Source organism: Heterodontus francisci, chromosome 31 (genome assembly GCF_036365525.1).
Source record: "Heterodontus francisci isolate sHetFra1 chromosome 31, sHetFra1.hap1, whole genome shotgun sequence".
Lineage (NCBI taxonomy): Eukaryota > Metazoa > Chordata > Chondrichthyes > Heterodontiformes > Heterodontidae > Heterodontus > Heterodontus francisci.
In genome coordinates, this window is record NC_090401.1 from 53,739,501 (window position 1) to 53,811,589 (window position 72,089).

At 42.4% G+C, this 72,089-nt stretch overlaps 1 protein-coding gene across 3 annotated transcripts; it reads right to left on the minus strand.

Moving 5' to 3' along the window:
* Positions 1-4,538: 4,538 nt before the first annotated feature.
* Positions 4,539-23,853, minus strand: LOC137347276 (serine/threonine-protein kinase Sgk1-like). 3 transcript variants are annotated; one of them, XM_068011622.1, is made up of 13 exons: positions 23,747-23,853; positions 20,767-20,842; positions 19,687-19,762; positions 19,548-19,591; positions 19,077-19,134; positions 18,813-18,896; positions 18,139-18,270; positions 16,252-16,364; positions 14,881-15,004; positions 13,918-14,013; positions 12,560-12,715; positions 10,968-11,057; positions 4,539-7,108 (listed from the first exon to the last, which is right to left on the minus strand). In XM_068011622.1, the coding sequence occupies exons 1-13, from the start codon at positions 23,778-23,780 to the stop codon at positions 6,941-6,943; spliced, it is 1,251 nt and encodes a 416-aa protein (XP_067867723.1). In that variant the 5' UTR covers positions 23,781-23,853; the 3' UTR covers positions 4,539-6,940. The 3 variants fall into 3 exon arrangements, with proteins under 3 accessions (XP_067867723.1, XP_067867726.1, XP_067867727.1); XM_068011625.1 differs by lacking the exon at positions 23,747-23,853 and adding an exon at positions 21,368-21,572; XM_068011626.1 differs by lacking the exon at positions 23,747-23,853 and adding an exon at positions 21,354-21,572.
* Between the last annotated feature and the right edge of the window lie 48,236 nt (positions 23,854-72,089).

Below are 72,089 nucleotides of genomic sequence, written 5' to 3' on the forward strand. Positions count from 1 at the left end.
TCAATTTTGTCATGAACATTGATTTTCAACTGTTGTTAGAGCGAGGAAATGACTTGTTAAACAGATCCGCCGTGGCTGGAAAAAAACATTTACATACTAACAGACATCGAAGGTGAGGAAGTGCATTCCAGGGCCTGCTAAGGAGGATACAATCCACAAGGGCCAGGACTGGTTAGACCAGTTGGTCATATGACTACCTGGCTGTTCCAGGATTTTGTTCTGAACTGGCCGCAGAGAGTTTGAACTCAGAGTGTCTGTTTGCTCCTGTACTGAGAAGATCTCTCCTGTCTGCTCCCTCTTTCTCTTTCTCACAAGCCTCTAAATCCATTGAAGACACATGAACCCCAAGAGATAAAGGTCTCCGACAGCGAACAAGGTTTAAGAAGAATACTGGGCCCCAACGAAAAGCAAGATCTAGCTACAATCAAGGACTCTACAGTGAGATCGAAGAACCGTAACAAAAACTCTTCAGATATTGCCTCAGACTTTTCCACTTTATTTTTCTTCTGCTCTTTTCTGTCTCTATTTGCATGTGTTTATTGCTTTTGCATGCTAGTGTGGGCATGTCGTGTATCTGTAGACGTCAACCGAATTAGAGTTTAATTTCAACTTTAATAAATTTCAACTTTTCTTCTTTAAACCTAAGAAAGCCTGTTTGTGCTGGTATCTTTGCCTTATAAATGCAAAGGGGTGAACATGGATTCACGAAGGGGGAGCTAAAAATGCAGTGTGTTTAAAATTAAACTGTTATGGTAAGACGAGGTGAAGGCTGAAAAGGAACCATAGACCTCTTTCTCACCTGGTCGTAACAATTTACTTACTTTCTCATCACTATGTTGGACACTGACTTAGTGAGACACCTGGCATTTTTTTGCTTGCACAAGTAGTCTATGTTTGCCCGCACACTTGTAGTGATGCAGAATATTCACTCTCTCTCCTTCCCTCTCTCTCCCTGTGTCCCCCCCTCTCTGTGTTGTTCCACCTTCTCTGTGTCACCTTCTCTCTGTCCCCCACTTCTCGCTGTCCCCCCTCTTTGTCTCTCTGCCCCAACTCTCTCTCTCTGTTCCCCCCTCTCTCTCTGATCGCCCATGCATCTCTCTCTCTCTGACGATTGCAGAAGCAGGAGCACTCAGCGCAGCAGCTTAGTGGTGCTGGAAATCTCACAGCAGATTCAAACCTGGAACCTGTCAACCCAGAAAACTGAGCCAGGGTTGTGGTGGCATCAGAAGTGGGGGGAGTGGGGGGGAGGAATGTTCCATCCCATCTAAGCACAGCCACTGGGAGGAGCAATCACCCCTATGTCACTTATTCTTCTCTGCAGGATCTATGGGGTTGGAATCACATTGAATAAATGTTAACATGAAGTTACTCTGTCTGCTTTTTAAAGAAAGGCCTTATTGTTAAAGGAGTGGACAGAGGAATTTCATAACGACACATCAACACAACAGTTACTAATATTGCACAGTGCGATTCCAACCCCCATGCCTAAAGCAATTGGCTTTGCAGTTTGGACCGAGCTGTGGAATATGAACGTAAACCACTGGCCAAGCCTGTGTCTGTTAATTATCTGAGGTGAGTTGCTCTTTGTGGAATAAGAACAGAAATGCTGGAAATACACAGCAGAGAAAAGGGCAGGTTAAAACATCAGTGAGAACTCACGTCCTAGTCCTCAATTGGTCTGATTTCTGGCATCTTATAGGACATTGAGTTTTCTTTTCCGTGAGTTGATTGAAAACTTGCTTCAATGAATGCACTCTTAACCCAAAATTAACTCGGAGTATCACTGTGCATAAAAATTAGAATTGCAAGAATCCCGCTGATGTTACTTAATATTCTGTATAAGATGTTATAGCACCACCAAGTGGGCAAATAGTTTTTTTTTATTCCACTCCATTTATCTCCTGACTCAGGGAAATTTCACAGATTTATCTTTTTCTCTTGAGGTTACCCCCACTCCCCATTTTAGCCACTTCCAGATTATTTGACCACTGGTGAATGGGGGATGCTTAGTGCACAATGATGACATGGTATAAGCTCAATGAGTCAGCTGACCCTGACCCCAGTGGCATTTTTATATATTTGCATTCGGCCAAAGGACATTTTGCTGAGGGACTGGTGTTTTATGTGTTGCAGGATGAACAACCCGACATCATGAGCCAATGTTCACATCGTCAAGAAACTGCACAGTCAATTCAAACAGATCATATGTCACGATAAATCAGGTTCTCGGTGAAACTAGGAAGCCTATTCCTGCTGAAAGCTCGAGAAATGTTGAGGGTTGTGGACTCACCACAATAAGCAGCGAGAACAATCATGCCAGGCGATCACAAGACAGATTTGCTTTAAAACCAGACTAGTGACCAGTTAACAGGTTGTTGTAGTTCAGTAGTTGCCTCCTCACTAAGGATTTCTGCATAATTGCCTTTCGTGGGGATCATAGAATCATGCAGCACAGGAGGCCATTTGGCCCATCATACCTGTGCCAGTTCTTTGAAAGGACTGTTCAATTAGTTATGCTCCTCTGCTCTTTCCCCATAGCCCTGAAAATGTCCCCTTTTTAAGTATAAATCCAATTCCTTTGTGAAGTTTACTATTGAATCTGTTTCTTCCTCACTTTTAAGCAGTGAATTCCAGATCATAACTTGCTATGTAAAGAAAATTCTGCTCATCTCCCCCTTAGTTCTATTGGCAATTATCTTAAATCTGAACTCTTTGGTCATCGACCTGTTAGGGGAAACAGGTTCTCCCTCGTCACTCAATCAAAACCCCTCAAATTTGAGCACCTCTTAAAAATCAGCCCTTAACCGTCTCTGCTCGAAAAAAAAACCCCCACAGCTTCTCCAGTCTCTCAGATAACTGAAAGGACTTTTCCCTTTTCTGGCTCCCCAAGTGATAGCATGAGTGGGTTGATGGTACAATCAATTGCATTGGGGGCTGGGGAAATATTTTCCCAGCCAAAGGGAGGCAGATTTCTGTGCATACAGGGAGTTAAATCTCCCAAAACGGGCATTGGGTCAGATCCTAACACCATTGAGTCCTCTTCTGGGTTTCTCTGGGGCAGGTTCATAGGCCAGCAGGGAACCTTCATGGATCTGATGGGAAACCAATGAAGACAATTTTAACCCTGGATTATGACTTTCACAGCCAGAGCACCTGTTTGCCAACCTGTCAGTAACTCGCCCGGGTCACTGAGGCAACTGCAGAGTGGGAAGAGCTTCTTCAGTGAAACGGACAAGCTGGGAAGGCTTTGATCAGTTACACTGAAGAGCTCCAGCAATGGCCAGGTGAGAGGCTGCTGTTCAAAGCATTTCTCTCAAAGAGTTTGATCACTGCTTGGCAGGTGGTTCCAAGAAGTTGACAAGGTCCTTCACCTGCACTTACCTGCTGCCAGCCTTCACCATGGTACAGGGGCAGCTTATGCAGCTCTGACACACCCTGACCTCTGGTCAGCGGCAAGATCAGAAGCAATACCAACAGCAGTACCACATGCCTCTCCAAAAAGCAGAGGGGATAGATACCTAGATTCAGCTGGAAGGAGGCCAGACCACAACACAGGGTCTCCCACCATGTCGGAGCACCAGTGCCTCAGGAGGCTCAAGCTCTCAAGAAGGTTACTGTTGGCATCTGCAGCCACTTGGAACAAGAGCTCCTTCCCAATGCGTGGGCATGCAGTGCCAGTGGCAGGTAAGATGCCTGGTCACTGGAGGGCCACCCCACCCTAAGTCTCTGTTTTCTCTCCTTGCAAGAGGCAGAGGTGCACGTTTTCATAATAGCCAGTGTGCAGAAGAGGGAAGGACATCTGTGGAGGGTGAGAATCATGAGTATGAGATGATGAGGACGATTGTGTTGGCTACTCAGATAGGGATGCGAGGTGCCTGTAGAAACGAGTGAAGCTGCAAGACATCTTGCCATGAGGAATACAATGGAGTAGAATGCTGGGCAAGTCAGAATATGGGGCATATCACCTGTAAGCGTTACATCATACACCCGTCCTTCCCTCCTGCATCCTCTTGGTGCACCAGCTACATGTTGGAGGGACCACACTTCTGCTGTTGACTTCCTCAGTCACTTGCATCTATGCCTACTTGGCTGGAGAGGTTGTCCTCTTCCTCTGCCCGTGGGAGAGCTCACCTCAGTGCAGCCTTCCCAGGTCTTCCTGCAGATACTGCAACCTCAAAGATCCAGGTGCTGGTGAGCCCTTATAACCCAGGCTGCAGTCCTTTTAATTAGAAATACTTCCTTTTACAGAATGTATGCATCATCCCGTCCACCCTCCCTAACTGGAGACAGGATGATAATGCCATGACTAATGGGAAAGAACCTTGGCTAAGCACTACAATTAGTAAATCCGGTTCCTAACATGAAAACCATCCTGCCATTCTGGCAGCAATTAAGTGCAGAAGATTCCATCCCATGTTTGCATGGGGCAGGTTTTCTTTGTGTTCCTATGAACTGAAACTTCATATATAAAAAGATACCTTACTCTAATACTTGAGGACACAAAATACAGAGAAAATAAATAAATAAACCAGCAAGTCTTTGCTGTAATGAGTATTGTTTATTGGTTCAAGTTCATTTGTGGTCATTCTAAACAATTACATAGAATTAGAAATACGTTGCAGTTACAAAGTCAATAAACACTGCAATAAAGATGGTCTGATTTTGTACTGTGCATATGTACATACAATATATCTAGAGATCTATATTTCACATATGTACAAATACCAACTCATTCGTAATGCAAAGGTTTACATTAATGTTAAATATTAAATTCTTAGACAAACATTCATACAAACCAGTGCATATAAAAACAGATGGGCTTTCAAACAGAGGGGGACAGTGTTACTGGGGGGGGGGGGGGGCAGAAAAAGAGGTGGCTGTAATGTTTCTACACAGGCCAACTCCACCCCACCCTCCCCCCCCCCGCATTACTTGGCACTCCAGTACCAGAAACAGTGTTGTCACCAGGCTTAAGCATAGGGGAACCAGTACACAATGGGAAAAATGGTTTAAAATGTTGCACAATACTCTTGATTCATCACTTCAAAACAGCTCCCAATGCTAGTACTGCACCCTAGTGTTTATATAGGTTAAGATACACTCTTTAAAAACACAATTCAGGAAATCATTGAATATTACATGCTCACCATTATGCAGTCCTAGTGACAACACTGACTCAACTAATTAGATCCCACCCATCCAGTTTAACATAACAATGCTATAATTGAAGACTGATGGCACCAGGCAACTATAGCACTTTGCTGTCAAATTCAGTACTGCGAGGATTAAAAAATAAATAAATATTTACTGACTTTCACAGTCTCATGTACCACATTTTACACACTTCTCTCACCTCAAAAGTTTCCAAGGAGCTCCTTTGGTTTACATGTGTAAATAAAGAAATTAAATATAATCTTCCAAATATGAAAGAAATATCAATACAGCAGTTATTTAACCCTGAGTACTCAATACTCTAGCTTTCAAACTGCAATCTCATCACTAGTGGTACACCTGCAGTCTGTTAGCATCATTGCCACTTCCAATAGACACTGGTACATCCCACAAGGATGGTCCCATCTTTGGCTATTGAGTGATCCTCCTTCTCACAATCATCACTTACTCCCCACCTCTGTCCCATTTCTCTCCCTTCATTTGATCAAACATTCTTGATCTCAGTTCCTTCTCACCCTTTTAATTCTTCATCCAAAGGTTTCCCTGCCCCCTCCCCAAAATTCAACTGGATCTCTCCCAGAGCCTCAAAAGTGGAAACTCCTAACCACTTCCCCCTCAAGTCTTTCCTTCCTCCTTAAAGCCATTTGGCTTTTAAAACCTAGCCTCGTCATCACCCAATTCTGATTTAGTGCATCTTCTCTTTTAAGCTATGGCCTTATCCTGTTGGCCCTGCATACAGTCTTTGCAGTTTTAAAATAAAATCTTAAATCATTGATTCATGCTGTTGCAGTGAGAAATCTACAGAACTCTGAATAATTTAGTTTGCAATATTCAACTAAAGGACTAGTATCTCTGAATTTTGATGCAGGAATACTAACTGTAGTCTTCAAAGGGTCAAAGATAAAAAATTAACAAGAATTGATGTTCAACTTTTGGTTTGAACACAGTTGCTCTAAGAAAATGAAAACAAGGTTTTTGGTCCATACATCCTCATGGCCAAACTAGTAAGATATAGTCACATTAAAAAAAAAAGATACATGCAAAATCTTAGTTCTACTGGTATAAAGATAAAGTTTGAAAGTGGTCCTGACTGTACTTTGTCATTAAATACTTCATTAAAGACTAGACTAACAATCAGTTGGTTCTTGCACGGAATGTAGCAATTTGTCATGTTGAGGACAATATTGTGGATTGGATTGAAAGTGGGAAGATGTCCTTTTCCCTAAAAATCTTTTGGCAAATAGTAACAGTATTTTCCACTCAACCAATTGAAGTTTGAGCAGGTTTACTGCTAAATCCTCGCTCGATTTAAAAATAAAAAGCACTGGAGTTAAAGTGGCTGTTTGCTACAGCTTTGTTAGTAGAATGTTTAATGCACTTTGCTGCTATGGTGGAGCTCATCTACCATATGAGTTAACTCTGAAGAATGTGCTTCTTAGTAGGGATATATTTCAGGTGGACAGTCATCATGAGACCCCTTTTGTATAATATGGGCAAGCTGAAAAGGAAATTGTGACTTTGCACAATGTTCATAGATAGCAATACTTTAGACAGCAGAGTTGACTTGATTCCTCTACTGGTAATGTTGATGAATACTGAAGTCTGCAATAGAAAGACATTTACTCCTATGGAGAATTTCTCTTCAGCAGAGGTGGAGGGGACAACTCTCATGCAATAAGGTGCACAATGTGCAAAGGGTTTCTACCTCATCTGTTCTTCGCTTTTTTTTTTTTATAAAAAGGGGACCCAAATAGTCCAGCTAGGTTTATTATAGGTAGGTATCTACAGGAGGAACATAGGAAAATCCAAGGAAAGCTTCAGCAGCCTCTCGGGCACTGGCAGTAATCAGGAAATCTTCAGGGGAACTTGCAACTGAGTTTGGAACTGGCTGCTGGGTAAATTCTGGGTCGAAGTGCTGCAGATCAGTGGGTCCAGACTGAAAAACAAAAAGAAACTTTTGTAAGATGGAACTTTGCCACTATTCATAAAAAGGTTTTGCAATTAAGCTCCAAGTATTAGCACAAAAAGACTCAACTGTTAATACATTCAGGTGAAATTCTTTTAAACTTTAATGTTAACCCATTTAATTTAACTAGGTTAGTCATGTTAGATTAATAAAAAAAAAAAAGTCCCATCCGAACTGGTTAAATGTTTGTATTCCAACACCCAAAAAAAAAAGTCTAAAATATTGACAAAAATATACCATGGTAAATCAATAATATCTGGGTCTCAACAATACCTGAGACAGAGTACAGGCACAAAACAGACATCCATGCATTTATCCTGCCAACAACTGATACCAAGGACAGTGTATTGAAGACAGAACCTTTTAACGACCGAGGGTAACAATCCAAGACAATGTCAAGTGATATTAACTTGCACATTAACAGAAGATGGTTTTGTCTTACTGTACTAAAGTTTTTGGTGTTGAGAATACAAGTACACTGAAAATATCCACTCCGTTAATGGAATGCATTCATGGTACATTTCCCACCATTTATAATGGGAGTGTTCATGCAAATGCAATTTGTCCATTCTGTAATGGTCAGTATAATGGGGTAATTGACAATGCTTTACAGTGTATATACTGAAACTGTACCCAAAATCCCTACTGGAAGTCCTTATAACAAAAAGATGCTTTTATTATCATCCTGAAACTGTATTAGTAAAGGAATTCTAACAAGTGATTGTTTTAAACATTGCATTAAGAGCAAGACTATTTTGGCCAGAATAAAACAGACTAAATTTCCATTCTTTAAATCTTTTTTTTTTTTTTAAAAAGTACTTCTCACTACAGTGCCAATAGAGCAAAGTACATCAGGACATGTACACATGGAATTAAGATCAGTTAAAAAGTCAGCTGCCACAGCTCTCTATTTTGAAATAAGTCATTAAGTACTCGAGCTTTAATTGGTAAAAGAACTGATTTTTGCTTTTCTTGATTTGAACGAATATTTAAGACCAGCAAATAAAGTTGGTTAAATCCCAAACAAATTTTTAAAAATTAATTTAAAGCTGAAGCATTCTTGATAATCAGCTCATGTGATGGAGGATTCCTAGGTGAGAAAACCCCAGCCTTTTCTGCCCAAAATAAAACTGAGTACTCAACACCCACCAGCAACTTTAAAAACTGGCATTGGTGCAAATGGATACTGGTCATCACTTTTTGGTCATTTTACATGTGGCAGTTTTAAGTGGCGAGGAATGTGCACCCAATACCTAGAACAAAGTAGCAGCAGTTCACAGAAGAATAATCACATGTTACTATGGTGACACCCTTCACTATCAGTGTTGTGCACATTTAAATGTGCACCATTCACACCCATGCAGGCCGTGATAACAGCAGCGAACTAAGTGTCTTACAGCAGTTCTGAGAAATTAGGGTATGTCTCAAATGACTGTACAACCTCAAATGTTCCTTGCATTTCAGGAAGTTCCATAAAGCAGCAATACCATGAATGTACAGTCTGCATACAGTGAGCACACTAGTGTTAGTGATTTGCCTGCTGTATGCAGCAAAACCCGAAAAAGTATTAAAACAGAAAAATCTGAGCAACTAATCAGTATCTAGATTCTGGATGCAAGTGTCAATGGAAAAAAACTACACACCAACAAAAAGTGTGAACAGCTGACTCAAACTGCTTAAAGACCCAACTTTTGCTCAATATCAGCAGAGCCTTTGAAAATTGGTAAATACAAAACGGAGGATTAACAAGGCGTTAACAGTTCATTAAAGCTTCTCGAGGACCCGATTTTGGCTGAAATTATGCAGCACTGTATGACATTGAATGGTACCAGTTTAGACTTGGCCATCAGTGCTGCTCCCCCTACACATTTGCCCTCTCCCCCACCCCCAGTCAAATAGCTAGTCAACCCTGGAGGGACTCTGGAGAGTCAGATACAGCACTGAAACAGATCCTTCAGCCAGAGTCTGTGCTGACCAACAACCACCCATTTATACTAATCCTACATTTAATCCCATATTCCCTACCACATCCCCACAATTCTCCTACCACCTACCTACACTAGGAGCAATTTACAATGGCCAATTTACCCATCAACCTGCAAGTCTTTGGCTGTGGGAAGAAGCCAGAGTACCTGGCAGAAACCCACGCAGTCACAGGGAGAACTTGCAAACTCCGCACAGGCAGTACCCAGAACTGAACCCGGGTCGATTGAGCTGCAAGGCTGCAGTGCTAACCACTGCGCAACCCTACGATGTTCAAACTTCTGGATAAGGGTGGGAAAAAAAAAAAAATGTACCCAATGTCACCCTCATCTTGATGACCGCCTTAGTGTATGGCTGCATCAAGCTGTGCTTAGAGCCTCAGTACGCAAACACCAAGTGTCACTACGTGCTGAGGTCCCGGTGTTGCGAAGGACAGGTCTGGTCACATTGCCACGGAATGCTCCATCTAGTTGGACCGTGCCGTACCACCTATCCTTTGTGGGAAAGGGTTTGCAGGAAAACACCTTTGACCACCAATCCATCAGGCAGTGGTCTGCACGGAATGTCCTCAAGGCCCTATGGAAAAAAGGAGATGGTGGATCCTGTCGGATGGTTCCCAGAGCAGACCGCCAAAGTCATTTGGCAGAATGCCTCATCACCAGAACTCTAACAAGCACCAAGACGTGGCTTGGCTGGTGGTGAAGGGCCCTCCCTGTCAGATCCTACCTGAATGCCTGGAGTCTCACCCCCTCCGCATGCCGCCCTCGAGGTGGCTATGGTGGGAAAGAGACAGTTGTCCACCTCCTTCTGGAATGTGTCTTTGCTAAGCAGGTGTGGAAAGAGATGCAGTGGTTTTTGTCAAAGTCCATCCCAAGCAGCTATGTAACACAGGAGTCTGTGCTTTACAGGCCGTTCCAGAGATAAACATCAACTGCTGCTGGAGGACCATCAATTAAGTGAAAGATGTTCTTTGGTCTGTCCGAAACTTGCTGGTCTTCCAGCGCAAAGAGTCATCCATGACAGAGTGCTGCAGACTGGCACATTCCAAGGTCCAGGACTATGTGCTGAGGAACACACTAAACCTTGGGGCAGCCACTGCAAAGGCTCAACAGGGAAAGGCCACTGTGTAAGGTCCTCCCGCCATAGTGAACTGAGGGGCTGGACACATGGGAAACCCTTTGAGCTGTATACACCAAATATGGGTTTGCTGTAAATTGTACATGGCATGACAAATGGAATGGAACTCACTCCTGTATTGAAGAAAACGGATTTCCTTTGCACTTTTTGGAAAGTCAACTTGGTGCTGTTTTGTAATTTAAAAATTTTTGTAAATAAAGTATATTTTTGGGGAAAAAAAAGTCAACCACACAATTTAGGTTCAGACATGAAAAGCCACTTTGAAGAAAACTGGTAGGGGCTGTGAATCAGTTTCATGAAAGAATGGGAGAAAATGAATGATAGAACAATGGCACATTCCAGTGACCAGACCTTTGTGAACCATACTGTAAAATCTAATTGTAGATCCAAGGGGAGTAGCAAGGGGAGTGTTCCTATGGAAGCAAAGATCAAGTTTATTATGGAGATATGTTCTGGTCTTAAAATAGAGAACTTGATACAAATGTGCTTTTTTCACAAAGCACAATTTCAAGGCCTTTTATTTTACTCTTTACAATATACAAAAGAATAGTTACTGGAGGAAAGCATTAAGGCATGGAAGTAAAAAAACAAAAAACTGAACTTTGTAATTCAAATTGAAGTTAATCTCTGAAATACCATGCCCTGTATAAAAGAAGCCACAGCAGAGTACTATCGAAATCAAAATATTGACCAAAGAGATTTTACTCACCACTGTAGGAACAAATGGAGGAGAGATTTTCTTAGCCATGAGATCATCCCAGTTAATTGGTAAGAAGAAAGAATGAAACTTCAGCTCCAACTGTGGATGAGAAGGTGAACAAAAGGATTATTATAAAAACAGGTTAGCCACCAATAAGTGAGCTTATCTGATCAGTAGCTAGGTAGTTGGCAGACAGGATTTTGTTCTGAACCTTGCTTTCTACATTCATGTAGAAGTAGTTGCCCCTTGGGAGAGATGCTGCTGAATGTTTGGCAACTACAGAACCATATACCAGCAAAAAAAGTCAATGCCCTCAGGAAAGTAGGGCATAAATAAACTGGCAAACAAAATCCAAAATCAACATGCAATAGATCTCTAGGATCTGGATACTCCAATTGAAGCAGGGACAGTAACTCCACAGGAAGGGCCAGGTGGGGTGGTTTAATGTGAAATGGGATGAATTGTTACTTAAAGAAAAGCAAACAGGGGAATACAACTGAATGACTGTTACCACCACAGATATTACAATTGCAAATTTAGCTACCATGCCATTGCTCCCCTCATTTATATCAATGACTTAGATGAGGGGAGCAATGGCATGGTAGCTAAATCTGCAGATAACAAAGATAGGTAGCAAAGTATGTTGTGAAGAGGACACAGGGAGGGCAAAAATCTGGCAGAGTATAAATGTGGGAAAATGTGAGGTTGTTCACTTTGGCAGGAAGAATATAAAAAAAAAAAAGCAGAGTATTACCTAAATGGAGAATGACTGCAGAATGCCAAGGTGCAGAGGGATCTAGGTGTTCTAGTGCATGAGTCACAAAAAAGTTAGTATGCAGGTACAAGAAGTAATAAAAGGAGGCAGTTAATGGTATGCTATCCTTCTTGAGGAATTGAAAATAAAAGGAAGGATGTTATGCTTCAGTTATACAGGGCATTGGCAAGACCACATCACAAATACTGTGTGCAGTTTTGGTCTCTATTTAAAAGGATGTAAATGCGTTGGAGGCAGTTCAGGAGGTTTACTAGATTGATACCTGGAATGAGCAAGTTGTCTTATGGAGGAAAGGTTGGACAGACTGGGCTCGTTTTCACTGGAGTTTAGAAGAGCGAGGGGAGACTTGATGGAAGTATACAAGATCCTGTACAGTCTTGACAAGGTGGATGTGGAAAGGATGTTTCCTCTTGCAGGAGAGTCTAAAATTAGGGGTCACTGTTTTAGGGCGGATATGAGGAGATTTTTTTTTCCTGAAGGTTGTGCAACTTTGGAACTCTCTGCCTCAGAAGGTGGAGGCAGGGACATTGAATATTTTTAAAGGTGGAAGTAGATAGATTCTTGTCTAGCAAGAATCCATAGTCATCAGGGGTAGATGGGAATGTGAAATTCGAGACAGAACCAGATCAGCCATGATCTTGCTGAATGGTGGAAAAGCTGAAGTGGGTCAAACGGCCTACTTAATTCATATGGTCGGATAGTAAGTTACACTACAGTGAAACATAAATGGTGCCTTGCATATGAAAGAGTGCAATGAAATATGGTTTGACATTTAAATTTACCAGACAGACCACTACCTCCCCAAGACAGCATTAGAGACACTTACAAAGTCATTCTTGGCTCCTAGTCGCTGCACTCTGTCTTTTTGGAGCAGACCCTCTAGGAGTTCTTGGGCAGAGTTTGACACATTGGGTTTGAGCTGCAGTGGCTTGTGGAGGATGTTGTTGTACATTTCCGCTGTGTTCCGACTATAAAATGGGGGCTGAGATAGAAAGGATTTGATTAGAGTCTGGTGTGCGTGCAGAATCTCACCCAGCTTTGGGTTGAAACCAAAGTTTAGTACACCAAAAGAAAAAAAATATGACAAGGACATTGCAGTTTTAGGCATGCAAAAGTAAACACTGTTTTTAAAAAAGAGAAACGTCTCTCCCCTAATGCAATGACATAAAACGTAACAGGATGCAGTTACTCTTCCTGGATCCTTATGGCATCAACTTTAAAAACCCTCTGTGGCCTTGCCTCAATCAGTCCAGCATATACCTTACATTTTGCCGACTGATCTACTGAACATGTTCTCTTATTGCTCCACCAGTGGCATAGCCTTCAGTCACCAACACCTGACACTCTGGATCTCTCCCCAAACCTACCTGGTTACCACTTAAATTTCAAAAACCTCCCAAGAACCCCTCTTTAGTTCTGGCTGTTCTCGTCTAGCTCCCCTTTAAAAGTACTTGGGATATTTTATCCATTTAATATTAGCAGCTAGTGTTAAAAAAAATAGCTGTTGCCCATTAAGGAACAAAATGCCAAAAAAAAAGCAAAGCAAACTTGAAAAATGATCACTAAATATTTTAGTGTTAACTTTTTGCTTAGTGATAACATTCCCAGCTGGGTCAGAAGCAGAAGGGGTAAAGCCCCACTCCAAACAGACCCAGTTTTCAATACTGGACTGATATCCAGCTGAGGTACACGACTCTAGTGAGTGCAGATGGCCCATCCCCAGCTTAAAAGGGCTCTTTAGTCGTGGTTGCAGCCCAACTAGGAGAAAGCGCTCCAAAAGATAAGGCAATAGGAAGTCACCTCAGCTACTCTCCCCTGCTGTTCTTTGAAGAGTGATGTGGGATCTTTTACATCCACCTGAAAAGGCAGGCAGGCAGGCTCGGTTTAACCTTTCATCTAAAAGAAGGAAATGTTACCTCAGACAGAACAATACTCCTTCAGGGTATACTCCTGCAGCAATTTGCCAACTTAAAATTACAAGCTCATGTCTCTGGAGTGGTGCTTGAACCCACCACTTAGAGGCAACAGTGTTACCCACTGACCCAAGCACCTCCCCCTGCTGGGAATGTAGGATTATGGAATGCATCCTTTTATATTTACTTGCCATTGCATAGTAAATATTACCACCATCCAGTTGGCCTTCGACATGACACATTGTATGATTTATTTCAAACAGATACCTACCAATCCATACAGCATTTCATACAGCACAGATCCTAGGCACCACCAATCAACTGTTCGATCATAAGCTTGCTTCTGTAACACTTCAGGGGCCAAATACTGAAAGACAGTAGCATTTATATTAGATACATATGCAAGATACCTGGTGTTGCATTTGTGTTACATACTTCAAATGTCTTTTATTATTAGAGGAAATTAAGATTTAATCATTGCCCCCCATGCCCTGACAAACGTGATGGAGTTTGAAGCACACACTGGTGGTCCCTGATTTTCCAGTACAGGTTGCTGTCAACCATTCCTACCATAGAACATACCCTGCAAGTTACCCTACACTGTTTTCCCCCCAACCCCACACCGTACCCAGCTGAAGCCCTGATACAAGTTCAGCATACACCAGCCAGGACTTCCCAGAGTAAAAAAGGCATCCTTCACAAAAGCTCCTAAAGGCATTGGCTCCCTAACTCAGCCCTAGGAGGAGTAAATTCAGCTAATACTAAATTAGCTCATGAATGTTGGCTCCCATCAGGTTGCTACATGCATTATTAACGGGAAAATTTCCCATTTTAGTTGGATCAAGTTAACATCTACACCCTTCCCCCACCCCCCACCCCCCCCCCAAACCTACACCCGCCCAAACCATGAGGGGGAAAAAAAACACCAATACATTTATGGTTTCAGTGGAAATTGTAAACAATGTGTGGAGAGGGGCGAGATTTGTGTGCACAACGTGGAATGGAAGTGCGAGCCTATTCTCTCAACAGGCATCAGATTTTGTACGGCATGGTGCACGAAGGAACTCATGCTGCAACATTTACAAAGACAACTAGAGGACATCATCCCCACAGGTGTCTCTATGTAGCTGGTAGCCTCGGGAAGTGATGCCACAACACAAGCCTGCAGTCATCTGGGGTTTAGTTTCCCCAAGCTGCGAACTACACAGCAGAAAGGAGATTCTCTGGCACTTACCTCTGGGGTACCACAAAATGTGGAGGTGGTTCCATTTGGTTCCACTCCTTCTTTGCACAAGCCAAAGTCAGTTAGCACTATGTGGCCCTGAGAGTCCAGGAGGATGTTTTCAGGTTTCAAGTCTCTGCATTAAAAGAAAAGTGTATGTTTAGTAACTGATTTATATGTAATGAGATTATTAATACAGGAGAGCTGACACTTGTAGGGCCAGTTATGAGACAAAAAAAAAGTGGAAAAACTAAGCAGAACACCATGGAGGCATAAAACATATATAGCAACTTTAACATATGTACCCACAGCAAAAGAAAGCATTGAACATTAAAGACAGTAATATAAAACATTCCTGCAAGTTAGACTGCAACAGTAAGACAAGGTTAATACTGGGAAGGGAAATTTAAGGCCAATGTTACAAAATGTTTGGTTCACCACCCACCAGCAACCCCCACTTGAGTGACTGATGAACCTCTGGAATGAAATTCAGGGTAGGATGGCCAAAGCTTGGAGAGGGTAAATTTTATGCTAACTTGCCAGGCAGGAGGCCCACAAGATCAGGTGGAACATCAATTTTACACCCCATCCAATAATACTCACTACTTCAGTGGACAGCAAATGGCAGACTGGGTTTAAAACTAATCTTACACCCAATCTAGTCAGTTTCCCAATGGAAGAGTTTGGTTAAAATGCTAGCTTGGATTCTGTGATGGGGAGAGGGCACTGCAGATACTTTTTCATATTTACCTTGTGAGCCACAAGCTTCAGATCATTAGTTTATTTAAGTATTAAATGGAGTTCAAAACTGAAGTTTTTTTTTAAATGTGTGCCATTTTAGAGTTTAATTCTTAGATTTGTATGTAATCTCAGGCATCATGTGGTCTATACGTATCTTAGAACTTAGAGTCATAGAGAGATACAGCACTGAAACAGGCCCTTCGGCCCACCAAGTCTGTGCCAACCACCAATTTATACTAATCCTACATTAATCCCAGCCACATCCCCACAATTCTCCTACCACCTACCTACACTTGGGGCAATTTACAATGGCCAATTTACCAATCAACCTGCAAGTCTTTGGCTGTGGAAGGAAACTGGAGCACCCAGAGGAAACCCACACGGTCACAGGGAGAACTTGCAAACTCCGCACATGCAGTCCCCAGAACTGAACCTGGGTTGCTGGAGCTGTGAGGCTGCAGTGCTAACCACTGTGCCGTGCCTTGTATGAGTTTTAGAATTAATTGTCATTTACAACTGGCCAATCCCAAGCTTCATTATAGATGTACAGTTACACAAGGTGAACAAAAAAGGAACAGTAATAATATTGAGCCTTTCGTTGTGTTAAGCTGACTGACTTGGTGGCTGGTTATAGTCACACACCTGTAAACAATGTGCAGGGAGTGGAGGTAGCCTAGTGCACTGGCAATCTCTGCAGCGTAGAACCTTGCTCTGGGCTCCAGGAACACATGCTCGCGCTGAAGGTGGTAGAACAGCTGGGGAAAAAAACCCAAAAAAAAAAAATTTAAATCTTCCAAACAGTTACCATGATTAGCTACTTGCATTACAAAGGCAAATACGGGCTCTGAATGGGTCAGAAACCATCTGATCACTGCTCTTGAAAATACAACTATGTAGCACATCAGGAATTAATGGCATTCCACAGACACCCAATTATAATGCTAAATTGGACTTTGCCTATTCAAGTTCACTTTTTTTTTTTCAAATTAATCTTTTCCACATCTGACATGCCTGCTTTACCTCTTCGGTCCTAAAAGTCACCAATAGCACCCAATAACCACTCTCCATGTGACCTGAGCAATAGGGTTGCTCAGAGTATAACCTGATATACTCAGACATCCAAAATATATACAGAAAAATCAGATCAATGATTCCTCTCCTCCCTCCCCCCAATGAAGCAATGAGACAAATCATGGGCCTACTTACTGTTCTGTCTGAAATCTAACAGATTGGGGACAAAGGGAATCCTCCAATGTGTACAACTAAACTCCATGTAATGCTCAATTGGAAAATTGAACAGAGCGAGTTAAGATTTTTTAAAAAAATAAAACTTGCCTGCTTTAAAACTAGCAGAAAGAGGAAGATTGCAGAATGTCTACTGGCTAAAGGGTGATTTTTACATGGCTTTGTAAGTTAATTTGAAATCAAGTACAATACTGGATACCATCTAGTTTAAACTTTGAATTGGATCACAGCTAACATGATACAGTAATCACTGTCCACTCAAGTGCCAAATAAAACTGAATACAGTAGAATCTTAGATGTATGTATCCAGGGGGAAATGCAACCAAGCCTAATCTGGTTGCCAGCAATTCTCAAAGCATGCCAGCAGGGGTCAATATATGGCACAGATCTGGGAAATGAGACCAGTTGAAGCTTTCCAACTGGTGGCCTTGCCCAGGGGTCAATAAGCTGCAGCTCATTAACAGCTATTTTTGCAGCTCCCAACCTTTTCCAGTTGGATCACAATTTTTTTTGCCATTTTCATTATAAGAAATCAAAAAACGCAAGAGCCGTGTTTTTTATTGTCAGGATAAAAGGCTAAAAAAATGCCGCCCTTTACAGTTTCAAATTATTTTTAATAAAATCATGTTATGAAATAAATCTGTTTGGTGTAGCTACACAGTGTTATAGATAATGCCTTTGGTTTGAAGAATGGATTTAATTGTTACAACCTTTATTGTTTCTAATTAAAGCTGAAATGATAGAATTCTGAAAATGCCGAAAAGAATCAATAGATGAAAAAAAAATCTTAATTCTACACAACTCAAGTTAAAGTTTATTCAATGACAACTGAAAATTTAGGAAAAATTTCATTTATCACAAGACAAGGTTTTATACGTAAATTTCTATTACTATTTTAATATAAAGCAAACATTCCCCCCCATTAAAATTAATATTGTTCACCATTTTTACATGTTCTTTTTGAACATGCTTATTCATAATCCAAATTGATGCATAAAATCTGATAAGGCACAAACTGTGAATATTTGTCTTGCAGCTCACAAGAGATTTTAAATTTTAGACAAATTTTTTTGAAAAGACTCTTCAGGTTAAAAAAAAAATGGTCAACCCCTGGCCTAGCCCAAGTAGGTATAGAACAGACAGAACCTGGGACTGTATAGCTTAGCACCATTGCTGGCATTGGCTTCATTCCTCCAATTCCTAGGAATCAGGGGTGCGTAATATTAAGTATTCATTTTCATGTTACTAAAGCGAATGTGAAATGCTTTTGTAAAAGCTACTTACTTCACCACCATTCACATAATCCAGGACAAAGTAGAGCTTGTCTGTCGTTTGGAAGGAGTAGTGGAGCCCGACTAGGAAAGGGTGTTTCATATTTTTCAGGAGGACACTGCGTTCGGCCATGATATGTTTATGCTGAGAACAAAAACAAAAACCTTTAGCTAGGATATCAAAATAGTATATACGCAATTCCAATTGGTACTTAGGGCAAGAGCCAGTGTTTTCTGTAGAACCAGCAAGTCAGCTGATTTTGCAAGACTGGAAATCCTTAGTTTCTGCTAATCTCAGTAGCACTGTTTAAATGGTGGAACTTTCCAGTTAACAGGCATGCCAACCACACCCAAGATAGCAGGGAATTGAGCTCTGCCCAGGTTTCAGCCATTGCTATTCTTTAGATGGCCACTGGGGGTGGGGGGGGGACAAGTGACAGCAGTTCTCTCCCTCTGGTTGCACGACTTGGCTGCTGCTCCTTAGTGCAACTGAAAACAAAGGGGCAATGAAAGTTTCACCCTGCCATTCCACGGTGCCCCAACATTGTGTGTGTAACCACAGCACTATGCTTATTCCAAAAGCCCTTAAACCAGAAAAAGGGGTGCATTACTACACCAAATTCTCCATCACCCCATTAGGTTTATGTTCTGCTTCTAAATCATTCTCAATGAAATCACAAAGCCTACCTCTTTCTTCTTCAAAATCATCTTCTTCTGCAAAACCTTTACTGCAAAATATTTCTCAGTTTCTTTGTGCTTGGCAAGAAGTACCTAGAGTGAAATGATGCTCACATTCACAAAATGCACTTGATGTCTTTCCATGATTATGTGTTGATCTAAATGTTAACTATAAATTTAATGACTGAAGTCCAGTAAATTAACACTAATGATCACTTATAAACTGCATCAACTGTTAACATAGTAACCTCAGCAATCAGAAGCTGCACTAACCTTTCCAAAGCTGCCTTTTCCAATTATTCGCAGGTAGTCAAAGTCTGAAGGCTTCACACTGTAATGCATGCAAGTGTAAGAGTTAGAAAGAGTCTTCAAAAGGATTATTTTATACTGGCAAACACGCCAGCCATCTTGTATACAGCAAACCTAAATAAACAGCAGCGATAAACAGCCAACCTATGGTGGTTGGTTGAGGAATCAAATAAAGCTCCTGCTCTTCTTTGAGATTACCCCATCAGATCTTTAATGTTCCTCTGAACAGAAAATATTTGAGACTTTATCTATCCCATTCAAAAAATTGCACACCTCTAACAATGCTGCACTCCCAACCTAGATTGTGAGCTCAAGTCTAGAGTTGGACTTGAGCCCACAACCTTCTAGTTCAAATGGAAGTGCCAGCCAAGGTGAGCCAAGTCAAACTAACCAACATAATATTTCTACAAAAATGTATACAAAAATTGTTCTTACCTATAGGACATAGGAAGGTCAAATTCTTTTGAACCAAGACTTGACTGCAGGGAAATAAAAGTGCAAATTGTTAGATTTGTAATTCAGATGTTATGGAAATATGCACTTTAAAAAATTTAAACTTACAGCTCATACTCACTCTATTAGAATTACAATAGGCTTCTGCTTCCTCTGGTTGGTTTTGGTCAATTTGTAAGAAAACACGGACATCAGGGCTACAAAATATATGAGTACTTATATTATTTATTTTATTAAGCGAAGACATAATAGAAACAAATGACAACATCATGACAATTTGAGTGATTCCAGAGCCAAGTATCCAAAATAATTTATTGAAGCCTAAATGAGCAGCCTGCACTTCAGATGAGTGACACTGACAAATTCTACTGTTTTAAAATTAATTTCTGGGCCAATTTAGAGTAACCACCTAGGGGTGGTGCTATTTCTCAGCTTTTAGTCACCCAGTTCCAAAATGTTAAAAAAAAAAGCAATCCATGAAGCACAAACAGTTCCAAGCTCATTAATTTGATTAATACTGCCACACAGTTTGATTTTAGACTACAAGAAAAAAAATTGCATTTATAAAACACCTTTCACAACCTCCGGGGATCCCAAAGTTTTTTTTTTCCAAAATATACTTTATTCATAAAAATACATTACCAGTTTCAAACAGCACCAAGTCAAAAAATACAAACAGTGCAAAGGAGGTCCGTTTGCTTCATTACAATCATGAGTTGCCTCACAACCCTTCCATTTCACATTTGTCATGCTAATTACATTGCATTTTACAGTAAATGAAAATTTTCCCGATCCAGGCATCCCAAAGTGTTTTGCAACCAATGAACTATACTTGAAGTGCAGCCACTGTTGTATGTAGGAGACACAGCAGCCAATTTGTGTACAAACTGTAGTGTGATAGTGACCAGATAATCTGTTTTAGTGAAGTTGATTGAAGGATGAATAAATATTGGCCAGGACACAGAGGGTAACAACCCTGCTCTTCAATATAATGCCATGGGATCTTTTATGCCTGGCCAAGAGCACCAACAGGGCAACAGTTTAAAGTCTCATCCAAAAGACATACCACCCTTACACTCAGGCATCAAATACTGTCATAATAACACAACATGCAAATACTCAACTATCAGGAGGAGTTACCCAACCAGATGGATTTCATGCTAAACGGTGAACTGAAATTATGACAAATAAAACCACTTACTGCTGGCAAATCTGAGGGTTAGAGACCAACTTCTGTATGAAGTCATTCAAGCCCATTTTACGTTGCTTTATGAAAGCTGGAGAAAAACAAGAATTAAAATACTCATCAAAACTCACTTTGAAACACACCCAAATGCTTTTAATCTGTCGAAACTATTTAAACTGAATCACCACCTTGAGGGTTGGATACTGACTATCATTTAATCTTCATGTTACAGAGCCTAGCGTAGGGGGAAAGGAATGTTCGTTACAGTATATCGCACTAGTAAATATGCAAATTCATGTTTCACCAGAATAGGCCAGGGGGTTGCACAACACCTTCCAATCAGTATACAGCAATATGTGGTTTAAGATTCATTGATCAATTAATTCCCAAATCATAAAGCAGCTTTTCTAAAAAGCAGCCACCAACTAAAACAGGAACTGACCAAGAGCCTTGGAATATTTTCAACTCTCATTCTTGCCTTATTGTTCAACAGCTCAAATGCCATTTAAAGCGCTCTATAAACCCACCACAGCCAAGTGTTGAGAACTCCGAGTCACTAATACAGATGCGCTGTCTTTCGTTTAAATGCTGCATGCACTTACTAGACATAACATACCAGTTAGAAACACAACGATGCCCCTCATTTTAGAATAAGTGAAATCGTTTGCGGTTTCAGTCACTGCCACGTTAGTATCAATCCACAGGAGCAGGCGGGCCGGCTGCAATAGGTTGGGATGACTTGTACGGAATTAAACCCTTTTAAACTGCTGCCGGCCTCTTGCAACCTGGGACCGGCAGACTGAACACCGCGCCTAGCCGGGAGCGCCCTTCTTATACCAGCGGAGAGTGCGCCGCTTCCCCACCGCCCCCTTCTCTGCGTCACAATGGTTACTCAGGCAACCGTGCTCTGTGACGCAAGGGAAGGGCGGAGAGTAAGGGGGTGACCCCGCCCAGTAGATGCAGACGACTGGCTGGCTATTTGGAATTGGAAACACTGTATTCCAAATGTGAAATGTCAATCAAAGTCGGTGATGCGCCTGGGCAGAATTAGCAGGGAGGAGGGAGATCGCCCCCCCAGGGGACAAGTGACTGCTGAAACCCTGAAAGTCTAATGATTTATTCTTGTTTGCATTCAGTGCATTTAAATAAAGTCTTACAGCGAGATACTAGTTAACCAGTTCTTTATCAAACACGCCTTTTGCTACTAAAGTTGAAAACTGTAGTTTGTTGAAACAAAAGCAGAAAATACTGGGAACACTTTGGTAGAAGCCTGAAAAGGTAACTCATTGTTCCGACAGATACATTTTCTTTCCAACATTATCTGTTCAGTTTTAACAGTTCTGATGAAAAGTCACTGACCTGAGAGGTTAATTCTGTTTCTCTCTCCACAGATGCTGCCAGACATGCTGAGTATTTCCAGCAATTTTTGGTTTTATTTCACATTTCCAGCATCTGCAGTATTTTGCTTTCATTATCTGTTCTGGGTTTGCATTCTATTCTAGTCATTCGTTGCAAAGCTGCCTACATTTAAAAGGGACTGCTAGAGAGGGAGATGTTTGACCAAAACATAAGAGGCTGCTCACAAACCCATCTCCACGCGTGGATTCTGGAGCTACTTTTGAGCAGGGATTTTTAAAACTGGGTCACGTTCATCAATTCAACACCAGTTGAGACTTGGCAAGGTTTATAATTTTGTCAATGCTGTTTCTGAAGGAAACACCAGAGAATCAAATCAATTTGAAAGTTAGCTCAGACTGCCCAAGTAGAAAAACCGGGGGAAACGCAAATTAATGTTGAAATAAAATCGGGGTAAGGGGTGTTATTAGCACTGCGTGCTGTTCAGGCCTTCCTCCCTTACCTTGATCACGTTTTTCCTATTCTGCTTTAATTCATTGGCGATTTAAGGCTACTTAAATCAGATGTTCTGTCTTAATCTGCTTGAGGGACATCCGGTTGATGTTGCGGTTGTGTTAACATCACGTACTCTGCTCATTGGTGTAATGCTGCATGGTAGAACAGCAAATCTTTATGGGAATCAATAGACTCATACAGGGCCGAAGGCGGCTATTCGGCCCATCGTACATGTACCATCTCTTTGAAATAACTATCCAGTTCACCCTTTACCCCCATTTGCCCTTTAAGTATTTATCCAATTCCCCCTTTTTAAAAAAAAAAGTGTTCTAAATGCATCTACAGTACTATCTTTCCATTTTCAATTGTTGTGGTCTATAATTGCTGCAGCTGTAAGTAGGTGAGCAAAGAGGAAAGTTACACTACTTCGGATGAACTCGTGTTGCTTGACAAGACAGGACACGTGGGGGAGGGGGGAGCCCCAGCACCTCGTGGTGCACGCATTTAGGGAATTATGAAAAATGTACAGGCGATCTTCAGCATTTGCATTTCCCCAACTTCAAAACTTGTGGGCAAAGTTCATATATGCGTTGGCAGCAGTTCCTTTTGAGAGAGGATGGAAATTTACTGAAGGGTTGAGTAATCCAAAAAAAAAATCTATTACTGAAGGTCAAATTCTAGTCTAGCCGGAAGAACATTACAAATCCGCCAAGGAGCTAATGTTTGCATCGAATGTTGCTTCTTTATTGATAGTGTTCTTGGACTGCCATTGACTGTTTTTGAATAAGTATCAAAAGCAGCCCAGTTATCATAACCAAAGCAAAATCTACATGGCTAAACTGGACATTTGTACTCCGTTTTAATCAATAAATATAAATTGAGACTATTAATCAGACATTGGTTATTGAGAACGTGTACAATTGTACTGTCTGCATTCAATAATCATAGAACCTACACATGGTGAGGTGAAATATCTTTTGGATACTCCAGCAATTATTCCGCCTGAAATGATTCGCAGCTACGCAACAGACAAATGCAAACCGGCCACTGGAAAATCTCTCATGTTCCTTTATCAGCTCGGAGTTTCTTCATGCTAAAGCAAAAATGCAAATGTGTAATTCTCAATGTAAAATAACATTCTCACCAATGAACGATGGTTTTGCACTAGCCGTTTTCATGCTTGTGTCTTCCAGCAGAGTCCCTCTGTACTGCCGGTATGACTTCCTGCATCTTGGTCTTATGTAAGGCACAAATTCCTCTGTTTAATGTTTTGCCAGCAGTTCCCTATTATTAGCATGGCCTAACTAACTGAAGGTGTCTCATCCGATTTGTTATGTTGAAATATGGAGATTAAGAACAAAATAAGAAAAATAGCAGAAAAGCCAGGCAGATTCTTAAGTCAAACTTATATACTGGCTTTGGGGGAATAACAAGGGAGTGGGACTAATTGGATAGGCTAGCTCTTTCAAAGGACCGACGCAGGCATGATGGATCGAATGGCCTCCTGCTGTATTGTATGATTCTATGATTGTATGTCAACATTCTACATGTCTTCACAAAGGAGGACACAAATATCATACCAGAAATAAAAGCAAAATACTGTGAATGCTGGAAATCTGAAATAAAAGCAAGAAATGCTGGAAATACTCAGCAGGTCTGACAGCATCTGTGGAGAGAGAAGCAGAATTAATGTTTCAGGTCAGTGACCCTTCTTCAGAACTGGCAAATATTAGACATGTCAAAGGTTATAAGCAAGTAAAGCGGGGGTGGGGCGAGAGATAACAAAGGAGAAGGCGTAGATAGGACAAGGTCACAGAATAGCTGACCAGAAGGTCATGGTGCAAAGACAAATGGTATATTAATGGTGTGTTGAAAGACAAAGCATTAGTACAGACAGGGTGTTAACGGACTGAAAATTGAACAGCAAAAAAAAAGTGGGTAAGCAAACTGAACAAACTAAGATGAAATAAAATAAACACACACACAAAAAAAAGAAAAAAGAACTAAAAATAAAAGTAAAATGGGGGGCTGTCATGCTCTGAAATTATTGAATTCAATGTTCAGTCCGGCAGGCTGTAGTGTGCCTAATCGGTAAATGAGATGCTGTTCCTCGAGCTTGCGTTGATGTTCACTGGAACACTGCAGCAATCCCAGGACAGAGATATGAGCATGAGAGCATGGGGGTGTGTTGAAATGGCAAGCAACCGTAAGCTCGGGATCCTGCTTGCGGACTGAGCGGAGGTGTTCCGCAAAGTGGTCACCCAGTCTGCGTTTGGTCTCCCCAATGTAGTATATGTACAGAATATAGTATACTGTATTCGCTGCTCACAATGTGGTCTCCTCTACATTGGGGAGACCAAACGCAGACTGCGTTTTTTTTTAAATTTCCAAAATATACTTTATTCATAAAAATCTGTAAAAAATACATTACCAAACAGTTTCAAACAGCGCCAAGTCAAAAAATACAAATAGTGCAAGGGAGATCAGTTTCCTTCAATACAATCATGAGTTGCCTCACAACCCTTCCATTTCATTGTCATGCCATACACATTTTTACATTTTACAGCACACAAAATTTTCCTGATACAGTTCGAGGGGTTTCCCATGGATCCAGCCCCTCCGTTCAGCTTAGTGGAGGGACCTTACACTGTGGTCTTTCCCCATTGAGCCTTTGCTGCGGCTGCCCCAAGCTTTAGTGCGTCCCTCAGCACGTAGTCCTGCACCTTGGAATGTGCCAGTCTGCAACATTCGGTCGTGGACAACTTTTGCGCTGGAAGACCAGCAAGTTTCGGGCAGACCAAAGGGTGTCTTTCACCGAATTGATGGTCCTCCAGCAGCAGTTTATGTTTGTCTCGGTGTGCGTCCCTTGGAACAGCCCGTAGAGCACAGTCTCCTGTGTTGCAGAGCTGCTTGGGATGAACCTCGACAAAAACCACTGCATCTCTTTCCACACCTGCTTTGCAAAGACACATTCCAGGAGGAGGTGGGCGACCGTCTCTTCCCCACCACAGCCACCGCGAGGGCATTGTGCGGAGGGGGTGAGACTTCGGGCGTGCAGGAAGGATCTGACGGGGAGGGCTCTTCTCACCACCAGCCAAGCTACATCTTGGTGCTTGTTTGAAAGTTCTGGTGATGAGGCATTCCGCCAAATGACTTTGACGGTCTGCTCGGGGAACCATCCGACAGGATCCACCATCTCCTTTTCCCGTAGGGCCTTGAGGACATTCTGTGCAGACCACTGCCTGATGGATCGGAGAAACTGCTCCACGAAGGATAGGTGGTACGGCACAGTCCAACTGCATGGAGCGTTCTGCAGCAATGTGACCAGGCCCATCCTTCACAACACCGGGGACAGATAGAACCTCAGCACGTAGTGACACTTGGAGTTTGCGTACTGGAGGTCTACACACAGCTTGAGGCAGCCACTCACGAAGGTAGTCATCAGGATGAGGGACACGTTGGGTACATTTTTCCCGCCCTTATCCAGAGGTTTGAACATCGGTCCCTCCGGACCCGGTCCATTTTGGATCCCCAGATGAAGTGGAAAATGGCTCGGGTGACCGCCACAGCGCAGGAGTGGGGTATGGGCCAGACCTGCGCCACGTAGAGCAACAACGTGAGCGCCTCACACCTGATGACCAGGTTCTTACCCACAATGGAGAGATCGCTGCCCCCACATTCCCAGCTTGTGTTGTATCTTGGCTACTTGCTCCTCCCAGGTTTTGGTGCACGCCCCCGCCCTTCCGAACCATATCCCCAGCACCTTCAGGTAGTCTGACCTGACGGTGAAGGGGACAAAGGATCGGTCAGCCCAGTTCCCAAAGAACATGGCCTCGCTCTTGCCGTGGTTAACTTTGGCTCCCGAGGCCAGTTCGAACTGGTCGCAAATGCTCATCAGTCTGCGCACAGACAGCGGATCCGAGCAGAAGACGGCGACGTCATCCATGTACAGGGAGGTTTTGACCTGAGTGCCTCCACTGCCTGGGATTGTCACCCCTCTTATGCTCGCATCCTTCCTAATAGACTCAGCAAAGGGTTCAATACAGCAAACAAACAAGACCGGGGAGAGAGGACAGCCCTGTCTGTCTCCAGATTTGATCGGGAAACTTTCTGATTCCCACCCATTGATTGAGACTGCGCTACTGATGTTTGTGTAGAGCAGTTGGATCCAATTGCAGATTCCCTCCCAAACCCCATTTTGGAAAGCACGTCCATCATGTAGGTGTGCGATATCCTGTCAAAAGCCTTCTCCTGGTCCAGGCTGATGAGGCAGGTGTCCACCCTCCTGTCCCCTACATAGGCGATCGTATCCCTGAGTAGCGCGAGGCTATCAGAGATCTTCCTGTCGGGTACAGTACAGGTCTGATCAGGGTGGATCACCGACTCCAGAGCAGACTTGACTCGACTGGCTATGACTTTGGACAAATTCTTGTAGTCAACATTAAGCAGTGAGATGGGACGCCAATTTCTGATTTCTGCCCTCTCCCCCTTCCGCTTGTAGATGAAGGTGATGATGCCTTTCCTCATGGATTCTGACATGCTGCCGGCCAGGAGCATACTCTCGTATACTTCCAGCAGGTCCGGGCCGACCCAGTCCCATAGGGCCGAATACAACTCGACCGGTAAGCCATCGCTTCCGGGAGTTTTACTTGTCTTGAAGGACTCGACGGCCTTTGTCAGCTCGTCCAGAGTTAGCGGCTTGTCCAGTCTCTCCCTCGTGCTGTCATCTAAGACCTCTGTGATAGATGACGGGAAGGACTGGGAGGCTCTGCTGTCTGTGGGCTTCGCGTCATACAGCCCAGCATCAAAGGATTTGCTGATCTTTAGTATGTCGGACTGCGAAGACGTTACTGAGCCATCCTCTTCCTTCAGGCTTCTGATCACAGAGCTCTCTGTGTGTACCTTTTGGAAGAAGTAACGCGAGCACGTCTCATCCTGCTCAATGGAGCGGACTCTGGATCGGAAGATGATCTTGGAGGCCTCCATGGCAAAGAGCGAGGCCTGCTGGCTCTTCACCTCTTGGAGGTCCTCCTTGACCTCGACCCCCATCGACTGCAGCCGGAGCAGATTTTGCATACTTTGTGACTGCTTTGCGGAACACCTCTGCTCAGTCTGCAAGCAGGACCCCGAGCTTCCGGTTGCTTGCCATTTCAACACTCCCCACTGCTCTCATGCTCACATTTCTGTCCTGGGCTTGCTGCCGGGTTCCAGTGAACATCAACGCAAGCTCGAGGAACAGCATCTCATTTACCGATTAGGCACATTACAGCCTGCCGGACTGAACATTGAGGTCAATAATTTCAGAGCACGACGGGCCCCCCATTTTACTTTTATTTTTAGTTCTTTTTTCTTTTTTTTGTGTGTGCGTTTATCTTATTTCATCTTAGTTTGTTCAGTTTGCTTACCCACTGTCTTTTTCATGTTTGTACTTGCTGCTGTTCAATTTTCAGTCCGTTAACACCTTATCTGTACGAATGCTTTGTCTTTCAACACACCATTAACATATTGTTTGCCTTTGCTCCATGACCTTCTGGTCAGCTATTCTGTGACCTTGTCCTATCTACGCCTTCTCCTTTGCTATCTCTTGCCCCACCCCTGCTTTACTTGCTTATAACCTTTGACATTTCTAATATTTGCCAGTTCTGGTCGCTGACCTGAAACATTAACTCTGCTTCTCTCTCCACAGATGCTGCCAGACCTGCTGAGTATTTCCAGCATTTCTTGCTTTTATTTCATACCAGAAATGTTGGGGAACACAGGGCTTAGTGAGAGAGAGGAACTGAAGGAAATCAGTATTAGTAGAGAAATGGGGTTGGAGAAATTGATGGGATTGAAGGCCGATAAATCCCCAGGGCCTGATGGTATGCATCCCAGAGTACTTAAGGAAGTGGCCCTAGAAATAGTGGATGCATTGGTGGTCATCTTCCAAGATTCTATAAACTCTGGAACAGTTCCTACAGATTGGAGGGTAGCTAATGTAACCCCATTATTTAAAAAGGGAAGTAGAGAGCAAGCAGGGAATTATAGACCAGTCAGCCTAACGCCGGTAGTGGGGAAAATTCTAGAGTCCGTTATCAAAGATTATATCGCAGAACACTTAGAGAACAGTGGTAGAATCGGGCAGAGTCAGCATGGATTTACGAAAGGGAAATCATGCATGACAAATCTACTAGAATTCTTCGAGGATGTAACTGGTAGAGTTGATGAGGGGGAGCCAGTGGATGTGGTTTATTTGGACTTTCAGAAGGCTTTCGACAAAGTCCCACATAAGAGATTAGTGTGTAAAATTAAAGCGCATAGGATTGGGGGTAGTGTGTTGCGATAGATAGAAAATTGGTTGGCAGACAGGAAACAAAGTGTAGGGATAAATAGGTCTTTTTCCGAATGGCAGGCAGTGACTAGTGGGGTAATGCAGGGATTGGTGCTAGGACCCCAGCTATATATTAATGATTTAGATGAGGGAACTAATATCTCCAAATTTGTAGATGACACAAAACTGGGTGGGAGAGTGAGTTGTGAGGAGAATGCAGAGAGGCTTCAGGGTGATTTGGACAAGTTGAGTGAGTGGGCTAATGCAATGCAGATGAAGTATAATGTGGATAAATGTGAGGATATCCACTTTGGTAGCAAAAACAGGAAGGCAGATTATTATCTGAACGGCTGTAAACGGAGAGAGGGGAATATGCAGTGAGACCTGGGTGTTCTCGTACACCAGTCGCTGAAAGTAAGCATGCAGGTCCAACAGATGGTAAAAAAGTCAAATGGTATGTTGGCCTTCATAGCGAGAGGATTAAAGTACAGAAGCAGGGATGTCTTGCTGCAATTATACAGGGCCTTGGTGAGGCCACACCTGGAATATTGTGTGCAGTTTTGGTCTCCTTATCTGAGGAAGGATGTTCTTGCCATAGAGGGAGTGCAGCGAAGGTTTACCAGACTGATTCCTGGGATGGCGGGACTGACGTATGAGGAGAGATTGAGTTGGTTAGGATTATATTTGCTGGAGTTCAGAAGAGTGAGGGGGGAATCTCATAGAAACCTATAAAATTCTAATAGGACTTGACAGGGTAGATGCAGGAAGGATGTTCCCGATGGTGGGGGAGTCCAGAACCAGGGGTCATAGTGTAAGGATACGGGCTAAACCTTTCAGGACTGAGATGAGGAGAAATTTCTTCACCCAGAGGGTGGTGAGCCTGTGGAATTGGCTACCACAGAAAGCAGTTGAGGCCAAAACATTGTATGTTTCCAAGAAGGAGTTAGATATAGCTCTTGGGGCAAAAGGAATGAAAGGGTATGGGGCGAAAGTGGGAACAGGTTACTGAGTTGGACGATCAGCCATGATCATAATGAATGGCAAAGCAGGCTTGAAGGGCCGAATGGCCTACTCCTGCTCCTATTTTCTATGTTTCTATGTCAATGTAAATTTCTGTATCAGACTTAATATTGGAGGGGTAGATTTTCCTGTTAGTGCCTCAGGTTATACTGGATCATCCAAACACAGTGCATGAAGGAAAGTTTGGTGCAAAAGATTGTACACTAATAATGGAAGCTGCCCTATTTTCCATCTATTTGAATAAATGGTTGGCATATTGGACGGGCTCCCTATGGACAACAGATTATCACTTCCTGACCTTCCTCTATTTACTCTACCCAGGTGAGGAGATTCGTCCAGGCATATTGCATAGAATTACATTGGATATAGAGCACCAAAACAGGCCATTTGGCCCAATCAGTTCATGCCAACATTTATCCTTCCCAATCCAATTCTGTCAGTAGAGTCGTCTATTCTCTCCTCCCTCATATGCTTATCTAGCCTCCCCTTAAATGCATCAATACTATTCACCTCAACCACTTCCTGTGGTAGCAAGTTCCACATTCTCATCACTCTCTGGGTAAAGAAGTTTCATCTGAATTCCCTATTTGATTCCTTGGTGCTATGTTATATTTATGGACTCTAGTTTTGCTCTTCCGCACAAGTGGAAAAATTTTCTCTGTGTGTACTCTATCAAGACCTTTCAACATTTTTAAATACCTCTATTAGGTTACCTCTCAGCCTTGCCTTTTCAAGAGAAAAGAAACCCAGCTTGTTCATCTTTTCCTGAGAGGTATAACCTTGCAGTTCTGGTTCGTTTTTTTCTAAAAATATACTTTATTCATAAAAATTTGTAAAAAATACATTACGAAACAGTTCAACGTTGACATTTCAGAAAGTGCAATAGAGATTAGATTCCTTTGATACTGAAACATTAGGTGCTTCACAACTCTTTCCATTTCATTTTATATGCAATGTACATTTGCATTACATAGCAAAAACATTTTTGGTGCATGCAGCCCAAGGGGTTTTACACGGGTTCCAGCCCCTTGGTATACTATAGCAGGAGGACCTTACACAGTGGTCTTTCCCCATTGAGCCTTTGCCGCAGCTGCCCCAAGCTTTAGTGTGTCTCTCAGCACGTAATCCTGGATCTTGGAATGTGCCAGTCTGCAACACTCAGTCGTGGACAACTCTTTGCGCTGGAAGACCAGCAAGTTTCAGGCAGACCAAGGAGCGTCTTTCATCAAGTTGATAGTCCTCCAGCAGCAGTTGTTGTTTATCTCGGTGTACGTCCCTGGGAACAGCCCGTAGAGTACTGAGTCCTGTGTTATGGAGCTTCTTGGGACGAACCTCGACAAAAGACACTGCATCTCTTTCCACACCTGCTTTGCAAAGGCACATTCCAAAAGGAGGTGGGCAACCATCTCTTCCCCACCACAGTCACCTCGATGGCAGCGTGCAGAGGCGGTGAGACTCCAGGCATGCGGGAAGGATCAGACGGGGAGGGCCCTTCTCACCTTGCAGTTCTGGTTCATCTTTTCCTGACAGCTATAACGTCATATTCTGGTATCATGCTCATAAATCTTTTTGCACCTTGTCCAGTGCTTCTATATCCTTTTTATAAAATGGCGACCAGAACTGTGCACAGTACTCCAAGCGTGGTTTGACCAAGTTTCAATACATGTTTGGTATAACTTCTCGACTTTTCAATTCTATTCATCTAGAAATAAACCCTAGTGTTTCGTTGCCTTTTTTAAAAATGACCTTAAAAATCTGATTCACTGAATTTAGTGATTTGTATTTTTACTCCCAGATCCCCTTGCTGCTCTAGCCCATTTAGATTCTTAAACTTTGCAGAATAAAGTCAGGGTTCTGATCTGCAGTCTGACCTATAGGTGAACCCACCGTTCAGTTTAAGAGGAAGCAGCAATTACATCTTGTAACCTTAAAAAGACATGCACCTATGTGTAAGCAGCAGAATATCTTGTTTTACATGGCATGCTGTTCCCATTCTTATAAAACTTACAGCAGCAGAGCCGTGGGAAATTCAGTAGAGCACATAAAGGTCTTCAGTCTCATATTTCAAATGTCACACTTTATTACAGATGCAAAACAATCTGTGAATAAAAATTCTACTTGTTTTCTGATACTGGGATCTTGCTTTACTGTGGATTACTAGTCCAGTAATGTAACCACCACTTTATGTTCTCAGAAAATGTGAAAAGATGCTGTAATGGTAGAGTTATGCTCTCATAGGTGTGAGCCTTAATGAGACGAAAGGCTTATTCTTATGCTTGTTTTATTCAATGCTCTTGTAGCTAAATTTCAAATGCTTTTTTTTCATGTTTTGCTAGTTGTACCTTGTCTGTGGTATTAGATTAGCTGATAGTTTGCAGCCGCCCAGCCAGTATTTAGCAACACCTGCACGTGGCTACATGTTTTGTGGAGACAGGCATTCTCAGACATTGAAGACACTTGCCTGTTACTTGCCTCCAGCAGGCACAAATTGGTGCTGGCAAGGACGTATCTTATATTGAAAGTATACACCCTACGCTTGTCTTTACCTTGATGAATTTCAAATTCAGCAAGCGGAAATTCCTGATGATATCCTCCCTTGCATTTTCCAAAGAAACCGAATGATGCAGAACGCTAAACAAAACTGTTAATCTATTGCAACACAAAAACAGGAAATGCAGGACACACATACGGGGTCCATCAACACCTGAAAAAGACTCCCGCAACAGTTGGTGGGCACTGCAGGAACTGAAGTTGAGTAGACGCCAGCAATAATATTACTTAATTTTATAATTTTCCTTTTTTATGGTTTAGCACCTTATTAGTTTTGCCCCTCTAAAGAAGGGGCACATTTGTTTGGCTGTTGCTTGTTGTGTTCTCTTATTGACTTATTTGAAAAAGGGGTCTGAAAGAGCAAAGGTAAGCTAGTATTCTAGATGGGTTTTTTAAAAAAGACTTGTGAATTCTCTCTTTCAGATGTTAATTAGCCTTTTCTATTTATATAAGACACAAAGAAATATAGGAATATGTTGGCCATTCGGCCTCTCAAGCCTATTCTGTTGATCTGTACCTCAACTCCATTTACTGTTTTTGTTCCATATCCCTTGATACACTCATTCCAAAAAATATCTATCCATCTCAGTCTTGAAAATTTCAATTAACTCAATATCAACAGCCTTTTGAGGGAGTAAGTACTTCCGCTATCCTTTATGTGAAAAGGTGTTTCTGATCTCACTCTTAAGTGGCCTAGCTTTGTTATGCCCTCTTGTTCTAGATTCCCCCACCAGAGGAAATAGTTTCTCTGCATCTACCCTCTCGAATCCCTTAATCGTTTTAAATACCTTGATTTAATTATCCCTCAATCTGTTCAACTCAAGGGAACACAAGCCACGTTTATACTACCTGGCCTCATAAGTTAACCCTTTAAGCCCTGGTATCATTCTGGTAAATTGTCACTGTATCACTTCCAAAGTCAAGATATCCTTTACGATGTTTGGTGCCCAGAACTGAATGCAGTACTTCAGATGGGCTCGGACCCAGGCTCCAAACAATTGAAGCATCACTTCCTCCCTTTTATATTCCAACCCTTGACATAAGGCCAACATTCCATTGGCCTATTTGATTATTTTTTTCTACCTGATCTCAGGATGTGGGCATTGCTGGCAAGATCTGTCTTTCCCCAGATGATCTGAGAAGATGGTATTGGGCCTTGTCCATGAACCACTGTAATCTTAAAATGAATTTCAAGCATTTTCTATTTTAATTTCTGTTTTCAACATTCACAGCTTTGCTTTTTATCTCAAACATATTTGGATTTTGATCTTATTAAAACATATACGGTGTGACAGAGTGCTGTTCATTGATGTAAGTCTAGCTCAGCCCAGCCTGACTGTACTGTACCAAAGTTTCCAATTACAACAAAGAGATTTCTCTGGAACTCTCAGTAACTTAACAAAACTTTGTTTTTTAATTCCGTTTTTTAAAAAAGATGATCATGCTGTCAAAAGCAAATTTCATTTACTCAGTAGATAATTTATACCAGGTCGAGTTATTTTTCTTATGAGATATTCAGGAATGGCATTGGATAGCAGAATAAAACATCTAACCCTGGGAGCGATTGTTACTGAAATAATGTATAAAAGATGAAAATGCTACATTCCCAGCATAGATTCTCCTTCCTTAAATCTGATTCTACATTTCTACTGCCACTGCTTACCGACGGACAGCTCTTGTGCAGCCGATAGCAAAGGCAAACGAAAATTGCCCGAGTTGTAAGACTGGCAGCCAGGAACAACCAGTAAAAGCATATGCCAACACAGCTGCCAGCCATAGTTTTTAGAAAATTAATTCTTGGGAAATGGGTATCACTGGCAAAGCCAGCTTTTATTATCCATCCCTACTTTCCTTTGAGGAAGTGGTAGTGAGCTGCCTTCTTGAACCACTACTATTCAGATTGCTGTTAGGTAAGGAGTTCCGTAGTGAATCTGACAAGTTTACATTGATATGCGTAATCTTTGGTATCACTGTTAGGCCAGCACATTGGGAGCAGCCAGTACAAGAGCAATTAAATAAGTGACTTGGATTAGGAAAAAATTAAACCTAAGTATTTTTGGTCACCCGTGGCTCAGTAGGTAGTGCTCTTGGTTCTGAAACAGAACATTGTGGGTTGAATTCCTACTCCAGATATTCGACCATTATATCTAGGCTGGCTTTCCAGTGTTGTACTGAGGGAGAGCTGCACTTTCAGAAGAGATGTTAAACTGAGGCCACGTCTACCCTTCGAGCAGGATGTTAAAGATCCCATGGTACTATTTGAAGAAGAGCAGGGCAGTTGTCCCCAATGTCCTGACCAATATTCATCCCTCAACCATTATCACTAAAACAGCTTACCTGGTCATTACCACATTGCTGTTTGTGGGAGCTTACTGTGCGCAGATTGGTTGTCGCATTTCCTACATTACATAGTGACTACACTCTAAATATACCTCATCGACTATAAAGTACTTCGGGGGCATCCTGGGGTTGTGAAAGGCGCTATATGAATGCATGCTCTGTATTTCTTAGAAAAGCTAATGAAGTTGCAATAAAAATCAGTAAAGTTTTTTTTTGCAGGACATTTTGACCTTATTGTTCATGTAGACCAGGAGCTATGAAGAGGTTGATCTAACTGGTGGGTTATTGAAGTTATATCAAAGTTCGTGTGAATGAAAATAACAGCAAAATGTCATACTTTCAGACCAAACGAAAAAAAAGGATCTGGTGGAAAGAACCGCAACTTCAGAAAAACAAAAAAGCAGGAAGTGTCAGCTTGATGATGAGATGTCCTTTAGATGAGTTCACAATACACTGAACTCAGATTCCTTGCTATTGTAACATTGTGCATGTTAGGGGTGAACACTGCCCGAAACATAGAATCTCTCTCCCTGTAACTGAACATTTTTGTGACACCTTTTCATTTTGGCCAAGGAAGTCGACTATCTTTCGAACACATGCCTTAATGTGAGGTGACCCTCTTTCACATAGAGGTATTTATTACAAAAAGCTCCCAGTTTTGCCAAAATGCTTCCTGGTCTCTGCTAAGTTACAGCTAGCACAGGTAATAAAATTCAGGAGGTGGCAACTTCCAGGGCTGGTTAAAGGGATCCTGAGCTGCCTCCGGGCAAAGCTGAGTGGAGACTCGGAAGGCACTTTTATGTTTTGAATCTTAAAGGCATTCAAATGTACTTTATTTGCCAGCTGCTCTAAGTGCTGCTTCCTTTCAGTCCTAATGCCAATATCCTTCCCCTTTACATTTCTGCTGCAGTCCTTTTGCATTCTGTTTACCTGTCTGGTTCTCTGCTCCTCCCCTCCAGACTGGCTGCTTCCTACTGAGGAACAGAACTTTTTTATATTCATTCACAGGTCAAGGGCATCACTGATAAGACCAGCATTTATTGCCCATCCCTATACAACTGAGTAGTTTGCCAGGGCATTTCAGAGCAGTTAAGAGTCAACCAGATTGCTGTGGGTCTGGAGTCACATATTGGCCAGACCAGGTAAAAACAGCAGATTTCCTTCTCTGAACAGCATTCGTTAACCAAATGGGTTTTTACAACAAATCTGGTAGTTGCACGATCACTGTTACTGATACTAGCTTTTTATTCAATTAACTGAATTTAAATTCTCCAGCTGCCATGGTGGGATTTGAACTCATATCTGTCAATCGTCAGTCCAGGACTTTAAATTACTGATCTAGTAGCATAATCACTATGCCACCATGTCTATATTCTCATTAGGACTTGGTACGAAGATCCATTAGTTCCCGCACTGACACCTCAGGGTGGTCCATTGCCCAACAGAATAATGTTCAAAATGAAAATCAGCCCCTTAATGTTTCCAAACAGGAAGTGAGGGAGGGAAGAAGGCCAGTGGTGGGGGAAAAATAAGGCAAATTACCCCACAAATGATATAATTCACTATGGCTGGCTCGACAACAGTGTTGCCAGGTTGCAGGTTGGAAGTTTCTCTAGCCTCTGGTCCAGAAAATTAAAGTACAGGGAAATCTGAAACGAGAGGCAAAAAATGTTCCAGCTTACAAAATAAAAAAAAACGTTTCTCTTCAGTGGTAGTGACTCCTGTCACTGGACTCACTTAACTGGTCTATACTAGAGTGATGTTTTCATGGTGACGTCCCCTACTTGTAATGCCACGCCTGCTGCAAAATCCTAAATTCAGTTTTGCCTGCAAACAGTTATTGGTTTAAGGTACATTTAAAGAAGGAGAAAGGACAACTTGCATTTATATAGTGCCTTTCACACCCTCAGGATGTCCCAAAGTGCTTTACAGCCAATTAAGTACTTTTGAAATGTAGGCACTGTTATAATGTAGGAAACGCAGCAACCAGTTTACACACAGCAAGCTCCCACAAACAGCAATGTAATAATGACCAGATAATCTGTTTTAGTGATGGTGGTTGAGGGGTAAATACTGGCCACGACACCAGGAATAACTCCCTTCCTCTTCTTCAAAACAGTGCCAAACATGCCTTTACTCCACTTGAGAGGGCAGACAGGCCCACAGTTTATTGTCTCATCTGGCAGACAGCACCTCCGAGACTGCAGCACTCCCTCAGTACTGCACTGGGAGTGTCAGCCTGGATTATGAGCTCAAGTATCTGGTGTGGGAATTAAATCCCCAACCTTCTGACACTGTGGCAAGGGTGCTATCACTGAGCCATTGTTGACACTGTCATATACTCTTAAAATATATTTTTAAAGCAGTAAACTTGAGAACTTTAATGAATATTCAACACCATCATTTACTGTGTCATGCTTCATTTACCTTTGGCACTGTAAACATTCATTGATTTTAGGAATGCCAAAACCTGTGGACTTTAAAGGTACATACCACTGTAATGTTTCATCTGCTTATACCTGACTAAATGCAAAATTATTAAATAATCCTTCTTGCTAAATAAGAAAATGACAATACCTTGACAATCAGAGTCAACTTGCCAACCAATCAGCACTCTTTTCTCATGCGGTATAAATTGTTGCTCCCTTTGAAATTTGGTATTCTTGCGTCTGTCCTGATGAGTGCAAGATGCAAAGCTTCAACAGCATGTCTCTTTTTACAGCAATACTCAAGTTTTGTACTACCAAGTGACTATTTAAATAAGAAAATATTGGAGCTTGCTTGAAGCCTCCAAAATGAACTGAGCCATACAGGTCTGGACAGTCGTAGGTTTGACGATGGGCCTGTGCGAGGTTCTGAAGCAAGGTAGTGAAAAGTTGTCTCAGTTTTTCAAGGCTAAGGAGAGTGGGGAAAGAAACAGGCCGGCTTCCCGTTCCTGACTGCTGTACAAGTAAGTGTGTGAGAGGACAGGGTCAAGTTCAGTGGCATTACCTCAATTTATCCAGCTAGCAGCTGAGCTATCTGAAAGATCCCAGGCTCCATCCATTGTTTATGAGGAGTTAGATGATTTCAGTTAGGGTGATGGCAGGATGCAACGACAGGGAGCTAGAGTATTGTGTACAGTTCTGGTCACCACAGTACAGGAAGGATGTGATCACCATGGAGAGGGTACAGAGGAGATTTACAAGAATTTTGTCAGGAATGGAGAATTTTAGCCATGAGGAAAGATTGGATAGACTAAGGTTTCCTTCTTTGGAACAGAGGAGTCTGAGGGGAGATATAATTGAGGTGTACAAAATTATGAGGGGCCTAGATGGAGTGGATAGGAAGGACCTATTTCTGTTAGCAGAGAGGTCAAAACCAGGGGGCATAGATTTAAAATAATTGGTGGAAGGATTAGAGCGGAGCTGAAGTGTAATTTTTTCACCTAGATGATGGTGGGGGTCTGGAACTCACTGACACAAAGGGTGGTAGTGGCAGAAAACCCTCACAGCATTTAAAAAGTACTTGGATATGCACTTGAGGTGCTGACACCTACAGGGCTACAGGGCAAGAGCTGGAAGGTGGGATTTGACTGGACAGCTGTTTTCTAGCTGGCACGAATGGCCTCCTTTTGTGTTGTAAATCTCTCTATGTTTTTATGTAACTGGTTTCAACGTCTCTGGGTTAATGAGGGTGAAAATTATCCAGGGTTGCTACTCGTGCTTGCTCCCCAGCTTTCCCTGCTGCAAGTGTGCATGTGTGAATGAAAGTGGAGTCAGGATTATTGTTGACTGTGAACTCCCTGAGACAGAATAACCTGCTGGTTGATGCTTATACACGAATTATGAGTGCTTCAGTGAGGTAGTGGAAGGGCTGGGAATATACACCTCAGGAGGGATATATTGGCCTCGGAGTGGGTGCTGTGCGGATTCAGCAGAATGACACCAGGGCTAGAAAATGAAGCAAATCCTGCACTCCGGATCCCACCACCTCATGGGATATCCTGCCCCACGTGCCCAAAGAACTGCAGGTATCAAACCAGCCTGTTCAGTCACATCAAGACCCATGGCAGCAACTTGCGATCCTGAGTAGACGTCATCCTCGAATCGAGGGACAACCGACAACTGGGGCTAAAAAGGCTAAATTATGAGGCTAGGTTGCATTACCTAAGTTTGTATTCCCTTGAGTAGACAAGTATCAAATTGAGGTTTAAGATAATTGAAGGATTTAAGAGGGTAGATACAGGCCAACTATTTCTGCTGGTGGAAGAGTCCAGAACAAGGAGTGCATAACGTTACAATTAAGCCATTTAGGGAAGATGCCACAAAGCACTTCTTCACACAAAGGGTAGTGGACATCTGGAACTCTCTCCCCCTAAATGCTGTTGAGGCTGGGGGTCAACTGAAAATTTCAAAACTGAGATTAATAGATGTTTGTTAGGTAAAGGTGTCAAGGGATATAGAATCAAGCTAGGTAAACAGAGTTAAGATACAGAGCAGCCATGATCTAACCAAATGGTGGACTGAACTCGAGGCCGAGTTCTCCTGTTCCCCTGTTTCGATGTCACTGTTAACTGTGTAACTGTATCTCAGGATCAAAATCAACAGGCAAGACAGGAAAAACAGAAAGAACTTGTTTTTTTAAATGCAAATTATCTTCATAACTGACTACATGATAAGCCTTATGTTGTGAAAGAAAACAGATCAAAATTCATATTATCCGTGTGCAGCCTTACTGTGATAATAATGACTGATCTCTTTTACAAATATTTTTCATTAAAACAGTGTCCCTTTAAGATAGCCACATACTCTGAAATAATGTCAATAATTAATTTTGACTGAACAGTAAATTACCCCCAATCAGCAAATATTTAAACAGAGACAATAAAATTACTCTGTGTACCCGAGCTAAGAAACCAACGAAATGTGTTAGTGAGTAGTAGTTTAGTCAGTTAGCATTAACAGGACCATTCTTGCCCTTGATCCCAATGCAAAAGCTCAGCATTATTGTTTTCCTTTTGGAGGGATGGAGGGGTTACTTATGAGGGCATTTAAAGCACCTGTTAAAGGCGATGTGCAGATTTACTCAAAGCTCACTTTCCAACCCCTCATATGATAGTGTTCACTGTAAAGGTGGCATTAAGGCACAAGGAAAGTTGGTAGTTGTCCACCACACAACAGGGCAGGAGACATTTGGGATAGGAATTGGACCTTGTTATACCCAATTTTGAGACCAATGTCCTGCACTTGAAGGATGCCTGAAAGATTTTGTGTTGGACAATTTTGGACCACCTAATACAAGCACTTTCCATGTGTCACTGAGGGGACAAACACCTGTTTTATGGCCTTTCAGGAAATTGGGGTCCTGGGGAATGGGGCAGGCACACCTGAGCTTCACCTGGCATGGATGCAGGCTAGGAACCAGCTGCCAATGCGAAGGTATGTTTGAGTAACCTTTTAGAGAATTCATGTGGAGCCAAGAGGAGTTGGAGTGCTCCTCCCTACTTCATGGCAGTGCTGATTGATCTGATTGGCACTGCTGGTAAGGCAGACGATCCTAAAATTCTACCCTGCAGAAGGGCAAGCTGTCTGGGGAGGCGGGGCAGCCACCAGCAGCTTAGCCAAATTATTTAAGTCAGGCCCGAGGATCAATTTCAGGCCAGCCATGGGCCTCCCAGTTCAAGCACACCTTGTGACCACACTGACCATGAAACCGTTGCGGCACAGTGGCGCAGTGGTTAGCACCACAGCCTCACAGCTCCAGTGACCCGGGTCTGGTTCTGGGTACTGCCTGTGCGGAGTTTGCAAGTTCTCCCTGTGACCGCGTGGTTTTCCTCCGGGTGCTCTGGTTTCCTCCCACATGCCAAAGACTTGTGGGTTGATAGGTTAATTGGTCATTGTAAAAATTGCCCCTAGTGTAGGTAGGTGGTAGGAGAATTGAGGGAAGGTGGGGATGTGAGAGGGAAAAATGGGATTAATGTAGGATTAGTATAAATGGGTGGCTGATGGTTGGCACAGACCCGGGCCGAAGGGCCTGTTCCGGTGCTGCATCTCTGTATGACTCTAACCCCATTGTAAAAAATTCAAAGGACAGCATAGGTGCGCACCAGTATGTCTCACTTTGCTGGATATGTTAGAGAAGAAGAGGAACACAAGTGAGTCAGAGAATTCCAAACCTTACAAGAGCCACCAGGAGCCATTCCCACCCCAGGCAGCTTGGTGACAGAGTCAGTGACAGGGCTGCACCTCAGTGAAACCAAGGAGCTTTCTGTGAGCAGGCCTTGTGTCAGCAAGGGAGCCATAGACACATGGTGCCATCCCCTAGAACTCAAGAAGCAATCAAGGGGGAAACATACTGTCAGCAACGGTAAGAGTAATGATGACACTCAACTTCTTTTCCCAGGCAACGACAGGAGACTTGGGGTGCATCAATCAGTTTATTGTGCAGTGTGTGTCGAATGTGATATGCCACTGAACCCACTACTTGTGGCACATGAGGTAGTGCCTTGTACTTCTACTCCTTAGATGATGTACCACTGGAAGGACTAGGTGTGTCACAGACCTGTTTGTGATTCAATTGGCTGCATACCTCACTGTGAGATAGATATAGATGGTCTTTTGTTTGCACCAGAAATAACCTCTCCTGCCCTGTCCTGTCTTGTACCATCTATGGATGGGGGACCTGCTTCCTACTGGGGCTTCACCTGATGTTTGTCCAGAATTGGTTAGAGGCAAAAGACTGGCAACAACTTAACAGGCACCCTACTCCCTCATGCTGTGCCTGCGCTGGAGGCCAAGGACTCAGACTAGCCCAATGCACTGTTTGAGCACAGAGCTTGGAATCCCTTTCTTAGATTTTTCTGGAGACAGTCTCCAAGTACATTGAAGCCAACCATATTGTGTCATGAAGTGTGGACCTCATTGATAAGAGATGTTGTAGCTGTGCTTGCTGACCCTGGCAGATGTCACTGACACCACACGCAGCTTCACAGCAGACTGTAGAGCAGAAAATCCTTGTTGTCTACGATGGCCCAGCCACAACTTTGCAAGGAGGCAAATGCAAAGTTCTGAGATATTCCTCATTTCATAGGTGGGCAGGTGAGTCTGGAATCACAAAGGCTCTTGGAAGAGCAGGTGGTGATGCTATTTCTTCAGTCAGGGGCAATCTGCCCTCTTTGATTGGCATCTCTTCTCTTTTCAGATCCTGAAACGATTTGTGTTCTGCTTCAGTCAGCCTCTGGATTGCGTGTCATTGGGCTGGTTTGTGCTTGATGTGGCAATGACATTGAGTGCTGCAGTGAGGCTTGTTGGTGAGAGGACCTGACAGACTAGGGTTCTAAAGTATCCAACAAAAAAAACGCACATCATATGTCCATGTGCACAGCTAGGTATGTTGGTGTTGCTGCACTGAAAGTGCATGGCATATTTCACAGTGGAACATAGTCCCTGGTTTACACCTGCTGAAATATAATTACAGGAATCTGGAATGTATTCTTCCTCCCCAGTGGGTTCTCACCCACTGTATGTACAGCTTCCCAGCTGGTGACCACCATGTACAATCTTCGAAGGGTTTGAGAGATGTGTTCTTCTGAGTGTGTCCACCCATCTGTGCTTCTGTTGAAGGCAGTCCTTTATGTAAAGAAAAGATAAATATATACTGAATAAACAAATCTTTTGTGCATTTCCAACAATACAATCTATTGCTCTGATAAGCATCTGACAATTCAAATTTGCATTGCTTGATTTAAATTATTTGATTAGTCAATTTGTTAACATAAAAATTGACTTTGAATTACCGGCAGTATCTGCAGCACAGTTTTATGACTTTGTGTATAACTTACTTGAATGTAAACTACCTGGTTTGTAGAAGGTTTGTGAGAATATTTGAGAACGGAGTGCAATTTAATTGTCAACTGTATGGATGAACATTTATAGTCAGTTTTTAGTGTTTGAGTTACTTCATTCCAGTTTTTGTTTTAATGCTGTTCTCCACAATGGACATTACTTTCTCTTGTGGTGCATTTTCAGTCATTTACTGAATTAATTTAGATTAATTATATTAAGGAACTCAAGCTAATGCATCTGACACCTGTAACGTACTTTGGCTAACTCAATAGATGTCAGTTTAAAATCACACTGGTCCTTATCTCTCACCTTTGCACTTTTCTTCAAATCTTGGCATTTTTTTTCTGGCTTTTCCCAGGTTCTGCTGGTGTATGACTCTATATTGACCACTTGTGTAACAGCCGCACAAGACGTCTGAGCTTGTCTCTCAGCTCCACCTTGAGCACTTTACTGCACCCTCACGCTATCTTCTGTGATCTGCAGATCTTCATCCATAAATCTTGTTTTAGGTTTTCTGCACTCTCTCTCCATTTCTCAGAAACTGTGCTCCGTACATCTCGAACAATCTACATTGATCTGTTTAATTCGGTTAAGTGGCTGTGCTCCTAACTGAAGCGGGAGCTTCCCAAATGGCCATTCAACCGTGTGTTATTTCACACACCTGAGCTTCCAGAAAATGGACACAGTAAAGTTAGATGCTTCTGTAAGTGCATTTAAAAAATGGGAAGAAACTTTAATTCTTGGTTAATGAGCTGCCTTTATGGTAAGTTTAATTTCAATCAGGACAAATTTACCTGGAGTGTTGCAGAATTGGAACAATTTCCTGGCAGGAATTTTTATCTGGATATCTGGATATTGTTTCTTTATCTGTATTGGAAAATATTTTAATATTGATTAGTGAAGCTTAGGTACAGCACATCCATATACACACATACATAGTCACACTATACAATTTCCGAATTTAATCAAGTGAAGACTCTTGCTGGATTATGGTTCACAGGCAATAGGCATCTTGCCCACCCTCAAGTGTGATACTATTTGATATATTTACTGACAAGGGCTGGAACTGTTGAATCCACCCTATCTCCACTTGATGTCCACACAATTCCAGCAATCAAGAGCAAAAATGTTGCCCTTCCATTCCTAATACAAAGGCCAATTGCAGTACCCCAGCCGAGATCAGCTAACTCAATTTATTTTAGTACTGATGATCAGCTTACTGATAAATGCACAAGTGTGTGCACAGACATTCGGGGATGAATTTTATGATCCTGCCTCTAGGAGCGGCAGCAGGTGCAGAAAAAGGCAGCAGTCCTGCTTGTGACGCGAGTGGCCCCACTGCCATGTTAGGTGGCCATTTTGTATAATGGCGGCAACTGTCCCACTAATCATGTGGCGGGGGCGGCAATGGAGATGCCCTGATGCATTGTCACCTGATGTTCCCTCCATTCACACACAAGCCCTTTGCACAGCTCCCTCCCCATTCATACACAAGCCTCTTGCAGAGCTTCCCCCTGCCCCATTCACACAAGCCCCTTCCACAGTTCACTTCCCATTCACACATAAGCCCCTTGCAGAGTACCCCCCCCATTCATACACAAGCCAGTTGCAGAGATCCTCCCATTTACACACAAGCCCCTTGCAGAGATCTCCCCATTCATTCATACCCCTTGCAGAGTACACCCCCCCCCCCATTCATACACAAGCCACTTGCAGAGATCCTCCCATTCACACACAAGCCCCTTGCAGAGCAGCCCCCATTCACACACAGGCCCCTTGCAGAGTACCCCTCCCATTCACACACAAGCCCCTTGCAGAGTACCCCCCCCCCCCATTCACACACAAGCCCTTTGCAGAGCAGCCCCCATTCACACACAAGCCCCTTGCAGAGTACTCACCCCATTCACACACAAGCCCCTTGCTGAGTACCCCCCCCCATTCACACACAAGCCCTTTGCAGAGATCCTCCCATTCACACACAAGCCCCTTGCAGAGCAGCCCCCATTCACACACAAGCCCCTTGCAGAGTACCCCCCCCCCATTCACACACAAGCCCCTTGCTGAGTACCCCCCCCCCCCATTCACACACAAGCCCCTCGGACACTCAGCATGGCAGCAATGGCCGCTATAAACCCACTTCCTCTATGCTACCTTCTGTCTTGCGGCACCGATGACTTTTGTCTCGGTGGCGTCAGCTTTTCAAAGACGTGAAAGTGAAGGCCCATGAGTACCGCACGTCAACCACAAAGTTGAGGAACCTTTGTTGGATGGCGGTGAATTTAACTCAAATTTATTTAAAGCAGCATTTCAAACATTTAAATTATGATGCCATCACATCGAGGCGTCAGTACCACCACTGTACTTCCCTGCCACTGACAGAATCGGCACACTGCGGTACGGCGCCGGATTTCATGGCGGACGGCTCTGTGGAAATTCTCCTTCCCCCGCAACGCCACCAAACCCACCTCCGACAAGAGAACAAAACTCAGCCCTATGGTTTCCTTGCAACAAGTTCCTTATTTTGCCAATTTCCTTGGCTCCTTCTCCCGAAGGCATTGGGAGTTAATATTCAACGTTGGTGCCGGCGCAAAATGGGTGATAGCAGATTGTCAGCCATTATGCACCTCATTTAAAGTCAATGGGAAGATAAAGCAGGGTGTATATAACAGGAAACTAATCTGCTAATGCCTGGTGTATGTCTCCAACAGATTCAAATTCTGTCCCCTTTAACTCCTCTTCGGATACAGTTATACAAGTTCCCAAATTGCCTTGGTCAGGTGATCTTTCTCCATGTCCGCTTTCGAGGTCACTGAGTGATCATCATCAGTAACAATCCTGCCTGAATACTCCCTGTGCTATCCTAAAGGTGCTGAGGAAAAATATAGTGACCCAACTGCTGCCCCAGCTAACACAGCACAGACCTGCAATTAAAATCTGTCTCCTTCTATTCCATGTGGTTTAGTGCAGTGGCACCTCCGGGGATCTGTATACTTCCCAGTAATAAAATACATAATTATTTCACAAACTTGCTTATTTTATGTCACTGGCACAGACTGGATAAGTACTTATACAGAGAGGGGCTGTTAGCAGAAATAACCAAATAGACGTAAACTGAATTCATGGGAGCGAGGAGTGGAATTTTGACTTTGCGTGAAACTCAATAGTAAAGAAAATGTTGAGAGATGTCTAACAGACTGCTAATTCAATATTGCCTGTTTTATACAGTCATCCAAAGCCATAATTACCCCCACAGTTTCTTTCTCATTCTCTAAATAATATAAATATAAGACGGAATCTGGATAAATATCTTGAAGCAATTTCAAAGCTGCTCTGAAGGTTTCGGGGAAAATTATGAACTGCACAAGATTTGTCCTGGTGTTTTAAGGTGTTAGCAGAGCCCTCAGACAAAATTGTCACCAGTAATCACTCCCACCTAGCTATTTATTTTCCTATATCTGTACACATATGTGTACATATGTACACAGTCGTGCCGAGGTTTAAACTGAACAGGATTTAGCCAAGAAATGATAAATGCAAATAAATATTGAAATTATATTAAGGAATCACAATGCATTTGGAATTAAAAGTTCCTCTGTGCACTAGCTTTAACAAATTGGTTAATTGGTGAAGTTTTTCCATTTGCTATTTTAACAGTTATTAACTTGGTAGTGTAATATTTTTAGTAAGATAGTAAACAGAAAAATTTCATTCAAACATTGTTAACCATTTTGTAAAAATATTACACAGCGGAAATTATATCCCATAGAGATTCATGGTCCAGTAATCCAGAAAACAGTTTGTGCCAGCTGGAGGCCTTGAATTTCAAGCCTAACTTAAAATGACATTTAAACTCACCCTACTTCCTCTGTTATATTTGGTTAGATTTCTAGTGGACAATGAGATAACAACTCGTGTTTATGAAGGACTCCGTGTCGATAATTACAATACTAACTAATTATCACCATCATATGCTAGACTGCAGTGGGAAGGGTTGACAGGGCGAAGTGATTGCAGCAAATGGGCTGGCCTGTGTCTTGGGTCTGTTTTGCAGGATTGGGGACCGGACATAGGAATATAAGGGCCTGTTCAGTGGTCCTGCCATGGATTGGTACACACAGGGAATGCTAATTGGGAAATTCATAGCCAACGGTGTCTGATCTTCTGTCTGTTTAATTGGACTGAAAGTAAAACATTGTGAATTCGTATGTTGTCCACCAGAGCTCCCTGTAAACATCACTCTCTGCTGGAAGCTCGCGCACGGCAAGGCAAAATGTGGTTAAGAAAGGATTTCCATTTTGTTCTAACATTTCTGAGTGGGTAAGAGTTACAGTAACTAAAGGATGCACAGGCTAAATCTGGAATTGTTTTGTTTTATGTTGTTTTTCAATGGTTTGCATGTTGAACAAAGTCGTGCTATATTTTGCTCACATGGCATTTGCACGCGTGCTGAGTTTCTTGACATAGTTGGATAGCATTGCATGCTGGGGGAGTCAAAATAGCAAGGATCCAGGTTGGATTTGCTTTCAGGAAGAAGTAGTACCTCCCATATTGTGCTGGGATGCTGTTAGCCGGGGTTGGTGCCAGTTTGGACAGAGTATTGATTTTCCATCTCTTTCTCATATGGTGCTGGGAGATGGCAGCCACGTATAATCCATCCTGGTTGGCATATGTCCCACAGATACTTTATATTATGATGAAGTCTGTTCTTCACTTGCATGCAGCTAACAGTGGGTTCTGCTGACGTTTTTTTGCCACAGAGGCCTCGGCTCTCCAGTGGGCAGATTCAGGAAATGTGGAACGGAGTACCTAGGACTTGTGAGGTGGCAATGCTGTTTATGCCATCTTGAAGTACCGTCCAGACCCCTTGGCTGTAGGGGTTGGGGCGATGGGTGTAATATGTGCCACAATATGCTATTCTGCTGCCACACCAGCATTCATTGTTCTGAAAAGATGGAACTTGTGGAGTATATGTGGAGTCAAGTATGATTCTCACTTGACTTTCTTACATTTTGCTGCATGCTGATGCTTTGAAGCATCATTCATCTCTCTACTTCTTCTCAAGTTTCTAGTGTAGGGGGTCTGCAACCTACAGCTCCGGAGCTGCATGTGGCTCATTAAGGACTCGTGTGGCTTCCAGCCTTGATCGATCAAACCCATTTTGGTGGTAATTAAATGGCTTGTTTCATCTTTTAAAACTTTTATTAACATTCTACTTGTGAGAAAATATCATTCAATTGACAACTTTGTTGTAAAAACCTTTAAAATGTTATTAAAATGTGTCTCTGTCTTGTTTATCATCATCATTGGCATTTGAGTAACAGCGTTGCAGCTCTTAAGATATTGCATTTTTGACGACATTTTAAAAAATGTCTCTTGTTATTATGGTTGCTGACCCCTGGTCTAATGTGTTGCCTGCTGATATGGAGGTGACCAAGGTGCTCAGGGTAGAATTTTGTTTGTCTTTTTAAAAGATTATGGAGGTTTAACATTAAGGGTGTCAACCTGTGTTAAAGTTTAGGGAGCATCACTGAACAGTAAACTGATTTGAAAGCAGCAGAATAGGTTGGCCTTGTTTTTGGACTGGCTATGAAAGGGTTGTGATCCAATTCCCCTTCAGCAGTTGCCCTGTCATAGAGAGATCCTTCTTGTACCAAATACTAAATCCACTTGTAATGGTTGACACTCAAAGCTCTTTATTGCCTGGGGATAGAACTGACAAACCCAGGAGTATGTTTTTTTAGCAAGATATAGTCCTCTCTTGAACAGATAAGGTGCTTCCAAACCCTGCTAGTCTTTTCAGGGAGAAGCAACCCTATGAAGATTAAGTTGTGTAGATGGATTGAGAGGCAAACTCCAGCCTTCATGTGTTGGCATGAAGGGAGAAGCCATGTTCTGTGCTGCAGTTTCCCAGTAGTAGTACTTTAAGGCTGAGTCCTTCTTTGAGAATGGGGAGATGACTCATAGATTACTCATGAATGCCATTGTTAGCACTGGTGATTATTCCCATTCTTCTGCTCTTCATGTGATCACAAGATAGATTCAGATGAGGAATGCCCTTTGACTCATTTGATCACGTGCTTCCCAAATATGTCAACAGTGTTTCGAAGATGCCAACAATAGTTCAAAGCATTAGTGTTACCACTAATTAATAATAACTTAGATAAAAGCAAAATACTGCTGATGCTGTAAATCTGAAATAAAAACAAGAAATGCTGGAAATACTCATCAGGTGAGGTGAGAAGGCAGCATTTGACCGGGTATGGCATCAAGGAGCCCTAGCAAAACTGAGGTCAATGGGAATCAGGGGGAAAACCCTCCGCTGGCTGGAGTCATACCTAGCGCAAAGGAAGATGGCAGTGGTTGTTGGAGGTCAACCATCTAAGCTCCAGGACATCACTGCAGGAGTTCCTCAGGGTAGTGTCCTAGGCCCAACCATCTTCAGCTGCTTCATCAATGACCTTCCTTCAATCATAAGGTCAGAAGTGGGGATGTTCGCTGATGTTCAGCAACATTCGTGACTCCTCAGATACTGAAGCAGTCCGTGTTGAAATGCAGCAAGACCTGGACAATATCCAGGCTTGGGCTGATAGGTGGCAAGTAACATTTGCGCCACACAAGTGCCAGGCAATGACCATCTCCAACAAGAGAGAATCTAACCATCTCCCCTTGACATTCAATGGCATTACCATCACTGAATCTCCCACTATCAACATCCTAGGGTCTACCATTGACCAGAAACTGAACTGGAGTAGCCATATAAATACCACGGCTACAAGAACAGGTCAGAGGCTAGGAATCTTGTGGCGAGTAACTCACCTCCTGACTCCACAAAGCCTGTCCACCATCTACAAGGCACAAGTCATGAGTGTGATGGAATACTCTCCACTTGCCTGGATGAGTGCAGCTCCAACAACAGTCAAGAAGCTCGACACCATCCAGGACAAAGCAGCCCGCTTGATTGGCACCCCATCTACAAACATTCACTCCCTCCACCACCGACGCACAGTGGCAGCAGTGTGTACCATCTACAAGATGCACTGCAGCAACGCACCAAGGCTCCTTAGACAGCACCTTCCAAACCCGCGACCTCTACCAGCTAGAAGGACAAGGACAGCAAATGCATGGGAACACCACCACCTGCAAGTTCCCCTCCAAGTCACACACCATCCTGACTTGGAACTATATCACAGTTCCTTCACTGTCGCTGGGTCAAAATCCTGGAACTCCCTTCCTAACAGCACTGTGGGTGTATCTACCCCACATGGACTGCAGCGGTTCAACAAGGCAGCTCACCACCACCTTCTCAAGGGTAATTAGGAATGGGTAGCAAATGCTGGCCTGGCCAGCAATAACCACATCCCATGAATGAATAAAAATAGGTCTGGCAGCATCTGTGCGGAGAGAAGCACAGTTAACATTTCAGGTCAGAGTTCCGAAGAAGGGTCTCTGACCTGAAGCGTTAACTCTGCTTCTCTCTGCACAGATGCTGCCAGACCTTCTGAGTATTTCCAGCATTTCTTGTTCTTATTTAATAATAACTTAGGTTGCTTTTAAACATGGGAGATAAAGCATGAGGGTGTGAATTTACCAAACCTCATTCAACAGTCCATTGTACAGTTACATTAATTCTTTAAAAAATAAAGTACTTCATCTACCTTTTCTTACATTCTTCTCTCCAATGCCTGCTGCTTTACTATCTCTCACCTCCACACATTTTTCTTCATCTGTAAAGACTGGCAACCAATCTAGGGACGTTATTACAACTTCAGTGACCATGGTGTTCCACATTTAACTCAGTCCAGAAGACATACTGAACAGTGAAATATACATTGCCAGTTTTTCCTGTCCCTATCCCACCCCACCCTCAATAGAAGTGTTGAACGACTCTGTACTATCATGATGCCTTCCACTGTGGGGCCAGTCTTGAGCAATTTGAGCATCTTAAGCCTGGTCTGACAATCGTCAGCCTCTCTCGCCTGTATACTATCAATAATGACATCATTTTTCAAAGATGCTCATTCAAAATCTAAGATGAGACCCCAGTGTGGAACTGAGGGGGTGCTGTCTTTAGGATGAGACCTTAAACCAAACCCCTGTCTGCCTTCTCAGATGAACGTAAAAGATCCCAGGGCACTATTTTGAAAAAGAGCAGGGGAGTTCTCCTTTGTGTCCTGGTCAATGTTTATCTCAGCCACTATCACAAAAATAAACACATCACATGGTCATTATCACATTGCTGTTTGTGGGAGCTTGCTGTGCACAAATTGGCTGCTTCAAAAGTATTTCATTGGCTGTAAAGCTTTGGATGTCCTGAGGTCATGAAAAGCGCTATATAAATGCATATTTTTTCTTTTCTTTTTAAGCCTGCTAATACTTACACTTTGCCTTAATATGATCTTGAGTGCGCAGCCACACTAAAGTGGCAGTGCAGCTAAGGTGCCATATCCTATTTTGATTTCCGAGGTTGACATCTCTCCTCCAGGGAGGTAAACTCACAGCACTTGGATTTGACTCAGGTAGTGTTGTGAACTTGAGTTTAAACAGTGCTCAGGCAGGCACTGAAACACTTGGGCACTTTATAAACTTAGTATTGGGATCCCATGTTCCCTCCGCTCTGTTCACATTAAAAATAGCTACAGGAGCTCTGTGCATCCTGAGGTAGAGGGGCAGAATGTGAGTCATATAATTTTGTTTTTACTGGCTCTTTTCGCACACCAAAGCTGCCAGTCTCAGAGCAATCATATCATAAAAGTGCAGTCCTAAAGTTAGCAAGGTGAGAGTTTTAAAAATCATTGACAGATTTTGATTAGTTTGAAGTGAATTTTATGAGTCTGTTCTACTGGCAGGGAGCCTCATCGGCCAACAGTGCAGATTTCAAAATTCGGGTGCGTTTCCAGACTGCAAATACCTGAATTTCCAATAAGTGGTGCCAATGAACGAGGCTCCCTATGAGCACCACTGACTTGTTAAATTACCTCTTAGATGTTCACATAACATCAAGCACAAGGAACTGTGAACACTCTTTGAGATTAAGGACAAGTCAGCTGCTGATGCAGGTTGGAGGGCATGGGAAATTGGACAGTCATAGGAGCTACTAATAGGCCACACAGGCAAGAACCTCCGCATTTTTCAATTACCATGGATAGAACATTTACCAGACTCTCATCACTGTAACTTAAACTGATATCTATTAACTGATGAGCTTCCTGTTTTATCAGTGCTTTGCGAGGTTAATGCTTCATTGGAAAAGCCTGAAGTAACATTCATGCATGAGATGACTTTTGAAAAGGTACAGTCCATTCATCTACATGAGGGAGAGGAAAGAAACATTAACTAAATGGCTGTGTACTGATCTTATTTCACAAAAAGTTGGCAAAGTCCAAGATTGCACATCTCTTGGACATTTTACTTTGCAACAAGTAGTGTGAATGCACTAGTTTTATGCTCATCCAGTTATAATTGTAAACTAAGTATGACCAACTCTGCTTTTGTAAGCCTCACTTAATGGGAAGCAAAGTGCACCTTTTGGTAGATCTCTCATTCTTCTATACACGTTTGTTCATGCAGAGCTGACTAATGAATTACAGATGTTATATTCCAAATGTTTTCAAGGTGCAATTGACAGCAATTTCCTTAGGCACAACTATTTCTTCATCACCGGGTGAGTCAAAAATGTTGTACGGTGCACATTTTCTTATCTGAAAGAAAATGTAGGTGAAATTTGTCCTCAAGTTGAGAGATATATTGTTCCATATTTTGGAACTAGTTCCAGTATCAAGCAGTCTCATGCACTGTGTAGGGTGGGGTTGATGTAGGATACAGGTCCATCTTTGGTGTCCAACTATTCTTCACATGACAACTGAGTTTGCCACACTCTTAACTTTGTGGCCCATTCAGTAATGGGATGAGTTCATCATCAAATCACATACAGTGGAGTGAAATCAATCTCAGTTCAGTTATTATTCTTACAGACATTTGTATGGCTAGATTCAATGGTGAAAGGACAATATGCAAACCTGCTACCACCATCTGCACACATCATTTTTTTTACTGCTCTACTGATAATGAAAGATGATGTAGACATGCATCACATTGGGGATGTTCCGAATTTATAGCTTATCTGAAAAGCTGAACTGTAGTTCAGTTTGGGACAATAGGCTGAAACGCACTGGACTGGACCTACCGTGGGGTGAGAACCTTGGGCAACTTTGGTGGGGTGGGGGACGCCTGGGTAAGACCATGCCCATCTTTTCTGCAGTTAGTGTTATTTTTATTAAGGTGGGTCCTCTGACCTCCACTGGGGAGTCTGCCTGAGTGTTAGGGAGGCGGGTGGAGGGAGAGCATGAGGAGCAATTCAAAGACCCCTGTAACATAGCATAGGTTCAAGGTTTAAATTTTTTTTTAAAGGTTGTGAAAAGGTGTTGAAACCATCAAGGGCTTTCTGACTCCCCTTTAAACTTTACATGATCTGTCTTCTGCCTTGCCAACTTTGAACGTCAGAAGTGAACAGGAACCCACTGTGTTCAATGTGGCTGGAGGCACTTTAAAAATTCAGTACAGAAACTTGCAATTTTATATTTACAATAACAGGGTAGTTTAGGAGGATTTGAAGAGCTTTAAATATATGCGTGCAGCGTGGACCCTAAGGGACAAATGACACCATTCACATTTGAGGAACATAGGAATTGCTAGACCAACATCCGATCCTGGGTGAGCCAAAAGTTCTCTCAATTACATGTTAAGAATATCATAGCCATTGTCTCTTACCCCCACCACCAACTAAATTACCCAGACACCGATTCCATCCCCTTCCCTGGCCACTGACCAGGTTGTTCGCAACCTCAGTGTCCTATTTGACCCTTCGCTGATGTTTCTCTCCATCACCAAGACTGCCTACCTCCACCTCCGTAATATGGCCTGTTTCTGCTCAACCACAACCCATCAGCTGCTGAATCACTCACGTGCTTTTGCTACCACCAGCCTCAGCTATTCCAGTGCTCTCCTGGCTGGCCTCCCTTCACAAACTTAACATCATCCAAAACTCTGCTGCCTGTATTCTATCCAGTACTAGTTCCCATTCACCCATCAACCCTGTGCTCACTGATCTCCATTGGCTCCTGATACCTGAACACCTTCGTTTTAAAATTCTCATCCTCGTGTTCAAATCCCTCCATGGCCTCGCTCCTCTCTATCGCTCTAACCTCTTCCTGTTCTACAACTCTACATTCCTCCAACTCTGATGTCTTATTTATCCCTTACTTCTTTTACCCTACCATGGACAGCTGTGCCTTCAGCTGTCTAATCCCTAAACTCTGGAATTTCCGCCCTAAACTTTCTTGCCTCTCCACCTCTCTCTTCTCCTTTAAGGCCCTCCTTAAAACCGACCTCTCTGACCAAGCTTTGGGTTACCTATCTGAATGTCTTTCTCTGGCTTGATGTCAATTTTGCCTAATTACGCTCCTATGATGTGACTTGGAATGTGTTACTATGTTCATGGTGCTAGATAAATCCAAGGTGTTGTGTAGGTGAAAAATGATTGTGATTTATCTAGTTCACCTTCTACTATCCTGGTAGTTGGTTGATACATTGATAATGGTGTTGACTAATCAATGGTGAAAGAACTGCTCTTGTCGGTAACTCCTCAATGTAAAACCACTTCCTGTTATTTTACTTCAATGCAACATGCTGGGAAAAACGTTGCTCAACTCTCCTGATTCGTCTCCCTCCTCAGACACTAAAATATTCACTTTTTAAGGAATACAGTGCACATTGAACAGGGGACTACTAAGGTTCTTAGACAATTTACAAATATCCACCCCAGCTTTGATTCCCATTCTTTGATGAATTCTGGCAGAGCAGCGGTGGAGTTACATTCACTTCAGCACCTCTAGGCTAGGGCGGGAGAAAAGCAATTAGCTAGGTTTCCTGTTTTTGATTTGCTTGTCCTTGTCGAGTGACCTCTGCTGGAAAGTACGATTGTGCAGACCTCGTATGAAGTCCAGGTTAGGCTCAGTTATGATATCCTCTTTGGACTGCCTGCTGACGCTCACTCTCTCAGCACACAAGTGAACTATGTTTAAGGAGCAAAGTGTCAGAGAGTTGGTAGGATGCAAAGAAGCTCACCCAGAAAAAAAATTGGAGGATTGAGGAGAAATCGGAGGCAATGTTACAAAATATTAAAAATTTTGGTGCACGTATAAACCTGTGAATGAGATGGGACTTTTTGAGGCAGGCAATATAAGACATTATGATGGAAGTAAAATAGATGCATGACTTAGTGTCAGCCATGACTCAGTTGGTAACACTCTTCCCTCTGAGTCTCCAGGTTCAAGTCCCACTTCCGGACTTGAGCACAAAAATCAAGGCTGACACTCTATTACTGTACTGAGGGAGTGCTGCACTATCAGAGGTGCTGTCTTTCTGATGAGATGTTAAACTGAGGCCCCATCTGCCTGCTCGGATGGAGGTAAAAGATCCCATGGCACTATTTCAAAGAAGAGCAGGGGAGCTATCCCCAGTGTTCTGGCCAATATTTACTCCTCAATCAACATCACAAAAAAAACAGATTATTTGGTCAGCATCACATTGCTGTGTGCAACTTGACTGCTGTGTTTCCTACATTACAACAGTGACTGCACTTAAAAAGTACTTCATTTGCTGTAAAGTGCTTTGAGACATCTGGTGGTCATGCAAGGTGCTATATAAATGCAAGTCTTTCTCTCCATAAAGAGTTGTAGTAAATAATAGATGAGTCACACTATAAGTTTTATGTTGATGCAAAGACATTTTGTTCTTTGCATTGAACTGTGTAACCCAGTCTCTTTAATATTAGCATAGAGGCCATTACCCCTTTATCTGCTTGTTTCAATGGAATTTTAAGTTATAATTGCCTAGTGGTTATGGTATTGAACTAGTAACCAATCCACCATGGCACTTTGTAAAAGTGAATTCAAAACACTGGTCATTTGGGGTCTGGCATTAGGAAAACTTGTCATGGTGGGAGCTGCTGGATCATTGTAAAGCTCAACTGGTTCACTAATCCCCTTCAGGGAAGAGAATCTACCTGGTCTGGCCTACTTGTGACTCTAATTCCACACTGTATGGTTGACACTTAATGCCCCCAAGTCAACTGAAGATGGGCAATAAATGCTTCTTTGCCAGCATCCCCACATCCTGAGAACAAATAAAAATAAAATCTAGCTGCTATTTGGGTAGTGAACGGAGCTCCATTTTCTCTGGCTGGGGGAGTACAGTGGAGCTGGCAGTATAACTTGGATCTGATCATCCTGTGTTATTATAAACAAATATCTGATCTTATACCCAGGCCAGGCCTGTTGTATGTCAGCGACCTGAGATCCCAGTGAAGGTCTACCTGGAGTCCAAGCCTCTGACTAAAAGAAATACATTAATATTAAAAACTGCTGAGTCAGTGTAATTAAGGGTGGGGTTGATTTTCTCACACTCACCACACTGTGAAGTTTAAGGAAGTCTGAAAGTTGCTTGACTAAACTCCATGATGTGTTCCCAGTTGACATGACAATCTTGTACGTCTACAGAAAGAAACCAAAGAGATGCTATTGGAACAAAAAATTAAAATTTGGAAAGCAAATGGTATGCTATACTTCAATCTCTTTGTAATAAAGGCTAAGACTAAAAGTAAATATGTCTTACTGCAATTGTATAGAACCTTAGACCACACCTGGAGTACAGTGTACAGTTTTGGTGTCCTTATCTAAGGAAGGATACATGGAATTAATGCAGGCAATAGATAGGCATTATGGTAGGCATGGACGCGGTGGGCCGAAGGGCCTGTTTCTATGCTGTATAACTCTATGACTATATATTTGCCTTAGAGTGAGTGCAACAAAGGCTCCCTAGATTGATTCCTAAAATGAGAGAATTGTCCTATGAAGAGAGATTGAGTATACTAGGTTTACAATCCCTAGAATTTGGAAGAATGAGAGGTGACCTAATTGAAACATAAAATTCTTAAGGGGCTTGACAGGATAGATCCTGGGACAGTAAAATAAAAGCAAAATATTGCAGATGCTGGAAATCTGAAATAAAACCAAGAAATGCTGGAAATACTCAGCATCTCTGCAGAGAGAAGCAGAGTTAATGTTTCAGGTCAGACACCCTTCATCAGAACTGACAAATATTAGAAATGTATAAGGTTTTAAGCAAGTAAAGCGGGGGTGGGGCAAGAGATAACAAAAAAGGTGTTGATAGGACAAAGTCACAGAGAATAACTGACCAGAAGGTCATGGAACAAAGGCAAACGGTCTGTTAATGGTGTGCTGAAAGACAAAGCATTAGTACAGAGAGGATATCAATTGACAGTAAAATGAACAGCCCTGGCCCCACGCACAAACATTAAAAAAAAGTGGGTAGGCGCAGTAGAAACAAACTAAAATAAAATAAACAAATAACAAAAAAAAACCTAAAAATAAAAAGGGGGGCCCGTCATGCTCTGAAATTATTGAACTCAATGTTCAGTCCGGCAGGCTGTAATGTGCCTAATTGGTAAATGAGATGCTGTTCCTCGAGCTTGCATTGATGTTCGCTGGAACACGGCAGCAATCCCAGGACAGCGATGTGAGCATGAGAGCAGGGGGGTGGGTGTTGAAATGGCAAGCAACCGTAAGCTCGGGGTCATGCTTTCGGACTGAGCGGAGGTGTTCCACAAAGCGGTCACCCAGTCTGTGTTTGGTCTCCTCAATGGAGAGGAGACCACATTGTGAGCAGCGAATACAGTATACTAAATTGAAAGAAGTACAAGTAAATCGCTGCTTCACCTGAAAGGAGTGTTTGGGGCCTGGGATAGTGAGGAGAGAGAAGGTAAATGGGCAGGTATTACACCTCCTGTGATTGCAGGGGAAGGTGCCGTGGGAAGGGTGGTGGGGGTAATGGAGGAGTGGACAAGGGTGTCACAAAGGGAACGATCCCTTCGGAATGCTGACAGGGAAAGGGAGGGGAAGATGCGTTTTGTAGTGGCATCACTCTGGATGTGGTGGAAATGGCAGAGGATGATCCTTTGGATGTGGAGGCTGGTGGGGTGGAAAGTGAGGACAAGGGGAACCCTGTCGCAGTTCTGGGAGGGAGGGGAAGGGGTGAGGGTAGAGGTGCGGGAAATGGGCCGACATGGTTGAGGGCCCTGTCAACCACAGTGGGGGGGGGGGGATCCTCGACTGAGGAAAAAGGAGGTCATATCAGAAGCACTGTCGTGGAAGGTTGCATCATCAGAGCAGATGCGTCGGAGACGGAGAAACTAGGAGAATGGAATGGAGTCCTTACAGCACGCAGGGTGTGAAGAAGTGTAGTCGAGGTAGCTGTGGGAGTCGGTGGGCTTATAATGAATATTAGTAGACAGCCTATCCCCAGAAGATGGAGACAGAGAAGTCAAGGAAGGGAAGGGAAGTGTCGGAGATGGACCATGTAAAGATGAGAGAAGGGTGGAAATTGGAAGCAAAGTTGATAAAGGTTTCTAGTTCCTAGCGGGAGCGGGAAATGGCACCGATACAGTCATCAATGTACCGGAAAAAGAGTTGGGGGAGGGGGCCTGAGTAGGACTGGAACAAGGAATGTTTGACATATCCCACAAAAAGACAGGCATAACTAGGACCCATGCGGGTATACCCATAGCAACACCTTTTACTTGAAGGAAGTGAGTGGAGCTAAAGGAGAAGTTGTTCAATGTGAGAACAAGTTCAGCCAGGCGGAGGAGGGTAGTGGTGGATGGGGACTGGTTGGGCCTCTGTTCAAGGAAGAATCGGAGCCCTCAAACTGTCCTGGTGGGGGATGGAGGTGTAGAGAGATTGTTCATCCATAGTGAAGAGGAGGTGGTTCTGGGAGAGGATGTTTCCCTTGGCTGGGATGTCTAGAATAGGGATCAAAAGAACCAGAGGCAACATGAGGAAAAACGTTTTTACACAGCGGGTAGTTAGCATCTGGAATGCTTTGCCTGAAAGTGTGGTGGAGGCAGATTCAATTGACACCTTCAAAAGAGAATTGGATAACTATCTGAAGAGAAAACAACTTGCAGGGCTACAGGGAAAAGGCCAGGGAGTGGGATTAGGTGAGTTGCTCTTGCAGAGAGCCAGCACAGGCATAACAGGTCAAATGGCCTCCTTCTGTGCTGTAGGCATTCTATGATTCTGAGTGGTTAAATGTGGAACTGTCTCAGTATGAGATGAGGAGAAATTTCTTCCCAGAGAGGGTTGTGAATCTTTGGAATTCTCCACTCCAGAGAGCTGTAAATGCTCAGTTTTTGAGTATATTCAAGACAGAGATTGATAGATTTCTGAATACTAAGGGAATCGGGGGATATGGGGATAGTGAGGGAAGTTGTCACTTGAGGTCAAAGGTCAGCGATGATCTTATTGAATGGCAAGGCTGGCTCAAAAGGCCAAATGGCCTTTTCCTTCTCCTGTTTCTTATGTTCTTATCTTCTTGGAATCCTTTTATGCAAACCAAATACCGTTTGCATTAAGCCCAGGAAAGAAAAAACAATTTGCACTCATCTGACAACCTAAATGGTACATGGCAGAGAGAACAGCTAGTAGTAGAAAGATAAATCAAATTTTCTGAAAGGAACAAAATCTGAATGACATTTAAATTATATTATCGTGTATGTTATTAAAAATCTAAATAAATATCATTACAAACACTCAATGTACAGCTGGCGGGCAGCCATAAAGGCGGAGCTAAAGTGTGGCGAGTCGAAGAGACTTAGTAGTTGGCAGGAAAAAAGACAGAGGCGCAAGGGGAGAGCCAACTGTGTAACAGCCCCAACAAACAAATTTTTCTGCAGCGCCTGTGGAAGAGCCTGTCACTCTAGAATTGGCCTTTATAGCCACTCCAGGCGCTGCTCCACAAACCACTGACCATCTCCAGGTGCTTATCCATTGTCTCTCGAGATAAGGAGGCCAAAGAAGAAGGACAGTGCCGAACAGGATTTTGTAACATTAAGTGCAAGAGTTTCAAGATACATCCAGGCAGCAAGTCAAGAGGATGTGGAGGGAAAGTTTAAGAAAGTATTGTTATTACAAGGAAGGTGATCAATAACTCAAGTGGGTTGAGTCCAGAACAGTGTTAAAAAACGATTAGAGTAAAAGAAAGATGGTTGGTGGTCTGGAAGGATGAGATCAAATGGACCTTCTTCATCTAATCCTATTTCACGATCTTGTGAAGAAATAAAGGTTAATGGAGTATTGTCATCTCTTCAGGTGTTTGTTGTTAATTTGAGGACAAACTTTCTCTGTATTCATTCAACAGTGACTGTGCTTCAAAAGTACTTTATTGGTTGTAAAGCGTTTTGGGAAATCCTGATGTTGTGAAAGGCACAATATAAATGCAAGCTTTTTTCTTTCTTTAATTGCTCTGCTGTATCCACCCCCATTTTTGATGCCTGCGCCACAGAACCAATCTGGCTGTGAAAGCATGTTGGCAGCCAAATCCCAGTCAATGCCGCTCTGAACCAGTGACCAGAAAGTGCACAGGGCAGCCTGAGGATGACTCTCTTGCCAATTTTCTCCATCTCTGAGGAGGCATCTGACCTCCACTCTGCAACTCATCACAGCGACAGAGCCAAGATCAGGAACCCAAAGGAATGGTAACAATTGAATCCAAGTCCAAACATGCCACAGCAATCTGCTGATACATTTTATAAACAGTTGTGTACACTAATGGGATCCTTCATATAAAGATGGCATTGCATCACTGACCACTTCACCCCTTACAAACTCTTAAAAGCATGTTAAAACTAGTGGTGGGGGTGGGGAGGGGGAGAATACTGCATGGCAAGAGTTGAATTACAGTCAATACATTATCTGATGAAACGTAAGATCTGCCAGAGACAAATCGTGGCATTGCAACTTTCAGACTGGGATTGTTGTCACAATTTATGCTGCCCTGAACTTCCAAACACACTAATGCTGCTTATTCAAGGAGAGTACCTCAAGGTAGCTCCACACTGGATGGCAGCTAATGTCATACATGGGATTCTTTCTCCGGCAACTCCAAAGCTTAGCCTATATGTCCCAACCTATCTGGAGCGATTGATGTAGGTCTTGACTTTTTGTGAGAGGATAAAATGAGTGAGAACAAGTTGGCAGTCCATTTCACCTCTCTCCCAATTTTTATTTCCGTTGCCTTTATTCCCAGTGACTTTACAGAACTGTGAAAATGTGCTGCCTATGAATCTGACATTGGGTTAAGGTTCCTGCAAAGTAAATATGAGGAGCTGGTACCCCATGTTCAGCCGCTTTAAGCAAACGTGTCTCTACATTACACAGCATAAGCCAATAGCATTGTGGAAACTAGCAGCTCAGAGAATGTATACAAGGCAGACATAGATCACTATCCAGACACAGGAATAGTTTTTAGATAGTGTAAAAGCACTGATCTATTTTTAACCTAATGGGTGTCCTAGCTGTACTACCACTGTAGACTTTATCTAACAGAGTAATATCATTTACATACTCTAAACATAATTCTGAACACTCAGGAATACTATCTACCCAGCTCAGATTAAAGCCAACTCTCTGAAGAAACACTGCAAATTAAAATTGCCCTGCTGTTCCGATGTTTCACGTACTTTGTAATTGAAATATGTGAAGAATTTTATGAATTGCCTCTTTTTCTTTTAACATTTTCAGCGTCAAACTTTTGGTAACAAAAAGACCATCACCCTGTGATTTGTGATAGCTGAGTGTTATATATCCTGATTTATTCCCTCTCACATGTCTCAATTCACGTCACTTCGACATGCCTGTCCTATCAGATATCAAGACTGCAACAGGAGAATTGTTGCATTAATATTAACAAGTCAGACTTCAAGCTTTCTTATATTTCAGTGTCTTAGTGGTTTCCGAGGTTTGTCAGTATAACTTATAAAATTAAAGACTTTATTAGTGGATCTATGGCTCTTCTCACAGATCAAATCTTTTCCTGTGGATGATGCCTCTCCTCAAATAAATTCCTTAGTGCTTTATTTTGTTTCTTCTGAGACAGCTTAATGTGCTTTTCAATAGATCCCCCACTTTGAAACAAGAGACATTGCACCCAAATGCATCTAATGAGTCGAATCACCCTTTTGAAAGCCACTGGCAAGACTCTGACTCATTGGAAAACTGCTCGCCAGTAAAGAATGCTCGCAATGGCACCAGATCAACAGATTATGAAACCCGTTATCATGCAAAACATTTTTCAAACCCCAAGGGTAATTATCCTTCTTGTGTCTGTGAAAGTTCTGTCAACCATTTAAGGGACCCCAATGTTGTAGTCCTTTTATTATTTGTTTTTTTGTTTTCCCCTGCCTATTGCTCCAGGACCTCATCTGGTCTAAGGTCCTTTTTATATTTTACCAGATTTTTGAACCAGTTTGAGGAGAGCACCCTCCATGTTTCATTCTCCCCATTTTACTCTCATCAGGAGTTAGTTTCTGTACCGCTCCTGAGCTTTTCTATGCAATACAAAAAGCCAGAATGCAAAAGTGTGGTACCACTGTATTTACTCGAAGGATTGTCCATGACCCAATGGTGCGTTTATAAATGCACAATTCTGTGTGCAAAACAGCTGCTTTTATAATGGTTTTCTGTCACCAGCTTTAGTGATTTCAGCAAGTTATTCTGAGTTGGCATCAACTGCATTGTGACTGGTCAACGTGGGCACATTAGCAATCAATATAAAAGCATGTTTCGATATTACTGCTTTCTGAACGTCAGGTCATTTACACTTTAGAATCCACCCAATGAGGGGAAAAACTCAATTGGCTGCAGTTCTCCGTAACATTTCCCAAATGACAAGGTTTTTTGAGAACATATGAAAAGTTCATTGACTCTGGTGGTGTCTGGTTAAGTGCAGTAAGGCAGTGTGTGTTTGCATTGCCAAGAGTGACCTGAGTTCATTGGCTGGTTTCCTATTATTTTATTAAGTAGGATATTTTGCTGCTAGGTAGCACGTTACACTCGTGAGAATCTCAGAGCACAAAGACATCTGTTGCTTCTCTTCACTCCCAGTTCGATTGATTCCTGGAACAACGCAGGTGTTGGTGTGCCATTTTTTCAAATGTTTATCTGTTCACCTGGTCAGTTACTGACTTACAGGCAAGAGGCCCCAGAAAGCGAAGGATGTAACAACAACAATTTGCATTTATATAGAACCTTTTGCATACTAAAATGTTTCAAGGCACTTCACAGGAGCATTAAGAAACAACATTTGACACTGAGGCACATGAGGAAATATTAAGACAGATGATCAAAAGCTTGGTCAAACAGGTAGGTTTTAAGGACAGTAATAAAACAGTACTAGGTCTTATTGCAAACACAACATGAAGTCCTGTGACATTGATCACAAGTCGTGGGAGTCAGTTGCCAGCGATCGCCAGAGCTGGCGGGCAGCCATAAAGGCGGGGCTAAAGTGTGGCGAGTCGAAGAGACTTAGCAGTTGGTAGGAAAACAGACAGAAGCGCAAGGGGAGAGCCAACTGCGAAACAGCCCTGACAACGAATTTTACCTGCAGCACCTGTGGAAGAGTCTGTCACTCTAGTATTGGCCTTTATAGCCACTCCAGGCGCTGCTCCACAAACCACTGACCACCTCCAGGCACTTACCCATTGTCTCCCGAGACAAGGATGCCAAAGGAGAAGAATGAAACAGTAGGGAGAAGTGGAGAAACAGTGAGGGAGAGGATTCCGGAGCTTAGGACCTAGGCAGCTGAAGGCATGGACACCAATGAAGGAGCGATGAAAATCAGGGATGTGCAAGAGGCCAGAATTGAAGGAGCACATTGATCAAGGAGGGCTGTGGGGCTGGAGGAGATTACAGAGATAGGGAGGGGCGAGGCCATGGAGGGATTTAAAAACAAGGATGAAAATTTTAAAATTAAAGCATTGCTGTACTGGGAACCAATGTTTACACTGTTGCAATACTGAAGAGTATGTTTTTGAAACTTTTGAAACTATCCTTGCTTTATCCTGCATTAACTGATTTCAACAAGGCCTGAGATAAGTGATGCTACATTTAGCATCAGCTCTTCTGGCTTAGCAAGGGGAACAGCAACATTTCAGCTCCTGATTTCCATTGCTGACTGACACCTTATAGATGAGTGTAGCATGTGACTTTGGACCCAGCTTTCCACCACTGGGGGTTTTCCTCCCCTATCTTGGTCTGTTGTAGATGAATTGATAGAGATTAATTGCCATGATTAGTTAACAATTCCATTATTGTTATATCATCTGAAGGTGAACTCAATGAACTTTGGTATTTTATCATCTAGCAATTCCAATGTACCAAACTCAATAATACAGGCACAAAAATGCTGCCAATCTAATTACTACACATTTACTTTTGGAACATGTAAAACCCACAGCTTTTTCTTTGCTTTCAATGCATATCCATACTCCAGTAGGATACATTCATGCTACACCTTATAATGAAACCTTTAGCATACTAATATCTTAAAATGTTTGTATGCCTCAAATAATTTTAATATAATCTAGCTGCATGATCATTTACTGACATACATGGTGAAGACTGAGCTGCAGGACAAGCATCTGTGGGCCACTATGTGTGCTCCTTAAATGTACCAAGGTGAGGTTGGGATCATGTCTGTCACTGTAGTGTTACGACCAGGTGAGGAAGGGGTCTAGCGCTCCCCTCGCAACCTTTTCCTGGTTTGGCCGAAACACAAAACAATTGTTCAACTACTTTTCTTTATTGCATTTTATCATTAGGATCTTACAAGTCAAAAAGGTACACAGCATTTGTGACTGCTCATGTTATTGATGACATCCCACTAAATTACCAAACAAATGATATCCTTAGTGTACATTCCAGTTTACAAATACTATAACCATTTTTGGCATTGTTTTAAAAATTTGTCAAATAAACCCAAGAAGCTTTTAAAACACAGTGTTTTTTTGCTTCCCCTCAGTGAGTCCTTGCTCACTGTTCTCTAATTATAATTGTAAAGGAATCAACCCAGACAGGTTTTCTCAGGTTCAAACAAGAAAGGTGTATGTTTATTAATCTTAAAACTCTAACTCAGTTAAAACTACTGAGAATATGTGACGCAGCCATGCTAGCATGCATACGGGATAAACACACATAAATAGATACAGAGGAGAAAGAATTAAAGGGGGGAGGTTTGAAGTAGTAGATGGAATTCAGTTACTGGTTTTGGGTTGGATATAAAGTCTTTGATTGAAGTTAAGTCTTGCAATTCTCGTTGGGGCCCAGTGCACACATTCAAACTTGTTTCACTGTACCAGAAAGCTGCAGGGGTCTTCTGTCTTGAGGCTTAAGTTACTTCCGTGGGTCCCTGGAACTTTGTGTGTGTGTGTGAGAGAGAGAGGCAGAGAGACCTTGCTTCTCTTTGGTCTTCAAAATGCAGTTTGTCTCAAAACTTTACTGTGAGCACAATTCAATCAATTCCCAGGTTGGCCAAAAGGTTAGTCAGGGGACTAGCTCTTTGTTTGAAACGGCATCGCCTGCAAAGTTTTTTGATTCTTCAAAGCTTACCAGGCACACTCAGTGTGGGGGTGGGGGGAGGGGGGCAATGCTGGCTCTTACACAGACAATGACCCTCGATGTCTTTTGATCATCACTATTGACAAAACCCATCTGGCTAATTGAATCAGGGAGTACTTCCTTTGTCTCTCTAGGCCACTGTCTCTCGGAATGCAAATGTGCAGCCATGTTTTCAGCCACTGCTCTGTGGTCTTTTTAAACAAGTTATTTTCAATATCCAGTAAATGTTCAAATAGTGTTCCATATGACAGAATTAATATGTTTCCGTTTGGCAGGTGTGGTTTCCGTCACAGTAGGTTTTCCTTAAATGTGTAAATTAGCAAAACTACTTTTATCGAGAAAAGAAGACTGAAAGGAGGCCTGATAGAAGTTTATAAAATTATGAAAGGGTTGGATACGATACAGAAGCTGTTTCCATGTGTGAGAATCTAAAACTAGAGGCCGTAAATATGATAGTTACCAATAAATCTAATGAGGAATTCAGGAGAAATTTTGCTGAGAGAGTCATCAGAATGTGGAACTTGCTGCCATATGGTGTGGTTGACTATGCCAACGGTCTCCCACATTCTACCCTTTGTAAAGTTGAGATCATCCATTTTCTCTGCTGCCCGTAGGAATAAATCTGGAGTCTGATTCCATCATCAAATGTCCCCAGAGAGGAGTGGCACTCACAGAGAGCTCAAGCCAGGAAATTATAGGTCCATAACTAGTAATTTTCTGTCCATTATTGTTAATGGATGGAAAATAAGAGGTTGTGGACCTGTGATTTCCCAACCTGCATTTTTGACAAGTGCTGATCCTTATTTGGAGTGCCTGAATGATGGACTCAGCTTTTTAATAAACTGAAGATTTAAGGCCTATGCTTTCCAATCCCTGCCAAATGCTCAGGACCAGGTACTTACCCAATAAAATGGGTGTGAGGTGTTATTTGATTACTGACACAGGCTAATGAATTACTTATTATTTACAGACTATGGGGAAACAGTTTCAAAGCCGAACTCATTTTAATCACCTTTTGTCTCAGTGTCCTTTTTCAAGCTTGCATGAATACATTGTGCTTTAAAAAAATCCTTAATCTTTTTCCTAATCCTTCCTGTGGAAAAATGATACAAACAATCCTGATATGATAGCCACATTTAACGTATTACAGCTCAGAGCCCCAGCTTGGTAATAACTTTGATAAAGTTTCTGAAGGTGGTGTCAACTTGCTTTGAAGCTGTCTTTTTGATCTCTTGACTCAAGTTTAAGGGAAGCTTCAGGATATTTGTTCAAAAGCAAAATACCTGGATGCGGGAAATCTGAAATGAAAACAGAAAATGCTGGAAATGCTCAGCAGGTCAGGCAGCATCTGTGGAGAGAGAAACAGCGTTAACGTTTCAGGTCAGGCATCAGAACTAGCTCTGATGAAAAGTCACAGATCTGAAATGTTAACTTTGTTTCTCTCTCCACAAATGCTGCCTGACCTGCTGAGTATTTCCAGCACTTTCTGTTTTTAATTTCAGGATATTTGTTGTTATTTTTGGCTTCGGAAGCTGTAATTGGATTCCAAAAGGCAACTTCAAAATCCTGAAGATTTCTACAATCAGAGTAGTTTATTTGAGGTTGCTTTAAATCTGAGTCTCTGTTAGTTGAAATGCTGAGGACAGCAGTGCTTGATGTTACTGACCTGATTAAATAAAATCATCTTTCTCATCTAGCAATGGAAATGAGAGGGAGAAAAAAGATTCAAGCATAAACTGTGCAAACATTGCGAGAGCAACAAGGTTATAAAAAATGAGTCTGTTATATTACAACATATAGCAAGTTTATTACAACACCAGAATTTTTTATATTGCAAGGTAATGCCAGTGACCTACCGGTTTATAGGAGAGTTCGACTATAATATATAATATACTAGACTAAGGTTCCAGAAATTAATTAGGGACGATTCCAAGTGGTATTCTGTACAGATTTAGATCATTTTAACCTAACCCATCCAGAGAGGTGTTGATGGGTTCAGCTTGGCCATTTGTTTACACCCCATGTGACTCTACCAAAGACAATGGAGAGGCAAAATTAGACAGGGGTGTAAAACATTCAACACCTTCAGCACCTCCATTGGACACTTTAGGTTAAATTTGCCCCCATAGAAACTGAATGGTGCAAAATTATCTCAAGATTGATTCACTTCCTTTTGAGTCTCATTCATAATCCACCAGTCATAAAAAGAGTAACAAATCGGTTGTTACAGACAAAATTCTAATGCGTAAGTCTACTTATTTTAATATCTATGTATAGGAAACTGCCAGTCAGTTTGGTCGCTTGCCTGGATGAGCGCAGCTCCAACAACACTCAGGGAGCTCAATGCCATCCAAGCCAAAATAGCCAGTTTGATTGGCACCCCATTCACCACCTTCAACATTCACTCCCTCCACCACCGACACACTGTAGCAGCAGTGTATACCATCTACAAGACGCACTGCAGCAACCCATCCAGGCTCCTTCGACAGCACCTTCCAAACCAACAACCTCTGCCACCTAGAAGGAAAAGGGCAGCAGACACATGGAAACACCACCAACAGCAAGTTCCCGTCCAAGCCCCTCACCATCCTGACTTAGAAATATATCGCCATTCCTTCACTGTCTCTGGGTCAAAATCCTGGAACTCCCTTCCTAACAACCTACACCACATAGTCTGCAACAGTTCAAGAAGATAGCTCATCACCACCTAAGAGTCATAGAATTATAGAGCATAGAAACAGGCCCTTTGGCCCATCGTGTCTGTGCCGGCTATCAAGCACCTAACTATTCTAATCCCATTTTCCAGCACTTGGCCCATAGCCTTGTATGGTATGGCATTTCAAGTGCTCATCTAAATATTTCTTAAATGTTGTGAGGGTTCCTGCCTCTACCATCCCTTCAGGCAGCACGTTCCAGATTCCGACCACCCTCTGAGTGAAAAAACTTTTCCTCAAATCCCCTCTAAACCTCCTGCTCCTTACCTTAAATCTATGTCCCCTGGTTATTGACCCCTCTGCTAAGGGAAAAAGTTTCTTCCTTTCTAACCTATCAATGCCCCTCATAATTTTGTATTCTCAGTGGCAATTAGGGATGGGCAATAAATGCTGGCCGTGCCAGTGATGCTCATACAATGAATAGAAAAAAATTAAAATTCTATCACTGCAAGGGAGCACAGGTATAATCCACTTTCTCAATGTGTGTTTGGAAATTGCATTTTAACAATGTTAATTTCTACAGGTCACTGCAGAGTCAAAGCAGCATTTAAAATCTTCGTAGATTTTAAGGCCCAAGGTATTTCAATTGAGAAGTATAAGCTGCTAGTTTTGGTCTAAAAGTAGACTGGTAAAAAATTGCTCCAGTGAAGTGCCTTGGGACATTTTATTACATTAAAGATGATATATAAATGACTGTTGTTGTAGTACAACAATTCTCCTACATATAAGGCAAAGTTCAGTAGGCAATCCAAAGTGCTAGAACCAGTTTAATTTAACTAGGAAGAAGCCAAGTTATTTGATTTGATTTGGTTGACCCACTTGGAGATCTGGACTCCAGGCCAGCAAGCCATTCTAAGAGATATACGTACTTTGATAACCCTATGTCTGGGTCACCTTCAAGGAGTTCCAAGGGTATATCGCATGAGCCCAGTTAACTAGTTCTTCTGACACTTTAAGATAAGTGTCTGAGCCCTGGCGTAAGTTATGTTACTGTTGCAGACCTGGGTTTAGCCATGGTAACGTTGGTGAAGTATTGTTTCTTTTGCTATTTGGTAACCAAGGAAGGAGCATGAATTATAGGCTGTGCAAGAACAGTGCAAACAGCTTTGCCTTTGCTGTTGTTTGCCTCTTATTTTTAAATAAACATCTCCTATTGTATAGAGCCCAAGCTATTGTCTAATAGTGTGCTCTTCTCCAAGATCTCTGAACTCTTGCACATCCAAGATTTACATTGCTCCGTCACTGTGCCATGCCTTCAGCTGCTTAGGCCCTAAATTCGGGAATTCCCTCCCTACAGCTCTCCACCTTGCTACCCCCTCTCCTCTGATGCGTGCCTTAAAATTTACTGCTTTGACCAAGCTTTTGGTCACCTGTCCTAATGTCTCCTTATTTGGCTTGATGTTTGATGACACTCTTGTGAAGTGCCTTGGGATGTTTAACTACATTAAAGGTGCTATATAAATACAAGTTATTGTTGTTGCTGTTCATTTCCAAAAATTGGAGATAACAAGTAGGCTGTGGTCCTATTGATTAAGGAAACAACAATAATAAGGGTCGTTGTTGGGTCCCTGAGTTTGCTACATTATTCAATGCTGGGTTTATATAGGTGCATCATGGATCATAGGGAGCAAGAGTTCAATTATGGGAGTGTCTTTGAAGGTAAGAATGAGGACAATATGAATAAAAACCTAAATATTTTAAGGGAGAGAGCATGTTAGAGTCAATTCACATCAAGCTATGTGGAAAGAGTGAGTAGTTTCAGACTGTTCTTCAAAAGACAGAAAAAGTGGTCTGAATGACCGTCTTCTGTGCTCTAAACATCCCTGGTTCAAGCACGGCATGATTATATTCAAAGCATAAAATATTGTTTGTGATTCTTCAGTTCACTAAATATCTGCTGCCAATATGTTGCCTACAGTTGCAAACCTGATTAACTGCTATTTGAATACACATTTACTGCAACTTCAACTCATCGCCCTCACTTGGTGCAATTTTATTCATACAACAGTCAATTTACTATCACCCACATTTAAAGTTTTAAAGCCTCGAGCCTCAGATTTTTCCTGAGATTGCTACAAACTTGCTTAGAGGCTGTCTACTTAAAGAAATGAAAGACTTCCATTTATATCAGCACTTCTCATGACCTCAGGACACCCGCCCCCCCCCCCCCCCGCCACCAAAAACATTTACAACCAATGAAATACTTCTGAAGTTTAGTCAGTGTTGTAATGGCGGCAGCCAGTTTGGGCACAACAAGCTCCCCCAAACAGCAATGTGATAATGGCCAGATAATTTGGAATAGTTTTAATGTTGTTGGTTGAGGGATTAATATTGGCCAGGCCAATAGGGATAATGCCCCTGCTGTTCTTTGAAATAGTGCCATGTGATCTTTGACATCCATCTGACCGAGCATTTGGGGCTTTGGTTTAACATCTCATCTGAAAGGTGGTACCTCCGACAGTGCAGCACTCCCTCAGTACGGCACTGGAGTGTCAGCCACTTTTCTCTGCTTAAGTCTCTGGAGTGAGACTCAAACCCACAACCTTCTGATTCAGAGGTGAGAGTGTTATCAACTGAGTCATGGCCGACACTACTTGGGTTTTGTGTGTGTGTTGTACTTTTTGGAATTCTGTAGGTTGTTTGGGCTTCGCTAGAGGCACCTTCAGAATCCTGAAGAGTAAGGACCTTGTTTATGGTTGGTCTGATTGATCAAATACTTTTGATTTCTATGGATGTAAATGGAAAATAGAAACAGCAGTTGCTCAATTAAGATAAACTGCTCAGACTGGGGATAACTGATGTTACTTAATCAATCTGATGTGATCTGACCTCATTATAATAAACCATTTTGCCTAATCTGCATTGGAATTCAGAGAGGGGAAAAAAGTCAAGCTATAAAAATTGTTGGAGAGTTAGGTTACCATTTTGGCAAAAGAAATGAGAGGCAACATGAGGAAACTTTTTCTGACACAGCATATTTTTTATGATTTGGAATGCACTGCCTGAAAGGGTGGTGGAAGCAGATTCAATAATAACTTTCAAATTGGATATATACTTCAAGGGGAAAGTTTTGCAGGGCTATGGGGAAAACGCAGGGGAGCAGAACTAATTGAACAGCTTTTTCCAGAGCCGGCATAAGCACAATGGGCTGAATGGCCTCGTTCTGAGCTGTATCGTTCTATAATTCTATAGAATCACTTGTAATACAATGTGAGCATCTGACATATTGCCAGCTAATGTGAATGGCCCGTGGTACGACCAGGTGAGAAGGGGTCTAGGGGTACCCTCTCAGCCTTTGCCGGGTTTAACCATAACAGGGTTTAATTTTAAAACACCGTGCTTTTAGCTCCCCCTCAGTGAATCCTTGCTCACTGCTCCAATTGTAAGGCAAAGAAATCAAACAGGTTTTCTTAGATTTAAATAAGAACGGTGGAAGTTTATTAATCTTGAACTCATACATGATAAACACATGCAGATAGAGACAGAAAAAGTAGAAAGAATAAAGGGGAAAAGTTTGAGGCAATATCTGTTAGTTATTTACTGTCCTTTGAGTTCAATGTGCAGTCTTTGGCCGCCAGTAAGTCCTGCTGTTCGTTGGGGCCCAGTGCACGCTTCAACTTGTCTTGATGTAGGAGTCTTTTCTCTCTTGAGGTTTATGTGTGTTCCATGGGTCTGGTGGCTTGAAAGCGAGAGCGAGACAGCCAGGAGAGAGGCTTGCTTGTTCCAGCTTCAGTTGCAAAACTGCCTTCTGTTTCATTCTGTGTGGCACAATTCAAAACTCCAAGGTAGCCAGCAGATTAGTCATGTGACTAACTGGCTTAACCTTGCCTGTATTTATGGATCACCATTGCCCAGACAAATCTCTGTTAAATGAATCAGTGAGAAAATCTTTTGTTTCTCCAAGCACTGTCCCTTAGTATACAAATGTTCTTCCAGCCGAGTGTCTGGTGATCCTCAAACAAGTCATTTCTTCACTCCAGCAACAGTCTAAAATCAATGTTCACATGATGAAATTAATATGCCTCATTCTTGGCAGGTGGGGGTCTGCATGACACCCAACACTTATAGGAGAGATCTGGCAGGGTATGACATATATCAGCTCAGACTAAGGTCACTCTGTCTCTCCTCATGAACATTATATAAAAAGCAGTCTTACATTTCAATGAGTATTTATTATCTTTACATTTACTCCTTACTA

What these genes read in the sequence shown, in the direction of transcription:
- LOC137347276 (XM_068011622.1), bottom strand. Translation starts at nt 23,780, where the DNA reads ATGAAAACGGCTAGTGCAAAACCATCGTTCATTG. An exon ending in GAAAAGGCAGCTTTGGAAAG is followed by an intron (nt 18,897 to 19,076) that starts GTTAGTGCAGCT and finishes ATTTCACTCTAG; the next exon opens with GTACTTCTTGCCAAGCACAA. An exon ending in CATTTTGTGGTACCCCAGAG is followed by an intron (nt 14,014 to 14,880) that starts GTAAGTGCCAGA and finishes ACTGTCTTTCAG; the next exon opens with TATTTGGCCCCTGAAGTGTT.